General features: G+C 47.2%; 1 protein-coding gene across 1 annotated transcript; it reads right to left on the bottom strand.

Moving 5' to 3' along the window:
* Window positions 1-48,078: 48,078 nt before the first annotated feature.
* Window positions 48,079-48,435, bottom strand: LOC138359555 (uncharacterized). The gene has a single exon (XM_069318900.1). The coding sequence runs from the start codon at window positions 48,433-48,435 to the stop codon at window positions 48,079-48,081; it is 357 nt and encodes a 118-aa protein (XP_069175001.1).
* Between the last annotated feature and the right edge of the window lie 23,654 nt (window positions 48,436-72,089).

The raw sequence follows: 72,089 nt of genomic DNA, 5'->3' as shown, positions 1-72,089 counted from the left end.
TTTCGCTACTTTCGCTACTTTTTAGCCCAAAATTTCGCTACTTTTGCTACTTTTTAGCCCAAAATTTCGCTACTTTCGTTACTTTTCAGCCCAAATTTTTGCTACTTTTTCGCTACTTTTTAGCCCAAAATTTCGCTACTTTCGCTACTTTTTAGCACAAAATTTCGCTACTTTTTCGCTACATTTTATCCCAAAATTTCGCTACTTTCGCTACTTTTTCGCCCAAAATTTCGCTACTTTCGCTACTTTTTTCGCTACTTTCGCTACTTTTTAGCCCAAAATTTCGCTACTTTCGCTACTTTTAAGCCCAAAATTTCGCTACTTTCGCTACTTTTTCGCTAGTTTATAGCCCAAAATTTTGCTACTTTCGCTACTACTTTCGCTACTTTTTAGCCCAAAATTTCGCTACTTTCGCTACTTTTTCGCTTCTTTTTTCGCTACTTTCGCTAATTTTTATCTTAAAATTTCGCTACTTTTTAGCCCAAAATTTCGCTAATTTCGCTACTTTTTAGCCCAAAATTTCGCTACTTTTGCTACTTTTTTCGCTACTTTTTAGCCCAAAATTTCGCTACTTTTTAGCCGAAAATTTCGCTACTTTCGCAACTTTTTAGCCCAAAATTTCGCTACTTTTTAGCCTAAAATTTCGCTACTTTTTTCGCTGCTTTCGCTACTTTTTACCCCAAAATTTCGCTACTTTTTCGCTACTTTTTTCTTCAAAATTTCGCTACTTTTTTCGCTACTTTCGCTACTTTTTAGCCCAAAATTTCGCTACTTTTTCGCTACTTTCACTACTTTTTTCGCTACTTTCGCTACTTTTTAGCCCAAAATTTCGCTACTTTTTTCGCTACTTTCGCTACTTTTTAGCCCAAAATTTCGCTACTTTTGCTACTTTTTAGCCCAAAATTTCGCTACTTTCGCTACTTTTCAGCCCAAATTTTCGCTACTTTCGCTACTTTTTCGCTACTTTTTAGCCCAAAATTCCGTTACTTTCGCTACTTTTTAGCCCAAAATTTCGCTACTTTTGCTACTTTTCAGCCCAAAATTTCGCTACTTTCGCTACTTTTTTCGCTACTTTTTAGGCCAAAATTTCGCTACTTTCACTACTTACTACGGCGAAAATCGCGCGGTATTTGGCCGCTAGCGGCGAAAATCGCGCGATTTTTGCCCGCCAACTGCGAAAATCGCACGGTTTTTGGCCGGTAGTGGCGAAAATCGTCGATTTTTGGCCGCTAGCGGCAAAAATAGCCCGATTTTTGGCCGCTAGCGGCGAAAATCGCGCAATTTTTGGCCGGTAGCGGCGAAAATCGCGCGATTTTGGCCGGTAGCGGCGAAAATTCCTCAATTATGGCCTGTAGCGGCGAAATTCGCACGATTTTTGGCCGCTAGCAGCGAAATTCGCACGATTTTTGGCCGCTAGCGGCAAAAATAGTCCGATTTTTGGCCGCTAGCGGCGAAAATCGCGCGATTTTTGCACGCCAGCTGCGAAAATCGCACGGTGTTTGGCCGGTAGCGGCGAAAATCGCGCGATTTTGGACGCTAGCGGCCAAAAATAGGGCTATTTTTCCCGCTAGCGGCGAAAATTGAGCAGTTTTTGGCCGGTAGCGGCGAAATTCGCACGATTTTTGGCCGCTAGCGGCGAAATTCGCACGATTTTTGGCCGCTAGTGGCCAAAATCGCCGAATTTTTGGCCGCTAGCGGCAAATATAGCCCGATTTTTGGCCGCTAGCGGCGAAAATTGTGCGGTTTTTGGTCGGTAGCGGCGAAAATCGCGCGATTTTTGGCAGATAGCGGCGAAAATGGCGCGATTTTGGCCGGTAGCGGCGAAATTCGCACGATTTTTGGCCGCTAGGGGCGAAAATCGTCGATTTTTGGCCGATAGCGGCAAAAATAGCCCGATTTTTGGCCGCGAGCGGCGAAAATTGCGCGGTTTTTGGCGGCTAGCGGCGAAAATCGCGCGGTTTTTGGCCGCTAGCGGCGAAAATCGCGCGATTTTTGCCCGCTAGGTGCGAAAATCGCACGGTTTTTGGCCGGTAGCGGCGAAAATCGTGCGATTTTTGCTCGCCAGCTGCGAAAATCGCATTGTTTTTGGCCGCTAGCGGCGAAAATCGCGCGGTTTTCGGCCGCTAGCGGCGAAATTCGCACGATTTTTGCCCACCAGCTGCGAAAATCGCACGGTTTTTGGCCGGTAGTGGCGAAAATCGCGCGATTTTGGCCGGTAGCGGCGAAATTCGCACGATTTTTGGCCGCTAGCGGTGAAATTCGGACGATTTTTAGCCGCTAGCAGCGAAATTCGCACGATTTTTGGCCGCTAGGGGTGAAAATCGTCGATTTTTGGCCGCTAGCGGCAAAAATAGCCCGATTTTTGGACGCTAGCGGCGAAAATCGCGCAATTATTGGCCGGTAGCGGCGAAAATCGCGCAATTTTGGCCGGTAGCGGCGAAATTCGCACGATTTTTGGCCGCTAGCGGCGAAATTCGCACGACTTTTGGCCGCTAGCAGCGAAATTCGCACGATTTTTGGCCGCTAGCGGCAAAAATACCCCGATTTTTAGCCGCTAGCGGCGAAAATTGCGCGGTTTTTGGCCGCTAGCGGCGAAAATCGCGCGGTTTTTGGCCGCTAGCGGCTTAAATCGCGCGATTTTTGCCTGCCAGCTGCGAAAATCGCACGGTTTTTGGCCGGTAGCGGCGAAAATCGTGCGATTTTTGCTCGCCAGCTGCGAAAATCACATTGTTTTTGGCCGCTAGCGGCGAAAATCGCGCGGTTTTCGGCCGCTAGCGGCGAAATTCGCACGATTTTTGCCCACCAGCTGCGAAAATCGCATGGTTTTTGGCCGGTAGCGGCGAAAATCGCGCGATTTTGGCCGGTAGCGGCGAAATTCGCACGATTTTTGGCCCCTAGCGGCGAAATTCGCACGATTTTTAGCCGCTAGCAGCGAAATTCGCACGATTTTTGGCCGCTAGGGGTGAAAATCGTCGATTTTTGGCCGCTAGCTGCAAAAATAGCCCGATTTTTGGCCGCTAGCGGCGAAAATCGCGCAATTTTTGGCCGGTAGCGGCGAAATTCGCACGATTTTTGGCCGCTAGCGGCGAAATTCGCACGATTTTTGGCCGCTAGCGGCGAAAATCGCCGAATTTTTGGCCGCTAGCGGCAAAAATCGCGCGGTTTTAGGCCGCTAGCGGTGAAATTTGCACGATTTTTGCCCACCAGCTGCGAAAATCACATGGTTTTTGGCCGGTAGCGGCGAAAATCGCGCGATTTTGGCCGGTAGCGGCGAAATTCGCACGATTTTTGGCCGCTAGCGGCGAAATTCGCACGATTTTTAGCCGCTAGCAGCGAAATTCGCACGATTTTTGGCCGCTAGGGGTGAAAATCGTCGATTTTTGGCCGCTAGCGGCAAAAATAGCCCGATTTTTGGCCGCTAGCGGCGAAAATCGCGCAATTTTTGGCCGGTAGCGGCGAAAATCGCGCAATTTTGGCCGGTAGCGGCGAAAATCGCGCGATTTTGGCCGGTAGCGGCGAAAATCGCGATATTTTGGCCGGTAGCGGCGAAATTCGCACGATTTTTGGCCGCTACCGGCGAAATTCGCACGATTTTTGGCCGCTAGCGGCGAAATTCGCACGATTTTTGGCCGCTAGCGGCAAAAATAGCCCGATTTTTGGCCGCTAGCGGCGAAAATTGCGCGGTTTTTGGCAGGTAGCGGCGAAAATCGCGCGATTTTTGGCAGGTAGCGGCGAAAATGGCGCGATTTTGGCCGGTAGCGGCGAAATTCGCACGATTTTTGGCCGCTAGGGGCGAAAATCGTCGATTTTTGGCCGCTAGCGGCGAAAATAGCCCGATTTTTGGCCGCTAGCGGCGAAAATCGCGCGGTTTTCGGCCGCTAGCGGCGAAATTCGCACGATTTTTGCCCACCAGCTGCGAGAATCGCACGGTTTTTGGCCGGTAGCGGCGAAAATCGCGCGATTTTGGCCGGTAGCGGCGAAATTCGCACGATTTTTGGCCGCTAGCGGCGAAATTCGCACGATTTTTAGCCGCTAGCAGCGAAATTCGCACGATTTTTGGCCGCTAGCGGCGAAAATCGCGCGGTTTTTGGCCGGTAACGGCGAAAATCGCGCTATTTTTGTCCGCCAGCTGCAAAAATCGCATAGTTTCTGGCCGCTAGCGGCGAAAATCGCGCGATTTTTGGACGCTAGCGGCGAAATTCGCACGATTTTTGGCCGCTAGCGGCGAAAATCGGTCGATTTTTGGCAGGTAGCGGCGAAATTCACACGATTTTTGCCCGCCAGCTGCAAAAATTGCATGGTTTCTGGCCGCTAGCGGCGAAAATCGCGCGATTTTTGGCCGCTAGCGGCGAAATTCGCACGATTTTTGGCAGGTAGCGGCGAAATTCACACGATTTTTGCCCGCCAGCTGCAAAAATCGCATGGTTTCTAGCCGCTAGCGTCGAAAATAGCGCGGTTTTTGGCCGTTAGCGGGAAAAATCGCCCGATTTTTGGTCGCTAGCGGCGAAAATCGCACGGTTTTTGGCCGCTAGCGGCGAAAATCGCGCTTTTTTTGGCCGCCAGCTGCGAAAATCGCATGGTTTTAGGCCGCTAGCGGCGAAAATCGCGCGGTTTTTGGCCGGTAACGGCGAAAATCGCGCGGTTTTTGGCCGGTAACGGCGAAAATCGCGCTATTTTTGCCCGCCAGCTGCAAAAATCGCATAGTTTCTGGCCGCTAGCGGCGAAATTCGCACGATTTTTGGCCGCTAGCGGCGAAAATCGGTCGATTTTTGGCAGGTAGCGGCGAAATTCGCACGATTTTTGCCCGCCAGCTGCAAAAATTGCATGGTTTCTGGCCGCTAGTGGCGAAAATCGCGCGATTTTTGGCCGGTAGCAGCGAAAATCGCGATTTTTGCCCGCCAGCTGCGAAAATCGCGCGGTTTTTGGTCGCTAGCGGCGAAAATCGCGCTATTTTTGCCCGCCAGCTGCAAAAATCGCATAGTTTCTGGCCGCTAGTGGCGAAAATCGCGCGATTTTTGGCCGGTAGCGGCGAAATTCGCACGTTTTTTCGCCGCTAGCGGCGAAATTTGCACGATTTTTGGCCGCTAGCGGCTTAAATCGCGCGATTTTTGCCCGCCAGCTGTGAAAATCGCACGGTTTTTGGCCGCTAGCGGCGAAAATCATGCGGTTTTTCGACGGTAGCAGCGAAAATCGCGATTTTTGCCCGCCAGCTTCGAAAATCGCGCGTTTTTTGGCCGGTAACGGCGAAAATCGCGCTATTTTTGCCCGCCAGCTGCAAAAATCGCATAGTTTCTGGCCGCTACCGGCGAAAATCGCGCGATTTTTGGCCGCTAGCTGCGAAATTCGCACGATTTTTGGCCGCTAACGGCGAAAATCGGTCGATTTTTGGCAGGTAGCGGCGAAATTCGCACGATTTTTGCCCGCCAGCTGCAAAAATTGCATGGTTTCTGGCCGCTAGTGGCGAAAATCGCGCGATTTTTGGCAGGCAGCGGCGAAATTCGCGCGATTTTTGCCCTTCAGCTGCAAAAATCGCATGGTTTCTGGTCGCTAGCGTCGAAAATAGCGCGGTTTTCGGCCGTAAGCGGCAAAAATCGCCCGAATTTTGGCCGCTAGCGGCGAAAATCGCACGGTTTTTGGCCGCTAGCGGCGAAAATCGCACGGTTTTTGGCCGCTAGCGGCGAAAATCGCACCGTTTTTGGCCGCTAGCGGCGAAAATCGCATCGTTTTTGGCCGCTAGCGGCGAAAATCGCACCGTTTTTGGCCGCTAGCGGCGAAAATCGCACCGTTTTTGGCCGCTAGCGGCGAAAATCGCGCTATTTTTGGCCGGTAGCGGCGAAAATCACGATTTTTGCCCGCCAGCTGCGAAAATCGCATGGTTTTTGGCCGGTAGCGGCGAAAATCGCGCTATTTTTGCCCGCCAGCTGCAAAAATCGCATAGTTTCTGGCCGCTAGCGGCGAAAATCGCGCGATTTTTGGCCGCTAGCGCAGAAATTCGCACGATTTTTCGCCGCTAGCGGTGAAATTTGAACGATTTTTGGCCGCTAGCGGCTTAAATCGCTCGATTTTTGCCCGCCAGCTGTGAAAATCGCACGGTTTTTGGCCGCTAGCGGCGAAAATCACGCGGTTTTTGGCCGGTAGCGGCGAAAATCACGCGATTCTTGCCCGCCAGCTGCGAAAATCGCATGGTTTCTGGCCGCTAGCGTCGAAAATAGCGCGGTTTTTGGCCGTTAGCGGCAAAAATTGCCCGATTTTTGGTCGCTAGCGGCGAAAATCGGACGGTGCTTGGCCGCTAGCGGCGAAAATCGCTCTATTTTTGGCCGGTACCGGCGAAAATCGCGATTTTTGCTCGCCAGCTGCGACAATCGCATGGTTTTTCGCCGCTAGCGGCGAAAATCGCGCGATTTTTGGCCGCTAGCGGCGAAATTCGCACGGTTTTTCGGTGCTAGCGGCGAAAATCGCCCCATTTTTGGCCGCTAGCGGCGAAAATAGCCCCTTTTTTGGCTGCTAGCGGCGAAAATCGGTCGATTTTTGGCAGGTAGCGGCGAAATTCGCACTTTTTTTGCCCGCCAGCTGCAAAAATCGCATGGTTTCTGGCCGCTAGCGTCAAAAATAGCGCGGTTTTCGGCCGTTAGCGGCAAATATCGCACGATTTTTGGCCGCTAGCGGCGAAAATCGGTCGATTTTTGGCAGGTAGCGGCGAAATTCGCACGATTTTTGCCCGCCAGCTGCAAAAATCGCATAGTTTCTGGCCGCTAGCGGCGAAAATCGCGCGATTTTTGGCAGGTAGCGGCAAAATTCGCACGATTTTTGCCCGCCAGCTGCAAAAATTGCATGGTTTCTGGCCGCTAGTGGTGAAAATCGCGCGATTTTTGGCCGGTAGCAGCAAAAATCGCGATTTTTGCCCGCCAGCTGCGAAAATCGCGCGGTTTTTGGCCGCTAGCGGCGAAAATCGCGCTATTTTTGCCCGCCAGCTGCAAAAATCGCATAGTTTCTGGCCGCGAGCGGCAAAAATCGCGCGATTTTTGGCCGCTAGCGGCGAAATTTGCACGATTTTTGGCCGCTAGCGGCGAAAATCATGCGGTTTTTGGACGGTAGCAGCGAAAATCGCGATTTTTGCCCGCCAGCTGCGAAAATCGCATGGTTTCTGGCCGCTAGCGTCGAAAATAGCGCGGTTTTTGGCCGTTAGCGGCAAAAATTGCCCGATTTTTGGTCGCAAGCGGCGAAAATCGCATAGTTTCTGGCCGCTAGCGGCGAAAATCGCGCGATTTTTGGCCGCTAGCGCCGAAATTCGCACGATTTTTCGCCGCTAGCGGCGAAATTTGAACGATTTTTGGCCGCTAGCGGCTTAAATCGCGCGATTTTTGCCCGCCAGCTGTGAAAATCGCACGGTTTTTGGCCGCTAGCGGCGAAAATCACGCGGTTTTTGGCCGGTAGCGGCGAAAATCACGCGATTCTTGCCCGCCAGCTGCGAAAATCGCATGGTTTCTGGCCGCTAGCGTCGAAAATAGCGCGGTTTTTGGCCGTTAGCGGCAAAAATTGCCCGATTTTTGGTCGCAAGCGGCGAAAATCGGACGGTGTTTGGCCGCTAGCGGCGAAAATCGCGCTATTTTTGGCCGGTAACGGCGAAAATCGCGATTTTTGCCCGCCAGCTACGACAATCGCATGATTTTTCGCTGCTAGCGTCGAAAATCGCCCCATTTTTGGCCGCTAGCGGCGAAAATAGCCCCTTTTTTGGCCGCTAGCGGCGAAAATCGGTTGATTTTTGGCAGGTAGCGGCGAAATTCGCACTTTTTTTGCCCGCCAGCTGCAAAAATCGCATGGTTTCTGGCCGCTAGCGTCGAAAATAGCGCGGTTTTCGGCCGTTAGCGGCAAATATCGCACGATTTTTGGCCGCTAGGGGCGAAAATCGCGCTAATTTTGGCCCAAACCCCCCTGCAGTTTTCAAAATGTCTGAAATGTCGGAAATTTGACTCCTGAGCGTGATTTTTTATCCGAATTCTGACTCTCTGCACCTATTGTCAGTTTCAAATTACGACTTTTTATACCGAAAATATGCCAATTACTGAAAACGGCGATGGGTCATATTTTGCCCAAACCCCCCTGCAGTTTTCAAAATGTCTGAAATGTCGGAAATTTGACTCCTGAGAGTGATTTTTGAGCCGAATTCTGACTCTCTGCATCTATTTTCAGTTTCAAATTACGACGTTTCATACCGAAAATATGCCAATTACTGAAAACGGCGATGGGTCACATTTTGCCCAAACCCCCCTGCAGTTTTTAAAATGTCTGAAATGTCGGAAATTTGACTCCTGAGCGTGATTTTTGAGCCGAATTCTGACTCTCTGCACCTATTTTCAGTTTCAAATTACGTCGTTTCATACCGAAAATATGCCAATTACTGTAAACGGCGATGGGTCATATTTTACCCAAACCCCCCTGCAGTTTTCAAAATGTCTGAAATGTCGAAAATTTGACTTCTGAGCGTGACTTTTGAGCCGAATTCTGACTCTCTGCACCTATTTTCAGTTTCAAATTACGACTTTTTATACCGAAAATATGCCAATTACTGAAAACGGCGATGGGTCATATTTTGCCCAAACCCCCCTGCAGTTTTCAAAATGTCTGAAATGTCGGAAATTTGACTCCTGAGCGTGATTTTTGAGCCGAATTCTGACTCTCTGCACCTATTTTCAGTTTCAAATTACGACTTTTTATACCGAAAATATGCCAATTACTGAAAACGGCGATGGGTCATATTTTGCCCAAACCCCCCTGCAGTTTTTAAAATGTCTGAAATGTCGGAAATTTGACTCCTGAGCATGATTTTTGAGCCGAATTCTGAATCTCTGCACCTATTTTCAGTTTCAAATTACGACGTTTCATACCGAAAATATGTCATTTACTGTAAACGGCGATGGGTCATATTTTGCCCAAACCCCCCTGCAGTTTTCAAAATGTCTGAAATGTCGGAAATTTGACTCCTGAGCGTGATTTTTTATCCGAATTCTGATTCTGCACATATTTTCAGTTTCAAATTACGACTTTTTAAACCGAAAATATGCCAATTACTGAAAACGGCGATGGGTCATATTTTGCCCAAACCCCCCTGTAGTTTTCAAAATGTCTGAAATGTCGGAAATTTGACTCCTGAGCGTGATTTTTGTGCCGAATTCTGACTCTCTGCACCTATTTTCAGTTTCAAATTACGACGTTTCATACCGAAAATATGCCAATTACTGAAAACGGCGATGGGTCATATTTTGCCCAAACCCCCCTGCAATTTTCAAAATGTCTGAAATGTCGGAAATTTGACTCCTGAGCGTGATTTTTGAGCCGAATTCTGACTCTGCACCTATTTTCAGTTTCAAATTACGACTTTTTATACCGAAAATATGCCAATTACTGTAAACGGCGATGGGTCATATTTTGCCCAAACCCCCCTGCAGTTTTTAAAATGTCTGAAATGTCGGAAATTTGACTCCTGAGCATGATTTTTGAGCCGAATTCTGAATCTCTGCACCTATTTTCAGTTTCAAATTACGACGTTTCATACCGAAAATATGTCATTTACTGTAAACGGCGATGGGTCATATTTTGCCCAAACCCCCCTGCAGTTTTCAAAATGTCTGAAATGTCGGAAATTTGACTCCTGAGCTTGGTTTTTATCCGAATTCTGATTCTGCACATATTTTCAGTTTCAAATTACGACTTTTTATACCGAAAATATGCCAATTACTGAAAACGGCGATGGGTCATATTTTGCCCAAACCCCCCTGTAGTTTTCAAAATGTCTGAAATGTCGGAAATTTGACCCCTGAGCGTGATTTTTGAGCCGAATTCTGACTCTCTGCACCTATTTTCAGTTTCAAATTACGACGTTTCATACCGAAAATATGCCAATTACTGTAAACGGCGATGGGTCATATTTTGCCCAAACCCCCCTGCAGTTTTCAAAATGTCTGAAATTTCGGAAATTTGACTCCTGAGCGTGATTTTTGAGCCGAATTCTGACTCTCTGCACCTATTTTCAGTTTCAAATTACGACGTTTCATACCGAAAATATGCAAATTACTGTAAACGGCGATGGGTCATATTTTGCCCAAACCCCCCTGCAGTTTTCAAAATGTCTGAAACGTCGGAAATTTGACTCCTGAGCGTGATTTTTTATTCAAATTCTGACTCTCTGCACCTATTTTCAGTTTCAAATTACGACGTTTCATACCGAAAATATGCCAATTACTGAAAACGGCGATGGGTCATATTTTGCCCAAACCCTCCTGCAGTTTTCAAAATGTCTGAAATGTCGGAAATTTGACTCCTGAGCGTGATTTTTCATTCAAATTCTGACTCTCTGCACCTATTTTCAGTTTCAAATTACGACGTTTCATACCGAAAATATGTCATTTACTGTAAACGGCGATGGGTCATATTTTGCCCAAACCCCCCTGCAGTTTTCAAAATGTCTGAAATGTCGGAAATTTGACTCCTGAGCGTGATTTTTGAGCCGAATTCTGATTCTGCACATATTTTCAGTTTCAAATTACGATTTTTATACCGAAAATATGCCAATTACTGAAAACGGCGATGGGTCATATTTTGCCCAAACCCCCCTGTAGTTTTCAAAATGTCTGAAATGTCGGAAATTTGACTCCTGAGCGTGATTTTTGAGCCGAATTCTGACTCTCTGCACCTATTTTCAGTTTCAAATTACGACGTTTCATACCGAAAATATGCCAATTACTGAAAACAGCGATGGGTTATTAATGTAGCGAAAGTAGCCCAATTTGGGGCTACAAAGTAGCGAAAGTAGCCCAAAATTGGGCTACAATGTAGCGAAAGTAGCCTAAAATTGGGCTACAAAGTAGCGAAAGTAGCCCAGTTTTGGGCTAGAAAGTAGCCCAATTTTAGGCTACAAAGTAGCGAAAGTAGCCCAAAATTGGGCTACAAAGTAGCGAAAGTAGCCCAAAATTGGGCTACAAAGTAGTGAAAGTAGCCCAATTTTGGGCTACAAAGTAACGAAAGTAGCCCAATTTTGGGCTACAAAGTAGCGAAAGTAGCCCAATTTTGGGCTACTTTCTAGCCCGACTTTCTATTTTTTACTTGCTAGCGGCGAAAATCGTCCGATTTTTGGTAGCTAGCCGCGAAAATCACGCGGTTTTTTGCCGCTAGCGGCGAAAATCGCGCGATTTTTGGCCGGTAGCGGCGAAAATCGCCCGATTTTTGCCAGCCAGCGGCGAAATTCACTCGATTTTTACCGCTACCGGCGAAAATGGAGCGATTTTTGGCCGGTAGCGGCGAAAATCACACGGTTTTTGGCAGCTAGCCAACGATTAAATAACCGCGCGATTTTCCCTGCTACCCGCCAAAAACCGCGCGATTTTCGCCGGTAGCGGCCAAAAACCGTGCTATTTTCGCAGCTAGCGGCCAAAAATCGCGCGATTTTCGCCTCTAGCGGGCAAAAATCGGGCGATTTTCGCCGGTAGCGAGCAATAATCGGGCGAATTTCGCCGCTAGCGGCCATAAATCGTGCGAATTTCGCCGATAGCGGCCAAAAATCGTGGGAATTTTGCCGCTAACTGCAAAAAATTGGGGGATTTTCGCAGGTAGCGGCCAAAAATTGCGCGATTTTCGCCGCTACCGTCCAAAAATCGTGCGATTTTCGCCACTACCGAGGCAAAAATCTGGCAAAAACCTGATTTTTGGCCGCTAGCGGCGAAAATCGCACGGTTTTTGGCCTCTAGCAGCGAAAATCGCCCAATTTTTGCCCGCTACTTGCGAAAATCGCGCGATTTTAGGCCGCTAGCGGCGATAATCGCACGGTTTTTGGCCGCTAGCAGCGAAAATCGCACGGTTTTTGGCCGCTAGCGGCAAAAATCGACCGACTTTCGCCGCTAGCGGCCAAAATAAGGGGCTATTTTTGCCGCTAGCGGCCAAAAATCGGGCGATTTTCGCCGCTAGCGGCCAAAAATCGTGCGATTTTCGCTGCTAGAGGCCAAAAACCGTGCGATTTTGGCCGCTAGCGGCCAAAAATCAGGCCCTCCAGCGGCGAAATTCGCTCGATTTTTGCCCACTACCGGCGAAAATCGCGCGATTTTTGCTGCTAGCGGCCAAAAACCGCGCGATTTTCGCCGCTAGCGGCCAATAATCGCGCGATTTTTGACATCCAGCAGCGAAATTCGCCCGATTTTTGCCCGCTACTGGCGAAAATCGCGCGATTATTGGCCACTAGCGGCGAGAATCGCATGGTTTTTCGCCGCTAGTGGCAAAAACCGCGCGATTTTCGCTGCTAGCGGCCAAAAACCGCGCGATTTTCGCCGCAAGCGGCCAAAAATCTGGCGATTTTTGCTGCTAGCGGTAAAAATTCGCCCGAATTTTTGCCCTCCAGCGGCAAAATTCGCCCGATTTTTTCCCTCCGGTGGCGAAATTCACCCGATTTTTGCCCGCTACCGGCGAAAATCGCTTGATTTTTGGCTCCTAGCGGCGAAAATCGCACGGTTTTTGGCCGCTAGCAGCGAAAATCGCGCGATTTTCGCCGCTAGCGGCCAAAAACCGTGCGATTTTCGCTGATTGCGGCCAAAAACCGTGCGATTTTCGAAAATCGCGCGATTTTCGCCGGTAGCGGGCAAAATTCGCGTGATTTTCGCCGCTAGCGAGAAAAATTCGCGTGATTTTCGCCGCTAGCGGCCAAAAATCGGCCGATTTTCGCCGCTAGCGCCCAAAATTTGGCGAATTTTGTCCCCTAACGGCAAAATTCGCCCGATTTTTGGCCGCTAGCGGCGAAAATCGCCCGATTTTTGGACGCTAGCGGCGAAAATCGCGCAATTTTTGGCCGATAGCGGCGAAAATCGCGCATTTTTTGGCCTTTACCTGCGAAAATCGCGCGATTTTTGTTCGCCGCTAGCGGCCAAAAATCTGGCGATTTTTGCTGCTAGCGGGAAAAATCGCCCGATTTTTGCCCTCCAGCGGCAAAATTCGCCCGATTTTTGCCCTCCAGCGGCGAAATTCACCCGATTTTTGCCCGCTAGCGGCGAAAATCGCACAGTTTTTGGCCGCTAGCAGCAAAAATCGCGCGGTTTTTGGCCGTTAGCGGCAAAAACCGAGTGATTTTCGCCGCTAGCGTACAAAATTCGGGCGATTTTCGCCGCTACCGGCCAAAAACCGTGCGATTTTCGCAGCTGGCTGGCAAAAATCGCGCGATTTTCGCTGCTAGCGGCCAAAAACCGCGCGATTTTCGCAGGTAAAGGCCAAAAATTGCGCGATTTTCGCCGCTAGCGGCCAAAAATCGTGCGAATTTCGCCGCTAGCGGCCAAAAACCGCGCGATTTTCGCTGCTAGAGGCCAAAAACCGTGCGATTTTCGCCGCTAGCGGCCAAAAGTCGCGCGATTTTCGCCGCTAGCGGTCAAAAACCGCGCGATTTTCGCCGCTAGCGGCCAAAAATCATGCCCTCCAGCGGCGAAATTCGCTCGATTTTTGCCCACTACCGGCGAAATTCGCGCGATTTTTGCTGTTAGCGGCCAAAAACCGCGCGATTTTCGCTGCTACCGGCCAATAATCGCGCGATTTTCGCCGGTAGCGGCGAAAATCGGCCGATTTTTGACATCCAGCGGCGAAATTCGCCCGATTTTTGCCCGCTACCGGCGAAAATCACGCGATTATTGGCCGCTACCGGCGAAAATCGCACGGTTTTTGGCTGCTAGCAGCTTAAATCGCACGGTTTTTGGCCGCTAGCGGCGAGAATCGTGCGGTTTTTGGCCGCTAGCGGCGAAAATCGTGCGGTTTTTGGCCGCTAGCGGCGAAAACCGCGCGATTTTCGCCGCTAGCGGCCAAAAATCTGGCGATATGATATAATATATATATATATATATATATATATATATATAATATATATATATATATATAATATATATATATTATATAATATATTATATTATATTATATTATATAATATAATATATATATATATTATATAATATATATATATTATATAATATATATATATTATATAATATATATATATATTATATAATATATATATTATATAATATATGTATATTATATAATATATATATTATATAATATATATATTATATAATATATATATTATATAATATATATATTATATATTATATAATATATTATATAATTATATATATATATATATATATATATATATATATATATATATATATATATATATATATATATATATATATATATATATATATATATATGCAAAATGTGACCCACCGCCGCTTTCAGTAATTGGCATATTTTTGGTATAAAAAGTCGGAATTTCAAACTGCGAATAGGTGAAGAGAGCCAGAATTTGGGTCCAAAATATGGCTCTGGTATTGAATTTGAGATGTTTGGGAAATTTTGAAAACTGCAGGGGGGTTTGGGCAAAATGTGACCCACCGCTGCTTTCAGTAATTGGCATATTTTTGGTATAAAAAGTCGGAATTTCAAACTGCGAATAGGTGCAGAGAGTCAGAATTTAGGTCCAAAATATGACCCAGGTATCGAATTTGGGATGTTTGGGATATTTTGAAAACTGCAGGGAGGTTTGGACAGAATGTGACCCACCGCCGCTTTCAGTAATTGGCAGATTTTTTGTATAAAAAGTCGGAATTTCAAACTGCGAATAGGTGCAGAGAGCCAGAATTTAGGTCCAAAATATGACCCAGGTATCGAATTTTGGATGTTTGGGATATTTTGAAAACTGCAGGGGGGTTTGGGCAAAATGTGACTCACCGCCGCTTTCAGTAATTTGCATATTTTTGGTATAAAAAGTCGGAATTTCAAACTGCGAATAAGTGCAGAGAGCCAGAATTTGGGTCCAAAATATGGCTTTGGTATTGAATTTGATTTGTTTGGGAAATTTTGAAAACTGGGCAAAATGTGATCCACAGCTGCTTTCAGTAATTGGCATATTTTTGGTATAAAAAGTCGGAATTTAAAACTGCGAATAGGTGCAGAGAGCCAGAATTTGGGTCCAAAATAGGGGTCTGGTATTGAATTTGGGATGTTTGGGATATTTTGAAAACTGCAGGGGGGTTTGGGATGTTTTGAAAACTGCAGGGGGGTTTGGGCAAAATGTGGCCCACCGCCGCTTTCAGTAATTGGCAGATTTTTGGTATAAAAAGTAGGAATTTCAAACTGCGAATAGGTGCAGAGAGCCAGAATCTGGGTCCAAAATAGGGGTCTGGTATTGAATTTGGGATGTTTGGGATATTTTGAAAACTGCAGGGGGGTTTGGGATGTTTTGAAAACTGCAGGGGGGTTTGGGCAAAATGTGACCCACCGCCGCTTTCAGTAATTGGCAGATTTTTGGTATAAAATGTCGGAATTTCAAACTGCGAATAGGTGCAGAGAGCCAGAATTTAGGTCCAAAATATGGCTCTGGTATCGAATTTGGGATGTTTGGGTTATTTTGAAAACTGCAGGGGGGTTTGGGCAAAATGTGACCCACCGCCGCTTTCAGTAATTGGCATATTTTTGGTATAAAAAGTCGGAATTTCAAACTGCGAATAGGTGCAGAGAGCCAGAATTTAGGTCCAAAATATGGCTCAGGTATCGAATTTGGGATGTTTGGGTTATTTTGAAAACTGCAGGGGGGTTTGGGCAAAATGTGACCCACCGCCGCTTTCAGTAATTGGCATATTTTTGGTATAAAAAGTCGGAATTTCAAACTGCGAATAGGTGCAGAGAGCCAGAATTTGGGTCCAAAATATGGCTCAGGTATAGAATTTGGGATGTTTAGGATGTTTGGGATATTTTGAAAACTGCAGGGGGGTTTGGCCAAAATGTGACCCACCGCCGCTTTCAGTAATTGGCATATTTTTGGTATAAAAAGTCGGAATTTCAAACTGCAAATAGGTGCAGAGAGCCAGAATTTGGGTCCAAAATATGGCTCACGTATCGAATTTGGGATGTTTGGGATATTTTGAAAACTGCAGGGGGGGTTTGGGCAAAATGTGACCCGCCGCCGCTTTCAGTAATTGGCACATTTTTGGTATAAAACGTCGGAATTTCAAACTGCGAATAGGTGCAGAGAGCCAGAATTTAGGTCGAAAATATGGCCTAGGTATCGAATTTGGGATGTTTGGGATATTTAAAAAACTGCAGGGGGGTTTGGGCAAAATGTGACCCACCGCCGCTTTCAGTAATTGGCATATTTTTGGTATAAAAAGTCGGAATTTCAAACTGCAAATAGGTGCAGAGAGCCAGAATTTTGATCCAAAATATGGCCCAGGTATCGAATTTGGGATGTTTGAGATATTTTGAAAACTGCAGGGGGGTTTGGGCAAAATGTGACCCACCGCCGCTTTCAGTAATTGGCATATTTTTGGTATAAAAAGTCGGAATTTCAAACTGCGAATAGGTGAAGAGAGCCAGAATTTGGGTCCAAAATATGGCTCTGGTATTGAATTTTAGATGTTTGGGAAATTTTGAAAACTGCAGGGGGGTTTGGGCAAAATGTGACCCACCGCTGCTTTCAGTAATTGGCATATTTTTGGTATAAAAAGTCGGAATTTCAAACTGCGAATAGGTGCAGAGAGCCAGAATTTGGGTCCAAAATAGGGCTCTGGTATTGAATTTGGGATGTTTGGGATATTTTGAAAACTGCAGGGGGGTTTGGGATGTTTTGAAAACTGCAGGGGGGTTTGGGCAAAAGGTGACCCACCGCTGCTTTCAGTAATTGGCATATTTTTTGTATAAAAAGTCGGAATTTCAAACTGCGAATAGGTGCAGAGAGCCAGAATTTGGGTCCAAAATAGGGCTCTGGTATTGAATTTGGGATGTTTGGGATATTTTGAAAACGGCAGGGGGGTTTGGGATGTTTTGAAAACTGCAGGGGGGTTTGGGCAAAATGTGACCCACCGCCGCTTTCAGTAATTGGCAGATTTTTGGTATAAAAAGTAGGAATTTCAAACTGCGAATAGGTGCAGAGAGCCAGAATTTAGGTCCAAAATATGGCTCTGGTATCGAATTTGGGATGTTTGGGATATTTTGAAAACTGCAGGGGGGTTTGGGCAAAATGTGACCCACCGCCGCTTTCAGTAACTAGCATATTTTTGGTATAAAAAGTAGGAAATTCAAACAGCGAATAGGTGCAGAGAGCCAGAATTTGGGTCCAAAATATGGCTGTGGTATCGAATTTGGGATGTTTGGGATATTTTGAAAACTGCAGGGGGTGGTTTGGGCAAAATGTGACCCACCGCCGCTTTCAGTAATTGGCATATTTTTGGTATAAAATGTCGGAATTTCAAACTGCGAATAGGTGCAGAGAGCCAGAATTTAGGTCCGAAATATGGCTCAGGTATCGAATCTGGGATGTTTGGGATATTTAAAAAACTTCCAGGGGGTTTGGGCAAAATGTGACCCACCGCTGCTTTCAGTAATTGGCATATTTTTGGTATAAAAAGTCGGAATTTCAAACTGCGAATAGGTGCAGAGAGCCAGAATTTGGGTCCAAAATATGGCTCTGGTATCGAATTATGATGTTTGGGATATTTTGAAAACTGCAGGGGGGGTTTGGGCAAAATGTGACCCACCGCCGCTTTCAGTAATTGGCAGATTTTTGGTATAAAAAGTCGGAATTTCAAACTGCGAATAGGTGCAGAGAGCCAGAATTTAGGTCCGAAATATGGCTCAGGTATCGAATTTGGGATGTTTGGGTTATTTTGAAAACTGCAGGGGGGTTTGGGCAAAATGTGACCCACCGCCGCTTTCAGTAATTGGCATATTTTTGGTATAAAAAGTCGGAATTTCAAACTGCGAATAGGTGCAGAGAGCCAGAATTTGGGTCCAAAATATTTCTTTTGTAGTTTCAAACTTTTGTTAAATGGACAGCTGGAAAGAACAGTTATCTTTCTCACTAGAAATGTAATTTAAAAAGGCAAATATGAAATATAGAGCATTCCCACCACCACCAGCCTTATACCTCCTTGTAACATAACCTCCACAAACATTACCAATTCTACCACCTATACCAGAACCACTGATAACTACTGCAACCACCCCCACCACCAGCCACCCCCACCACCAACCACCCCCACCACCAGCCACCCCCACCATCAACCACCCCCACCACCAGCCACCCCCACCACCAGCCACCCCCACCATCGACCAACCAGCCCCACCACCAGCCACCCCCATCACCAGCCACCCCCACCACCAGCCACCCCCACCATCGACCAACCAGCCCCACCACCAGCCACCCCCACCACCAGCCACCCCCACCACCAACCAACCTGCCCCAACACCACCAGCCAGCCCCACCACCAACCAACCAGCCCCACCACCACCAGCCAGCCCCACCACCACCAGCCAGCCCCACCACCAACCAACCAGCCCCACCACCAACCAACCAGCCCCACCACCACCAACCAGCCCCACCACCACCAGCCACCCCCACCACCAGCCAGCCCCACCACCAACCAACCAGCCCCACCACCACCAACCAGCCCCACCACCACCAGCCACCCCCACCACCAGCCACCCCCACCACCAGCCAGCCCCACCACCAACCAACCAGCCCCACCACCACCAACCAACCAGCCCCACCACCACCACCAACCAACCAACCAGCCCCACCACCACCACCAACCAACCAACCAGCCCCACCACCACCACCAACCAACCAACCAGCCCCACCACCACCACCAACCAACCAACCAGCCCCACCACCACCACCAACCAACCAACCAGCCCCACCACCACCACCAACCAACCAACCAGCCCCACCACCACCACCAACCAACCAACCAGCCCCACCACCACCACCAACCAACCAACCAGCCCCACCACCACCACCAACCAACCAACCAGCCCCACCACCACCACCACCAACCAACCAGCCCCACCACCACTAACCAACCAGCCCCACCACCACCAACCAACCACCCCCACCACCACCAACCAACCAGCCCCACCACTACCAACCAACCACTCCCACCACCACCACCAACCAGCCCCACCACCACCAACCAGCCCCACCACCACCAACCAGCCCCACCACCAACCACCACCACCACCAACCACCACCACCAACCACCACCACCACCAACTAGCCCCACCACCAACCACCACCACCAACCACCACCCACCACCACCACCAACCAGCCCCACAACCAACCACCACCACCACCACCAACCACCACCACCACCAACCAGCCCCACCACCAACCAGCCCTACCACCAACCAGCCCCACCACTGTCGTCACCACCCACCATCATCACCACCACCACCACCACCACCATTACTACCACCATCGTCATAACTCAGTTTGCCTGTTTGCTCTGAACATTGATTTCTTCTGATGTGTGATACGTGGTTGAGCGCCAGTTGGCCCGGGATGGTCTTAAAGCGGCACCACCAGTGCCACGGCCCCCTCCACTCTGGCACTCTGGGGGAGACCTAGCACGCGCACACGCACGCACGCACGCGCACACACACAAACAAACACACACACACACACACACACACACACACACACACACACACACACAGTTGAGAGGCGGGACCAAAGAGCCAAAGCTCAACCCCCGCAAGCACAAATAGGTGAGTACACACACACACACACACACGCGCACACACGCGCGCGCACACACACACACACACACACACACACACACACACACACACACACACACACACACACACACACACACAGTTGAGAGGCGGGACCAAAGAGCCAAAGCTCAACCCCCGCAAGCACAAATTGGTGAGTACAAATAGGCGAGTACACACACACACACACACACACACACGCGCACACACACACACACACACACACACGCGCACACACACACACACACACACACACACACACACACGGGGGGGGGACGGATAACTGAGTGGACAGCGCTCTGGACTCTTAATCCTAGGGTCCAGGTTCGTTCTCCGATGATGGTTGAAACAAAATGGGCAAAGTTTCTTTCACCCTGATGCTCCCGTTACCTAACAATATATAGGTACCTGGGAGTTAGACAGCTGCTACGGGCTGCTGCTTTCTTTCTTTTTGTGTATGTGTGTACTCACCTAGTTGTGCTTGTGGGGGTTGACTGCCGTCAACCGCCTCTCCCGCCTGTCAATCAACAGGTGTACAGGTTCCTGAGCCTACTGGGCTCTATCATATCTACATTTGAAACTGTGTATGGAGTCAGCCTCCACCACATCACTGCCTAAAGCATTCCATTTACTAACTACTCTGACAATGAAAAAGTTCTTTCTAATGTCTCTGTGGCTCGTTTGGGTACTCAGCTTCCACCTGTGTCCCCTTGTTCGTGTACCACCCTTGTTGAGTACAACTAGGTGAGTACACACACTAGGTTGGCCAACATAAGAACTGCCTTCAGAAACTTGTGTAAGGAATCGTTCAGAACCCTGTATACCACTTATGTCAGACCAATCCTGGAGTATGCAACTCCAGCCTGGAGTCCATACCTTGTTAAACACAAGACAAAGTTAGAGAAGATTCAGCGGTATGCCACCAGACTCGTTCTGGAACTGAGTGGTATGAGCTACGAGGAAAGGCTAAAGGAACTGAACCTCACATCCCTGGAAAACAGAAGAGTAAGGGGAGACATGATAACCACCTACAAAATTCTCAGGGGAATTGACAGGGTGGACAATGACAAACTCTTCAGCACGGGTGGGACACGAACAAGGGGACACAGGTGGAAACTGAGTACCCAGATGAGCCACTGAGACGTTAGAAAGAATTTTTTCAGTGTCAGAGTAGTTAATAAATGGAATGCACTAGGAAGTGATGTGGTGGAGGCTGACTCCATACACAGTTTCAAATGTAGATATGACAGAGCCCAGTGGGATCAGGAACCTGTACACCAGTTGATTGACGGTTAAGAGGCGGGACCTAAGAGACACAGCTCAACCCCCGCAAGCGCAACTAGGTGAGTATACTCTCACACAGTGTAAATGTGGAACAGAAAAGCATTGCTAAAGAGAAATTGAATGCATATGTTTACCACATTCTGGCCACCACACAAGCGACAGACAACGTGAAGTAATTAAACTGAACGGCAGGTACGCAGACCTACTGCACAATTGTCTCCCAATGTTCTCTGGAAAATATGTCACAGTCATCCCTAGCGCAAGGCAGGTCACTGACCTGGGTGGGAGGCGATTTGATTTTATTCCGGGATGCAGGGACTGTTTTCAGGGCGAATTTGGCTCTATATTTGGCTTGTATAAAGCTCAGGTGCCAGGGGTAAGTAAGGAAGCCGCCACGCCAGACCTGATCAACCCGTCACCAGTGACTGTTGTCGGTCTAAATGGAATGAAATATGAACCTAATATATTTAGGTGCTATGTTAACCTTTCACTTCCTAATTTCTATTGATGTGAAGTGAATGTATTACTTATAAACGTCTTTATTAACAAAATTTATATACACTTTAACCTAAATAATTTAATTGATAGGTCTTTGTACGTTATGGATATTGCTAATCATATTGCGTTAAATACTAGAAGCTACTGCAGATTGTCGAGCACTTTTAGTGTTGATTGAAAGGTAATGGAGAACGTTTACAGCAACTGTCGCTTTATTCAAGAAGCTGACTGGACTCTAGTGATCATAGAAGGTACACACTGACTATTGAACTTGTGTTCATAGACCCTTAAACATTTGATTTGCAGTGAAAAGATTAAAATCAATAAAATTCTAAATATTCGTTCTCCACTCCCAGAATTTCTACTTAAAGAGATTGTAATCAGCTGACCCCCGCAGGCTCGCTGCTTTTTCTTTCTTTCACAGACATGGCAATACATTTATAATGTTAACCAGCATATATGAATGTTTTTCTATCCTCCAGGGGGCTGGGTTAGAGATCTGTTTTCCTATATATAGTGTAGCGAGTCATTGAGGACTCAACCAAAGGTGATTGTAGTGATTTTTACGATATTAACCAGAATATATACACTACATACATTTATGTCTGCCCTGCACAATCCGCGTTCGAGACATGTTATCATTTGATATGGTTATTGAGTATGTGTAAATGTGTAAGCTAGTTAGAGTTGAATTTCACCTCACTGTACTTGATATATCCATTATCAGCATCTAAACTCCTCGGTGAATGATACCTTTGACGTCGCTCGTCGTGTGTATTCCAGCTCACATACTGACCTCCCGAATGACAGCTATAAATGTTGTAAAGTTCTGTGACACAGACGGTGTTAGGAAGTCTTCCAGGCTTGGAGAATTCTTTAGATGACTGATCATACATCACAGGTAGTCAACGAATACCCCACGCCTCTCTGACCTTCCTGGAGACACGCGCTTCTATGATCTACCTGCAGATACCCGTTTCTCAAGGTCTCTCTGACCTTCCTGGAGACACGCGCTTCTATGATCTACCTGCAGATACCCGTTTCGCAAGGTCTCTCTGACCTTCCTGGAGACACGCGCTTCTATGATCTACCTGCAGATACCCGTTTCGCAAGGTCTCTCTGACCTTCCTGGAGACACGCGCTTCTATGCAGATACCCGTTTCGCAAGGTCTCTCTGACCTTGAGACACGGCAACATCAGCCTTCCAGTAAACACTCGTCGCGTCCTTGTCCATTCAGACCTCTGCTACCAAGGCCTCTCAAACGCTGCTCCACTCAGTCCCTCCAGCATTCGACCCATGAGATTGATAGATATCATGAGCTGTGAGCCTCAGCCTCTTGGAACCATACGAATGGATCTTCCGGCTTCACTGAGAACTGTTCAGATACTATCCGTCCTGGAGTGGAGCCATTCACTCCCCTCCCTGCCCTTACCACCAATAACGCGCGCTTCCCCCTCCAGGGGTGAATCTGCTGTACGATAAAGCCACAGATAAATGGATAGTGTTACGTAGATTGATAGTGTGAGGGGGGGTGGAAACCCAAATTAAAATGAAATAGTGTTTTCCGAAGTGGTGCTGGGGCTACGAGAGCTGTGGTAGCACCACGAGCTGTGTTGGTGTCATGGGAAATGATCACATCATGTGTGTTGGTACCATGGAATGTTGCTGATGGTACGAGAGACGAGTGAGTGTGAGTGTGAGTGTGTGTGTGTGAGTGTGTGTGTGTGTGTACTCACCTAGTTGTGTCTGCAGGATCGAGCATTGTGTGTGTGTGTGTGTGTGTGTGTGTGTGTGTGTGTGTGTGTGTGTGTGTGTGTGTGTGTGTGTGTGTGTGTGTGTGTGTGTGTGTGTGTGTGTGCCGCTCAATCGACCAATCTAGGAAATGAAGCAGTTGTGTTTACACCAGTAAATGGAGACGTGACAAACACAGTGGAGAAAGGAGACAAAGGAATACTGGTGAAGAGCCTAGGAAAAGAGGAGGGGTGATGTAGAGGTAATAAACACCTAATGAGACAGGTGGAGGAGACGCTGATGGAGTGACATTAGCTGGATGGAAGAACGTAAGGGGAGAAGTACATACGAAAACAGATAAAATATCGCCAGCCTGCCACAGTAGGCCCGTGCCCGCCTATACCTTCCTCTCACGGATACGAACTCTGTTTATCAATAGTGGGAAGAAGAACGGCTTTAAAGTACTCTACATAGAGAATGGCAAGAACAGAGGAGAGAGGGGGGAAGCCATAGCGACACTGAAAGTTTGAGTGAAGTGTTTTCCATTGAGAGAGAAGGAGTCAACACAGTCTGATGAGTTTGAGGAAAACGGCAGTAGGAAGCGGGAGATGAAGAAGGCCTTTAATCGCCTTCTGGCTAAGGAAAGAGAGAACATCATCAACATGGTGGTGGTGTTGGTGGTCATGGTGGTGGTGGTGGTGGTGGTCATGGTGGTGGTGGTGGTGGTGGTCATGGTGGTGGTGGTCATGGTGGTGGTGGTGGTGGTCATGGTGGTGTTGATGGTGGTAGTGGTGGTGTTGATGGTAGTGTTGATGGTGGTGGTGTTGATGGTGTTGGCTGGGCGGGACGCAACTTGCACTTTCTCATACTATAATTAACTTAAGATATTTTCGTTAGCAAAATAATGCACTACAATACATTACAATAAAAAATGATTGTTTACAATCCAGTGTCATCCGAGCGCGTCTCGCTGTTGACTTCAGGAGTGAAAGAGGACGCAGGTTCTGCCTACGTAGGATATTCCTTGTTGACGTCACGGCCAAACTATTCATAACCCATTATGAAGCCTGGACTCATTTACAATCACAGCGCCTCGCTGATCACAATATCGCTCATTACTTCGAATTTGACGCAACTGAGCCTCCCTTGTTTGTTATGCTTGAGCCGATTATCAGGACGGTCGAAAATGTTGTATTTTTTGAGTCCGTATTCCCTCGATAATGTCTTCTGCCCACATGATTGATATCACCCGTCTTTGTGTTCTCTTAGTGATGCCATGAAGAGTATCTAGGGACTGGATTTAATCTTCTGCATCATAGTGATATATAACCTTCCTGGCTAGGCACTTTCTCTTGAGATATACCATACTAGGAGGCGAGCGGCAGCAGAGTAGCATATCCGGCCGCCCCCACCATGCTGGCATGGCAGTTCTTGCTACTAGTCAGCAAGCTAATTGACTAGCGTGTGAGGCTATACTTATATTTGTATATATTATGTTCAGGCGCACAAATTTTTTTTTTTTATATAATGAAAGTAACGTTTCCAGGAAGTGGCTTAGTGGAAGTGACCATTCATGTTATGAAAAGATGACACAAACTGTCGTAAAACTCTTAATTATATTGTGAAGCAATATTGTCGTCGTCCAGTCCAGGGGCCAGATTCACGAAAGCACTTACGCAAACACTTACGAATGTGTACATCTCTCCTCAATCTTTGACGGCTTTGGTTACATTTATTAAACAGTTTACAAGCATGAAAACCTCCCAATCAACTGTTGTTATTGTTATAAACAGCCTCCTGGTGCTTCGGAGCTCATTAACTGTTTAATAATTGGAAACAAAACCGCCAAAGATTGAGAAAAGATGTACAGGTTCGTAAGAGCTTGCGTAAGTGCTTTCGTGAATCTGGCCCCATGTTGATGTTTGGAGACAAACATTTTTAAATGTGTTCAACGTATCTCTTTTAAATCAGTCTCCCTAATAACTTGAAGAATTTGCTTGTCTGGTCTGTAGTTCACTCTTTCCCCTTGTACAGACGTTTTCTAAGAGACTGTAAGTGCTCTTTTTCTCGGTGATAAATTGAATAATACAGAACTTAAACAATTTGCACTTTTCTCACCTATCAGTTACCCTGAGAATTTTGTACATGGTCACCGCTCTAACGTTTCTGTCTTCAAGTGACAGAGTTTAATTGTTTAGGTTAATTTAAAGTTAATTAAAGTTTAATTTAGGCCACGGGCAGTCCCCATGGCGCAGTGGTAAGACTTGCCTGGCGCTTTGGTTTGGGTTCGTATCCTGGCCGGAAAGGATGGCCAGGGGCCAGATTCACGAAGCAGTTACGCAAGTACTTACGAACGTTTACATCTTTCCCCAATCTTTGACGGCGTTGTTTACATTTAGTAAACAGTTTACAAGCGTGAAAACTTCCCAATCAACTGTTGTTATTGTTATAAACAGCCTCCTGGTGCTTCGGAGCTTATTAACTGTTTAATAATTGTAAACAAAGCCGTCACAATTGAGAAAAGATGTACAGTATCGTAACGGTTTTGTCAATCTGGCCCCTGGTTGTCAATCCTTAATTAACTAGACCCTCCGTTCACCCAACAGTAAAATGGGTACCTGGTTGTTAAACGATTAGGAGGGTCGTATTCCGGGGAAAATTAGGATTAAAGACTTGCCAGAAACGTCGTGCGTGCTAGTGGCTGTACAAGAATGTAAGAACTCTTGTATATGTAAATAAAATACAAAAAATCCTTTAACCATTCCTGTAATATTGCACCAGATTGGTAGCGAAAATACAAACGTTGAGATTTCAAAATGGCTCGGTGTATAATAGTTATATAGTGTACGTAGTTGTATAAGAGCTGTATGACAGTCACAGTAATACAGAAGAGGAGTGTGAATGATGAGTGAAGAATTAAGAAAAGCGTGATGCTATCTGGAGACTGTGTAATGAACTATTGTTCATTAGTTCATTTGGGCACTCAGTTTCCACCTGTGTCCCCTAGTGCGTGTGCCCCTTGTGTTAAATAGCCTGCCTTTATCAACCCTGTCGATTCCCTTGAGAATCTTGAATGTGGTGATCATGTCCCCCCTAACTCTTCTGTCTTCCAACGAAGTGAGGTTTAATTCCCGTAGTCTCTCCTCGTAGCTCATACCTCTCAGCTCGGGTACTAGTCTGGTGGCAAACCTTTGAACATTTTCCAGTTAAGTCTTATGCTTGACTAGATATGGACTCCATGTTGGTGCCGCATACTCCAGGATTGGTCTGACATATGTGGTATATCATGTTCTGAAAGATTCCTTACACAAGTTTCTAAAGGCCGTTCTTATGTTAGCCAACCTGGCATATGCTGCTGATGTTATCCTCTTGATATGAGCTTCAGGGGACAGGTCTGGCGTGATATCAACCCCCAGGTCTTTCTCTCTCTCAGACTCTTGAAGTATTTCGTCTCCCAAATGATACCTTGTATCTGGCCTCCTGCTTCCTGTGTGTGTGTGTGTGTGTGTGTGTGTGTGTGTGTGTGTGTGTGTGTGTGTGTGTGTGTGTGTGTGTGTGTATGTGTGTGTGTACATGTGCGTGTGTGTGTGTATGTGTGTGTGTACATGTGTGTATGTGTGTGTGTGTGTGTCATGGGAGGTAAACTACATATATTGTGAAGACAATACCTTTCTAGCCGGAGGTTAAGGGAATATTCCCTAAAAGCTTTCCTACAGTAAAGGAACTGTTATTTTTTTTTTGTAGCTTGCCCCCCCCCCCCACCCACCGGCTACGCCCCCCCCCCCACCTCCCACCTACACTTCCACCCATCTTTCCCTTCCCTAACATCATTATGAGGAAGTTTGGGGCATGGGTATATTATGAGGTAGCTACAAGGGTATATTATGAGGTAGCTACAAGGGTATGTTATGAGGTAGCTACAAGGGTATATTATGAGGTAGCTACAAGGGTATATTATGAGGTAGCTACATGGATATGTTATGAGGTAGCTACATGGGGTGTAATATGAGGTAGCTACATGGGGTGTAATATGAGGCAGCAGCATGGGTGTAATATGAGGCAGCAGCATGGGGGTGTAATATGAGGCAGCAGCATGGGGTGTAATATGAGGCACCAGCATGGGGGTGTAATATGAGGCACCAGCATGGGTGTAATATGAGGCACCAGCATGGGGGTGTAATATGAAGCACCAGCAAGGGTGTAATATGAGGCAGCAGCATGGGGTGTAATATGAGGCAGCAGCATGGGGTTGTAATATGAGGCACCAGCATGGGGGTGTAATATGAGGCACCAGCATGGGGGTGTAATATGAGGCACCAGCATGGGGGGTGTAATATGAGGCAGCAGCATGGGGTGTAATATGTGGCAGCAGCATGGGGTGTAATATGAGGCAGCAGCATGGGTGTAATATGAGGCAGCAGCATGGGGTGTAATATGAGGCAGCAGCATGGGGTGTAATATGAGGCAGCAGCATGGGTGTAATATGAGGCAGCAGCATGGGGTGTAATATGAGGCAGCAGCATGGGGTGTAATATGAGGCAGCAGCATGGGGGTGTAATATGAGGCACCAGCATGGGGGTGTAATATGAGGCACCAGCATGGGGTGTAACATGAGGCAGCAGCATGGGGTGTAATATGAGGCAGCAGCATGGGGTGTAATATGAGGCAGCAGCATGGGTGTAATATGAGGCAGCAGCATGGGGTGTAACATGAGGCAGCAGCATGGGGTGTAATATGAGGCAGCAGCATGGGGTGTAACATGAGGCAGCAGCATGGGGTGTAATATGAGGCAGCAGCATGGGGTGTATGCTATTGATGTACACAGAATGCTTCACCAGGTGGCGTGTGTTGACTTGTATGACACAAGGACCAATAACAGGTGTGTGAGGTGTATACTGGTGTGTAGAGGAGGAGTGTTGCGGGTGTTGCGCCAGACAACACCCGCCCGGGCCCCTGCTACACCACGCAGTTCTTGAGGTTATCTTGAGATGATTTCGGGGCTGTAGTGTCCCCGCGGCCCGGTCCTCGACCAGGCCTCCACCCCCAGGAAGCATCCCGTGACAGCTGACTAACACCCAGGTACCTATTTTACTGCTAGGTAACAGGGGCATAGGGTGAAACCTATGAGGTACATAGGTTTAGGTACATAGGGTGAAAGAAACTTTGCCCATTGTTTCTCGCCGGCGCCTGGGATCGAGCCCAGGACCACAGGATCACAAGTCCAGTGTGCTGTCCGCTCGGCCGACCGGTAGTTCTACAGTGTATTCCCATCTTGCAACGCTCCCCCTTATAACATGTTACTATGTATATATAAGACAGTCATTACCAAAGAACTGGTATACATTTGTATACATGCGGATATTGTGAATGCCTGTGTGTGTATACACTGCGTCAGTGTATGATGGAAACAGTCTGCCACTTGGGATGGACGCTAGAGCTGCATGACGCGGGTAGAGCATCATGCAGGTCGGCGTTCAATCCCCGACCGTCCAAGTGGTTGGGCACCATTCCTTGCCCCAGTCCCACCCCAAATCCTTATCCTGACCCGTTCCTAGTGCTATGTAGTCGGCATGGCTTGGCGCTTTCTAATGATGTGAGAAAGTGTCCTCTGATGTGTTCCCTTCTCCCCCCCCCCCTCTTCTCCATCCGTGTAGGATGGTGCCTTGGACCTCGCCTTCTAATAGAGACTTTGCCTCTATTATGATAAACAATAGAGGGACTAGAGGTGGGGTGAACTCTATTATGAAGTCAATAGAGATCATTTAGTTTGGTGATCCTGTAGTTGTACTTGACTCTACACTCAGACATTGGTGTGAGAGTGTCGCCACTACACCTGTGTGCCAGTGGCCACGGTGTAGGGGGAACGCCTACACCGTGGGGGTGTAGGATCATCAGGGCAAATGAGGGTGGGACCATCGCCGGCTTCCTGTCTTCGTCGAGGCAACTAGTGTTAGTGGCTCTCAGGTAAACTCAGGTAAACTCATGCTGTGGTTGGATAGGCATGATCACCCACTCCCCCCCTCTCCCCCACTCCGCCCTCCCACCATTAACAACACATTCATGTTCCTTCACAGTTCTCTTCCTAACAGTTCTCTTCTCTTTTGTGCCTTTCGCTTCTCTTCTCACTTATATTTTCTAGTCTCTCTCTCTCTCTCTCTCTCTCTCTCTCTCTCTCTCTCTCTCTCTCTCTCTCTCTCTCTCTCTCTCTCTCTCTCAGCCACTAAATTACGTCCCCTTGTTATGTGAAGAAGCGACACTAACTCAACTTATCATTAAACAACCCTCTTAGATAAGCAGCATTGAGGTTAGTATTGTGTTGCTGGTGTTACGGCGAGTGTTACGGGGGTTCCGTGGCTGACTCTTGGGTTACGTTACACGTGTGGAGCTCCAGTAACACCGTATACTGTGGTTGGTCACCGTCAACACCGTGTTACGGTAACACACCTCATCACAACACCTAGAGGCAGTACACCTCCTACACCCTACTCGCATCACTCACTAAAAAGTCGTCATACATCACCTCAGAGAGCGCATTAATCTGTTCCGAGGACACAGCGAGCGCCATCACGTCCCTTCCCTTCCAGATGAGTAGTGGTGCAGATGTGAGCAGGGGGGGGGGGGGTCTGGGGGGGAGGATATCATCAACCTCTGATCCCTGGATCTACAAGAACGCTCTGGCTTGATCCTTGACGTCACCGCTAGCAGGAGATCCATAAGAACGCTCTCTGGATTCATCCATGACGTCCCCACTGGCCGCGGATCCATAAGAACGCTCTCTGGATTCATCCATGACGTCCCCACTGGCCGCGGATCCATAAGAACGCTCTCTGGATTCATCCATGACGTCCCCACTGGCCGCGGATCCATAAGAACGCTCTCTGGATTCATCCATGACGTCCTCACTGGCCGCGGATCCATAAGAACGCTCTCTGACTTGATCCTTGACGTCACCGCAGGCCAGTCTGTGCGCTGTGACGTCAGTACCTGCAAAGCTCCATTGTCAATACTAAATTGTGAGTTCATGTACATCCTGATATTTGTAGTGTGTATGAGCGCATGATTTTTCCTTCATGAGGCAGCCATGAGGATGATCAATGATCTTTATTTTCTAGATCGGCCAATCACTTTCCGGTTCCACACGAGAGAGAGAGAGAGAGAGAGAGAGAGAGAGAGAGAGAGAGAGAGAGAGAGTTTCCGCCTACACTAAGAGCAGATGTAGAGTATTTTTAACATACAAGGTGACAAAGAGAGTAGTGTTGGCTGTTGGATTAAGGAACAGTTGACTAATGTGTTGAGGAGGGCGGCCTCCTGCCAGGTAAACAGTTGATGAAAGACACTTCATAACTCATAACTAATGACGTTCCAACTTTCCTCGACATGTCTTCATAAACAAAGGTCATGTGGTCGTTAAATCCAGCCGCTAAACCTCCGTTTAAAAATGAACAATATTTTACCCACGATTCACACTTGATGACGTTCGAACATTTCTGGAACAGTGCTTCGCTCACGTCTTTCGTTCGACTCGCATCTCTGTAAATGCTTCACCCTCGTACAGCGACTGAACATGTTTGCCAACAGACTCAAAACCTCTCTCCTTACATATCCTAAGCCTAACTGTACCAAAATATATATAATAATATTAATATGTATATAATATAATATTGTTTATAACACAGTTGGGAAAATTTACAGGAGCTCCTGGGAATATGAGTGACACATTTAGAATAACTCAAAAAACTCCTAACTCACTTACTTCTCTTAAAGCCTATAAACACAATACATCTATATTAATAAAAATGTAAATGTTCCTTTGTACAAAATCGCTAGTCTCCGAAAGTTCTTCACCGATTGCCTTGAAATTTTCACACAACGTTCCATTCGCATCCGAGCGGGTTTTTATATACCTACTATATAGATGTCATGTCTGTGGCGGGGAAAAAAATATGCTTAAAAAAAAAAAACTGTGTTTTTCACGTGTTTTTCATTTGAGGGAAATCTTCGAAACCTCTTTACCGATTGCTTTGAAATTTTGACACAACGTTGCATTCGAATAGGCGCATATTTTTAAATATCTAGTATATACATGCTTCATCTGTAACAGGTTATCTTGAGGTTATCTTGAGATGATTTCGGGGCTTTTTAGTGTCCCCGCGGCCCGGTCCTCGACCAGGCCTCCACCCCCAGGAAGCAGCCTGTGACAGCTGACTAACACCCAGGTACCTATTTTACTGCTAGGTAACAGGGGCATAGGGTGAAAGAAACTCTGCCCATTGTTTCTCGCCGGCGCCTGGGATCGAACCCAGGACCACAGGATCACAAGTCCAGCGTGCTGTCCGCTCGGCCGACCGGCTCCCGACCGGCAGGTAAAAACAGTTTTTTTTTTTTTAAACAGCGCCATCTGTTGGGCGTAAGAGCAACACACACACAGTAATCTCCGAAAGTTCTTCACCGATTGCTTTGTATATTGGGTATATTACCCGGGCGCCCGGGATCGAACCCGGGACCACAGGATCACAACTCCAGTGTGCTGTCCGCTCGGCCCACACAATAACCTTCGCCAGCAGTTCAAGCCACAATATCCAGTGAAGAACCCAGCCAAACCATCCACATTTCTACGGATGACGAACCCACCAACCCTACTGAAGAACCCGGACCTTCCCCCCCCCCCCCAAGAGACTACACTCCACTTAACTAAACCAAAGAAAAGGAATCGACTGAACTCGAAAATGTAGCCACAGTCATCTGAAAATTCTCTCGAAAATTATACAAATGAAGAATTCCTGCTTAAGGATTTTCACCAGACTGTAACTCACGCTCCTGCAATGAAATACTGTTCTTCGATGAACAAAGCAACTCTATCGTAAGCAAAACTTTGTTTCTATAAAACTTATCATTCAACTCAGCAACATGCCAGCTGAGTACCGCGAGCACTTACAAATGTACCAACCAATAACTATGGACGTTACAACCCAACGCTCAGAGTTATGATGCTATAACTTCTACAACGGAGCAGCAAGAATATACAGACAAGGCCTCTGGCAACGTTCAGCCACAACCGAACGACAACCACAACCGAACGTTCAACCACAACCGTAATTACCAGAAGTAAAACCATGAAGAAGAAGCAGCAGCAAAGGAAATGTATTGTTCGACAAGCTTAAAACCTCAAACAATGAAGAACTCAAGAATGAAGAAAGTGATTTCATGAAAACAATGCCCCCTGGACTGTTGATCAGCCAAACAGCCGGGCCAAATCCCGCCACTTTTTCTCCTTCTACAGCGACTCTTCTCTCAATCTATTCTCCTACACCCACTTCACACCTCACCCAGTTGTGACTCTTCGCCTCATGTAAGTCGAGCCAAGCTGAAGTAATACTGTAGCTTCGTGCCTTCAGGGTTAAGAGCACCAATACGGAATAAAATAGTGAGCACGTCATGAATTAATGGGAGACTATTAACTGAACCACACAGAAAGTTTGTGTTGAACTATGGCAAACTTTCTCAACACCTTCATCAAAATTCATGATGTAAACTTCAAGCTTGACTCCTCTGTCACAATGAACATTTTTCATCATCTTCAGCTTTGATTTATCATGCATTTTAAGATAAGTTTTAAGCGCTGACCTTCAATCTGGTGCGGAAATTTAGGGACAAGAGCTCGAGTAGTGTCAGCTAGAGAACCCAGACGTTCACTTCCAGGACTACCACCACAACTGCCACCATACAGCCCGTCCTCCCACCACAACTACCACCACAACTACCACCATAACTACCACCACAACTACCACCACAACTACCACCATAACTGCCACCATAACTGCCACCATAACTACCACCACAACTGCCACCATAACTACCACCATAACCTGTAGATCAATATATGACTCACACTACAATAGCCTGATGCCAAGAACTCCAATCTGATGTAGGCGCCTGTACTTAAATAGATTCGAACTTGCGTCTATGGATGCCCCAGTTCGAATCCCTCTGGTGTGGTTTAAACGTCAACCAACCCACGAGCACTGGAGGGAGGAAATTATCATGAGAAAGCGCCAAGCCATTACGACTATATAGCAATTAGAAGGGGTCAGGATAAGGCTTAGGGATGGGACGGGGGTAAGGAAAGGAGCCTAACCAATTGGATGGTCGGGGATTGAACGCAGACCTGCACTGGAGTCATCAAACCGGGAAACCTATATCTTGGTATATTCATCAATTAGTTTTCGACATAATTATTACATATTTTTCGATGTGTATCTCATTTCCTTAGATACATTTAAGAGGCACCTTACCTTGCCATGATTTCGGGGCTCAACGTCCCCGGGGCCCGGTCCCCGACCAGGCCTCATTAAGAATATAAGAAACAAGGAGCAAAATATAAGAACTATAAGGCTATAAGAAACAAAATAAGAGAAGGGTGAGGGGAGTTCCCCTCTTACTTTATTAGGTAATGGAGAAGATAATCTGTCTGTCCCCTTGTAAGTCCTCCAGGATTATTGACCAGAGGGGCCACTAGTCTCCTGGGAGGGGTCAGCCCAGGGGGGGCGGGGGGAGCCTGCTATATAGACGGATTCCTCCAATTCCTAACACGGGAGACATCTCCCGTCACGCAGGGTGCAGTCGCACCTCCACAGATCTCCAGTATCATCTATTGATACTGGAAATGGCTCAAAAGGGCCACCACTTATGGGCTATTCGTGCCCAAGCCACCTTTTGGGTGGCTTAATCTTCTCTCTCTCTCTCTCAATTCCTAACTAATTAGATTTCCCCGATATATAACAAGCTCATCCATTAATTTCCTCATTACCAAGATACTTATCACTCCGCTGGTGATGTAAACCATGGCGTCGACTCCCCCATAGCTGCTAACCATCTGAAGAAGAATTCAACAAATCCTTGTGCGCCTCAGGAGAGATAAGATCACCCTCCCTCAACCTGTTGTACCTTTTCTTCAGCACGAGGAGAAGGGTCCGGGTTGTACATCTTGCTGGGTGAAGGTGATGTCGCACTCCTCCTTAACTACTTGCTTTGTCTTCGTTCTCTCTCTCTTTCTCTCTCTTGTTTCTCCGCTCTTCTGGTATATGTTCACTACTATATTTATAAACTACACATATTTACATCACCTGTTAAGTGTTCATCGGTTGTGTTTACAGCTTTGTTTATCGATGTGTTGGTTAGAGATCAATAATTGTGTGAATACTGTAGCTGGTGGGTGTGTGTGTGTGTGTGTGTGTGTGGAGCCAACACACATACACACACACACACACACATATTACCACCACCATAACCCCGCAACACCTGCGTCACCAACACCTCACACACACCAGGTGTGGGCAAACAGCCGGATGTTAAATATTCACTAAACACCTACAGCACCTGTGATGGGGGGGGGCGTCCACTTTAACAAGGAGAACAAAAACAGGTGAACTTTAATCACGAAGGAGAGTCCTGTCTTGTTTAATACAGCTTCCTGAAGCTTTTCTCTGGCGTCACAGACCTCATCCCCAGCTTCACAGTGTGTGTGTGTGTCACACACACACACACACACACACACACACACACAGGTCACTGGAAACAGGAGACTTACCAGAAAGTTAGAAGACAGCTAACGTAGTCCCAATATACAAGAAGGGTGACAGGCCAGAGGCATTGAACTACAGGCTAGTTTCCCTAACTTGTATACCATGCAAGGTGATGGAGAAGATCGTGAGGAAAAGGCTCGTAGAGCATCTGGAGGGAAATAACTTTGTAACGCACCACCAACATGGGTTCAGGGATGGTAAATCGTGCCTCACAGGTTTAATAGAATTCTATGACCAGGCAACAAAAATTAGGCAGCAAAGAGAAGGGTGGGCCGACTGCATTTTCCTGGACTGCCAAAAAGCCTTTGACACAGTACCCCATAAAAGGCTGTTACAAAAGTTGGAGCAGCAGGCAGGAGTAAAAGGTAAGGTGCTCCAGTGGATAAGGGAGTACTTAAGTAACAGGAAACAGCGAGTAACGGTGAGGGGGGGGGGAAACATCAGAGCGGCGAGATGTCTCCAGAGGAGTCCCACAGGGCTCAGTACTTGGACCCATCCTGTTTCTAATATATGTAAACGATTTTCCGGAGGGTATAGACTCGTTCCTCTCAATGTTTGCTGATGATGCAAAAATTATGAGAAGAATCAAGACGGATGAAGATAGACAGAGATTACAGGATGACCTGGACAAACTGGAGGAATGGTCTAGAAAATGGCTGCTAAACTTTAACTCAGGAAAGTGTAAGGTAATGAAATTAGGCGAAGGGAGCAGGAGGCTGAACACAAGGTACCACCTGGGAGGTGAAATTCTGCAAGAGTCAAATAGAGAGAAAGATCTGGGGGTTGATATCACACCGAACCTGTCCCCAGAGGCCCACATCAAAAGGATATCATCAGCGGCATATGCTAGACTGGCCAACATAAGAACTGCCTTTAGAAACTTGTGTAAGGAATAGTTCAGGACCCTGTATACCACTTATGTAAGACCAATCCTGGAGTATGCAGCTCCAGCCTGGAGTCCATACCTAGTTAAACACAAGACAAAGTTAGAGAAGATCCAGCGGTATGCCACCAGGCTCGTCCCGGAACTGAAAGGAATGAGCTACGAGGAAAGGCTAAAGGAGCTGAACCACACATCCCTGGAGAACAGAAGAGTAAGGGGAGACATGATAACCACCGACAAAATTCTCAGGGGAAATTGACAGGGTGGACAAAGACAAACTCTTCAGCACGGGTGGGACACGAACAAGGGGACACAGGTGGAAACTTAGTACCCAGATGAGCCACAGAGACGTTAGAAAGAAATGTTTCAGTGTCAGAGTAGTTAATAAATGGAATGCATTAGGCAGTGATGTGGTGGAGGCTGACTCCATACACAGTTCCAAATGTAGATATGACAGAGCCCAATAGGCTAAGGAATCTGTACACCAGTTGAGTGACAGTTGAGAGGCGGGACCAAAGAGCCAAAGCTTAAACCCCCGCAAGCACAATTAGGTGAGTACACACTCGCGTCACAACTATATGGGTGTCGACCGTCACACACACACACACACACACACACACACACACACACACACGCACACACACACACACACACACACACACACACACACACACACACACACACACACACACACACACACGCACACACACACACACACCTCAATCTCATGTAGAAAAAGCCTAAGCTACTCTATCCTTTTCAGAAGTATTTCACTGCCGCAATAAACCTCCATGAACTTGACCTATAAACAAATACAAGAACTATCGCTGGACCAGCAGTCGAAGCAATAAACAAAGAACTTGTCAATGTTCCGTTGATGTTACCGGATCCCCCCGGCTATGACGGCTGACACCCCGCACAAAGCAGGCAATCACCATGGAGAAAGCTAGGCAGAGGGAGGATAACAACTCTCGAAATCGTCAACAGGTAAGCACCGGCATCACCGCTATCAAAGCTTAATCCCCTGTCTCCGCTATCAGAAATCTTCTCAAAGAAACTCACACGATTTCCGAGAGATCATATCGGTGCGTGTCCGTCTGGGCTCCAAGGGCAGCCGTGTCCAACACCTTCCTGTAAACCGCTCTGTAAACCTCAATGTAAACCTGCAGGATATCGCCGTGGTTTACAGGAAGGCCATGTTGCCCTGGTGTGCCGCTCTTCACTACCACAACACCACTTGTTGACACACTCCAAGTTTCTGTCAACGCTTTTATTAGGTCTGCGAGTTCCTTGTCCACCGACACCAGGCGTCGCTTAATGTTCACACTATAATCTCAGGCGAACCGTAAGGTCAGCAGCCATGGGTGTGACGTGTCCCAGGCGGCGTCTAGGCTACAGGCGGCGTCCAGGCTACAGGCGGCGTCGAGGCTACAGGCGGCGTCGAGGCTACAAGCGGCGTCGAGGCTACAGGCGGCGTCGAGGCTACAGGCGGCGTCGAGGCTACAGGCGGCGTCGAGGCTACAGGCGGCGTCGAGCAATCCTTCACGTGAGGGGGAGGGCGTGCTCGGGGCGGTCATTCACGTGGGAGGACGTGCTGGGACCGGTCCTTCACGTGGGAGGACGTGCTGGGACCGGTCCTTCACGTGGGAGGACGTGCTGGGACCGATCCTTCACGTGGGAGGACGTGCTGGGACCGGTCCTTCACATACAGTCGACTAAGCTCTCTTATGACCAAGAAACTACCTGTCCAACACCTAACTCCATGTTATCGCCAAACTTAACCCCCCCCCCCTTATCTTCATCAGAATCATGATCTACATTTTATATTTTCCAAATTCCTGTCTTCCCTAATTATCCTGTCTCCCCTTATCCAGGTGTTGCTGCCTCTTCTCCTCCTCCTGTTCTCTCTCCTTCAGAAAATTTTTCACTCGAGTGTTTTCTTAACTTGTGATTGATGTTGAAGACTTGTGAGAAGTGAAGAGACTGAACAGGTTCTGGCCAGAGGGGCTCGTGTTAGGTTTGTATATGTACGAAGATGTTATCAACGTCTTTGATGCTAAGATGATCAAATGATTCCTTCACATGGAAGGAAGCAACAAAATCCCTGTAATAATTTTGTTGATCACCATCACCCAAACATCCTTGTTAGAATAATGGTTCAAGCAGAGCAGGACAACTGATAAGTTTGTTTAGACGATAAAAAAATCCTATTAACTATTATCTAACCAAAGCCATTACAACTGTATCTTCGTCATCGTAAGTACAGTGTACAGTTAATCATGTATAAACAATCATTGACTGAAGCAGAGTGTACGGGTGGAGCCGAGAGACACCAGTCCACCCCGGTATCACCCCCGGGACCACCATACACGTCTCGTACACGTCTCGTACACGTCTCGTACACGTCTCATACACGTGTTTAACCCAGTACTGCCACATACTGAGCATGACAGTACCACATAGTGTTTAACCCAGTACTGCCACATACTGAGCATGACAGTACCACATAGTGTTTAACCCAGTACTGCCACATACTGAGCATGACAGTACCACATAGTACAAAATATAAACAAAGCATTATATTACAAGAGATTAAAGTACAGTGCCACAAGTCTATATAAATAAAAATGTAAATGTTCGTTTGTTCAAAATAGCTAATCTCCGAAAGTTCTTCACCGATTGTTTTGAAATTTTCACACAACGTTCCATTCGCCTCCGAGCGGGTTTTTATATACCTACTATATACATGCCTCACCTGTGACAGGAAAAAACATGTTTTTTTTTTTAAACAGCGCCATCTGTTGGACGTAAGAGCAACACACATTGTAATCAAAAGTTCTTCACCGATTGTTTTGAAATTTTCACACAACGTTCCATTCGCCTCCGAGCGGGTTTTTATATACCTACTATATAAATGTCACGTCTGTGACGGGGAAAAACATGCTTTTTTGAGACACTGTGTTTTTCATGTAAGGGAAAGCTTCGAAATCTCTTTACCGATAGCTTTGAAATTTTGACACAATGTTGGATTCGAATAGGCGCGTGTTTTTATATACCTTCTATATACATGCCTCACCTGTGACAGGAAAAAACATTCTTTTTTTGAAAAACAGCGCCATCTGTTGGGCGTAAGAGCAACACATTCTGTAATCTCCGAAAGTTCTTCACCGATTGCTATGAAATTTTGACACAATGTTCAATTTAAATATGCGCGTGTTTTTATATACCTACAATAAAAATGCCACACGTGTGATGGGTAAAAACATGTTTTTTGAAAACAGCGCCATCTGTTGCACGTAATAGCAACATAGTAACTATGTTAGGAATCCTTTCCAATGTTTCCAATTGTATTGATAAATAGAATTTTCATAGATTTCGACTTATTTTCATTTTGATTTAATTATTTTGTGTGACATTGCGTTGGAATTGAGCTGTGTTCCTTACTATATCGTTCATTTCGTGGATATAAGAATAGATGCCACACCTGTGACAGGTAAAAACATGCTATAAAAAAAAAAACAGCGGAATCTGTTGCACGTAAGAACAACACACGCTATACTAAATATGTTATGATTCCATTTCAATGTTTCCGATTTAACTGATAAATGGGATTTTCATAGATTTCGATCCATTTTCATTTTGATTTAATTATTTTGTGTGATATTGCCTTGGAATTGAGCTGTGTTGTTTACCATACCGTTCATTTTGTGAGTATAGTTTATTTTATAATTTTTTCATTTAGCTTAGTTTTTTAATATTTTTACTTATATTTCAGTGATGGAAACATCAGATCATTTGATGTTCCCAATTTTCTGATGGGAACATCAGATCATTTGGGAATGCATTGGACAAGGGAGTGGGGAATGGTGGGGAGGACGAGGGGACAGGGGAAGGGGTAATGGTGGGGATGACAAGGGGACAGGGGAAGGGGTAATGGTGGGGAGGACGAGGGGACAGGGGAAGGGGTAATGGTGGGGAGGACAAGGGGACAGGGGAGGGGGTAATGGTGGGGAGGACAAGGGGACAGGGGAAGGGGTAATGGTGGGGAGGACAAGGGGACAGAAGAGGGGGTAATGGTGGGGAGGACAAGGGGACAGGGGAGGGGGTAATGGTGGAGAGGACGAGGGGACGGGGGAAGGGGTAATGGTGGGGAGGACAAGGGGACAGGGGAGGGGGTAATGGTGGGGAGGACGAGGGGACGGGGAAATTGGGGACGAGGGGACGGGAAAGGAGAATGGTGGGGAGGATGAGGGGACAGTTGAGTGGGGAATGGTTAGGATGACGAGGGGGATGCTGGAGTGGGGGATGGTGGGAGGACTGGGAGACAAGGGAAGGTTGCTGTGACTCAGCAACGCACACACGTTGCTGAGCCACAGCAACGTGTGGCAGGGTACAGCAACGTGTGACAGGGTACAGCAACGTGTGGCAGGGTACAGCAACGTGTGGCAGGGTACAGCAACGTGTGACAGGGTACAGCAACGTGTGGCAGGGTACAGCAACGTGTGGCAGGGTACAGCAACGTGTGGCAGGGTACAGCAACGTGTGGCAGGGTACAGCAACGTGTGGCAGGGTACAGCAACGTGTGGCAGGGTACAGCAACGTGTGGCAGGGTACAGCAACGTGTGGCAGGGTACAGCAACGTGTGGCAGGGTACAGCAACGTGTGGCAGGGTACAGCAACGTGTGGCAGGGTACAGCAACGTGTGGCAGGGTACAGCAACGTGTGGCAGGGTACAGCAACGTGTGGCAGGGTACAGCAACGCGTGGCAGGGTACAGCTGGTATAATAATACAACAGAGTACAGCACAGTGCCTGCAACAGCTTTAGATTTCATATTTGTACAATACAGTGCATCACAATTTCAGAATTCAGGAGAGTACAATTTTGTACAGAACACATAACGTAAGAACACAGTGTAGAACACTAGTGTAACACACAACACTGTATTCCAGACGGTTACAGCACCAGCTTCTACTTGCACGCCAGGAAAGTGAGCAACACACTAGGGGAGGGGGGGAGGGGGGGGGGGAGGGGGGGAGGGGGGGGGGAGGGGGGGGAGTGGAGGGAAACAAAGAGTAAAACTTCACTCTCTAGTATTCACTGCCAGGTAGGCCCACTAAGGTAGACACACTGTCAAGTAGGTAAGCAGGTGGAGGCGGGGGAAAGCGGTCTCTGCCTGCTGGCACTGCTGGTTAGCCTCACCATTAGCGATAATTGGAGTGATCACCCCTCCTCACCCCCTCACCCCTCCTCACCCCATGGCCGCCTCGCTCCGGCTAATGCCACCACAATACCCAGTGATCAAGCTCTCAAATAAGCAGGAGCCTGCAACCTCAGCTGTCCAACCTCGTCCTCAGCTCTGTGTATCCCTGTGCTGCCGAGACGCCAACTTACACACTCAGCCCTCACCTCCCGCGCCACCTCCTGCACCACAAGACATTAAGGAAGTAGTTGAAAGCTAATCTAGGAGAATATGACAGAGGCAAGGTAACGCAAGGTAACTAGGAGGTAACGCAAGGTAACTAGGAGGTAACGCAAGGCCTGTGTGACCACTAGCCTGAATAGACTGTGCAGGAGAACGCCTATTCAGGGCTCCGTGGTTGTGCTGGAGCCGAGTATGAGGAGCTGGGGCCCGACCCGATGACGTAGACACGACAATATTGTTGAGGACAGAGGCGGGAAGTCCTCGTGCGTAGACCTGTCTTATTACTTTACTGTCTTATGTAATACATTACCTTATTACATGTAATGTAATACATTACATTACCGAGACCTGTCATTATTACTGACAGTCATGGCAGGGGCCTACGATAGACAGGCTGGAGTAGACAGGAGAAGCTCTATCATGTGCTCTAGACGGGATGATACTCTATCATGTGCTCTAGACGGGATGATACTCTATCATGTGCTCTAGACGGGATGATACTCTATCATGTGCTCTAGACGGGATGATACTCTATCATGTGCTCTAGACAGGATGATACTCTATCATGTGCTCTAGACAGTATCATACTCTATCATGTGCTCTAGACAGGATGATACTCTATCATGTGCTCTAGACAGTATCATACTCTATCATGTGCTCTAGACGGGATGATACTATCATGTTCTATTAGAAACAACAGCACAAATATTAATGTATAACTCTCCTAATGAACTGCAAAATCGATGGAAAAAAATTGCAAGATTAAGTTCAAAGGTAATGATCGCGTCGACCAGCAATTGAGATGTAACGATGCAGCTCTTAACAGGGCAGTCACCTGTATGTATGTACTCACCTAATTGTGCTTGCGGGGGTTGAGCTCTGACTCTTTGGTCCCGCCTCTCAACCGTCAATCAACAGGTGTACAGATTCCTGAGCCTACTGGGCTCTATCATATCTACACTTGAAACTGTGTATGGAGTCAGCCTCCACCACATTACTTCCTAGTGCATTCCATTTGTCAACCACTCTGACACTAAAAAAGTTCTTTCTAATATCTCTGTGGCTCATTTGGGCACTCAGTTTCCATCTGTGTCCCCTTGTGCGTGTGTGTGTGTGTGTGTGTATGTGTGTATGTATGTATGTATGTGTGTATGTGTGTGTGTGTGTGTTTGTGTATGTGTGTATACAGGATGTGTGGAAGCTGGTCAGAATTGCATTTCATCTTGTAAACGCACACTAATGACACTGTAAAAATACATATCGAACACTGTTTATGTAGGACAGAAAAAAATGCATATATGCTGGTTAGCATTGTAAATGTCAAGCCACGTCTGCGGTAGAAAAAAATTAAAAAAAAAATGACAAGTTCTTCCTATTTACATTACGTTGAAAACAACTATTCCTCAACAAAAAGGCGCGAGATAGGGCCCAAGAGCTGAAGCCTGACCCTACGATCAGTGATGCTTAGCTGGATAGATGGTGGGAGGACTGGTAGCCCAGCCTTACAGCTTCCAGTTAAGGGAGCTAAGAGGATAGATCACATGGAGAGGCGCGAACACGGTCAACACTACTGAAGGGATAGAGAGGCAACAGGTGTTGGGGAAGGGGGGAGGGGGAGGGAGCAGTGATGGCTGAGGGGGGAGGGAGCAGTGATGGCTGAAGGAATGTAGGTAATTCGAGCCACTGCACGCGGCCTGTAACACAACCACCGAATTTTTCTTTCGATTTGAATTTGAAAATCAATGTTGTGAACCGTCGACCTCCCCCCCCCCGTAGCACAGCGGTGGGAATAACAACATCTCCCCACCACCAACAATACATCGCATTTTGACGTCAAAATCCCCAACGGACATATTATGATCTACAAAACAAAGCGGCTCACGAACATTCAGGGATGGCTTAGTACACCATTTCTCGCCCGTTGTGCCAACTGGAGAGGACAGGCTGCGGAGCCCGTGTACGAGAGAGAGGAACACTGTTATCCGGAGTAGGTTCCTGGCAGCCGTAGGGTCAAGGCTCAGGCAGGAATTTCCCCCGAGAGAAAAAAGTCAACCCACCACCTTCCTCTGGATTTCATATTCGGCTTAATAGCCGGGGAAGGGAGGGGGGAGGCGGGTGTATAAATGGTGTAGGTTTATAAATTACCTACGGCCAAAAATTGATGTGCTAAACATCACAGCGGCTCGCAAAAGCGGACGTGACATACCGTTTTCTCTTGGTGGGTACTTGGGTTAGGTTACGTCAGTCACGGGAGGTGGTGAACCAACCCGTCCTCTAATATATTACGTCGCTTTTCGCTCGTATGCGCAAGCCTAAGGCACTACGGGCTCACCATAGCCTGTGCTACTTGGAACTTTGTTCCAGGTAGCAAATCTTTAACAACATCGTATGCGCACTCAGGCTAAAAAAAAGGACGTAATTTAAAATTAAATCAGCTAGCGAAAGTGACCTACTGCCCCGTTTTCTGTTTTGGGTCCTATCTGGCTTAGGCTGTTAGGTTAGGAGAGGAAACTTTCAATTTACGGTTTTCATGGCGTTTTGAGAACCTTAGGAGACCATCCTGTCCTCCTAACCTGCCACCCGACCCTTAACTTGCTGTTTCGGAAAAAAATCAAATCCAAAATTTATTTTCAATTATTTTTTTCAAATTACAGCATTTTTTGGCCGTAGCAGGTGGACGGGTTGTGGACGGGCTGGTGGACGGGCTGGTGGACGGGCTGGTGGACGGTCGGGAGGACGGGCTGGTGGACGGGCTGGAGGACGGGCTGGAGGACGGGCTGGTGGACGGGCTGGTGGACGGGCTGGGTCTTCAACAACCACCACTCTATCTTACGACCCCAAACAGCTAATTATCCTAATTTTTGTACGTAATTAAAAGGTAATTACGTACCTACGAGCAGTACAGGATGATGGATAACCCTGTATTCACCCAGTTGTTCACTCACCACACAAGTGTACACAACATTGGCTCACAGTGATCCAGTGTCACTCAACTCATACAAGCCATCACTGCGGCGCGCTAATGGATGAGGCGATTGGATGAGACGATTGGATGAGGCGCTAATGGATGAGGAACTACCTGAGTAGTTCCCTCACATGGTAATAAATGTCTTATTCATTAATAATACTTGATACAACATCATGAGAACTTAAACAATTGCACAAAGTTACAGCCCGTAAGTTTGTCTTACGGGCTGTAAGACAACTGTCTTCCCTGACAGTTATTCGGGTCTTCATTCTGTAATCAGAAAAAAAGTGGTTTTATTTTTTTACCGTGTTCAAAATAAATTAAATATTTTTTTTTAACTTTTTAGTGTAAGTTGATCAAGCGGAATAAAAACAGGATATTTGTCAAGAACGCAACAAAGTTCATGTCACGAGGCATTTTAAAAGGTATCTCCTTTCTCTATCACGACTCACCAGATGAGATGTGATTTTCGTGAGAAATGTGCCCGCGCCTACCTCTTCCTTTGTTCCAGAGAAACATGAAAAAAAAATTGGTAGAGAAGAGCGAAAGAATTAGTTTTTGTTTTGCGTGAATGTGTGTGTGGAAATTCTAGTCAATTTTATCTCTGGCAGTGAAGTTAAATTCACAGTCAAAGGTCAAAGGGTTATACAATCTACGATCAAAGGTTATGAGTTTACTGTCAAAGGTCTATACAGTGTTCTTGTCAAGAACATCAAACAAGTGCAATGACATGTCTATAACTTTTTTGCGTTATGAAAATCTCAGATTCACATTTAATACTTAAAAAAACTAATTTTTGTCAGGAATGTCTATAATTCAAACCTATAATTCACGAATTTAATAACATCCAAAAACACACTTTAAACACTTGTATAATGTTCTTAAGAATAGCATTAGGTTATCTTGAGGTTATCTTGAGATGATTTCGGGGCTTTTAGTGTCCCCGCGGCCCGGTCCTCGACCAGGCCTCCACCCCAGGAAGCAGCCCGTGACAGTTGACTAACACCCAGGTACCTATTTTACTGCTAGGTAACAGGGGCATAGGGTGAAAGAAACTCTGCCCATTGTTTCTCGCCGGCGTCTGGGATCGAACCCAGGACCACAGGATCACAAGTCCAGTGTGCTGTCCGCTCGGCCGACCGGCTCCGGTTAGCAACAAATGTAAAATCTAAAATAACTTTAAATACATACAATAAAAAATACATTTTAAAATAATGCCGTCATTAAAAAATTAATAACTTTTCAGATAAATACTAGTCAATGGTCCATATATTACAACACTTTAAAGATGGGAAAAGTATTTCACAGACATTCCCATGTACTTAAGTCGAACAAATTCTTCTTAAACGTCAAATAAAAATGTTTACTTGTATACGAAGCAAAAGATCATGGGCGTCCTTTCATCACATCAAGTTTTGAAATCCAAAAGCTATTAAATGATACAAAAAGGAGACAATATTTTTTAAAAGTCGGTTATTTCGTAACCCAAGATCCTGGTCGCATATGAGTGATTCATTGCTCACTTGTCTCCAGAACTCGGCTGTTGATTTCAGCATCTATTTCTTCCCTCCATTATCAACCACACTGTTGGTGATGGCAGCAGGCAGTACGGAGAGTGCCCAGGAGGCCGGGGGCCTGCCACACCTGCCCCTGGACAGGTGTGGTGGTCATTATCAGTGCCACACCACACAAGGATGATCCATGTGACCATGAGTGTAATGTTATAATTAGCTCATCAAGACTGTCCCTTGCTTAGCTAAATGAACTATGAGGTTCAGTCCCTGAGCCCATTATGTGCCTCTGTAACCCTTTCCGCCGCCACCGCCGCCCACACCAAGGGTATGGGGTGCATAATAAATGAACTAAGCTAAACAAGGTACAACTTGGCCGTTCCCACCAGTAACAAGGGCACTAAACTACCAACTGACTCATTTACAGTAATCGTGTTTCCCAGTATGTCCTCAGTATGACTTGTGTTTAGTGTCATGTCCTCAGTATGACTTGTGTTTAGTGTCATGTCATCAGTATGACTCGTGTTTAGTGTCATGTCATCAGTATGACACGTGTTTAGTGTCATGTCATCAGTATGACACGTGTTTAGTGTCATGTCATCAGTATGACTCGTGTGTAGTGTCATGTCATCAGTATGACTCGTGTTTAGTGTCACGTTATCTTAACGGTACGTGTGTACCGTGGCCGTTATCTTGACGGTACGTGTGTACCGTGACCGTCATCTTGACGGTACGTGTGTACCATCAACATACATCACGGCTCTAAGTCTCATTATTATTTCCTGACCACACTAGAATAGAAAACGAGGAGCGGAAGCATATATAAACACTAACAAGAACGCAAACAACAACAAGGATTAATATTCCGTTGTGTAATCCACTCAAGTTAAAAAAAAATAAAAGAGGATAAAACTAATAGACAAACGCGCTCTACAGGGCCTGACGGCTGAGCGGACAGCGCGTCGGATTCGTAGTCCTGGGGTTCTGGGTTCGATCCGCGGTGGAGGCGGAAACAAATGGGCAGAGTTTCTTTCACCCTGATGCCCCCTGTTCTCCCTAGCAGTAAACAGGTACCTGGGAGTTAGAGAGCTGCTACGGGCTGCTTCTTGGGGATGTGTAACAAAAAAGGAGGCCTGGTCGAAAACCGGGCCGCGAGGACGCTAAGCCCCGAAATCATCCCTTCCAAACTTGACGAAGAAAGAGACCAGGTGAAAGAAAATAGGACAAATGTAAGTGAAGAAAGCTAAGGATATATTAGACACAATTAGATATATTAATTAATAATAATATATAATGACATAATATATTAGATATATTATGGCACAGACGGAGCAAGATTATGAAGGGATAGGAGGATGACTGGGTGATGAAAGGTGGGGGGGGGGAGGATAGGAGGGGATGGGGAAGGATGGGAGGGGGAGGCGGGATAGGAGGATGACTGGGTGATGAAAGGTGGGGGGAGGATAGGAGGGGATGGGGAAGGATGGGAGGGTAGGCGTGGGTCGGTCACGTATCCGCCAAGGATATGGGAAACACCTTCATCCTACATTTATTGGCTTCTCCATCTTGGCCCCACCCCATCCCAGCCTCGTCCCTTCTTAACTCCCATCCCCCATCCCAACCATCCCAGGCCTTGACCCCGGCCCCTCCCACTCATTCCACTCAAGAATATGTAATTATTAAGTGTGCTTGAGAGGGTAACCACCTCACCGCTCTTCCTACCTGCAGGACATACATATTCCTGCCTCTCATATTTTAATAATTACAAGTATTGTATTCTCCGCGTTCTGACGGGGACAATATTATACATACATACATTATATATATATATATATATATATATATATATATATATATATATATATATATATATATATATATATATTTACAGTTGTCTTACAAGCCGAATTTTCGTGAAATATTGAATTAAATTTCTTTTAACGGAGTAGAGGGAAGGAGGGACAAAGTGGGAGGGGAGGAAAGAGGGGGAGGGAGGGAGGGAGGGAGGGAGGGAGGAGGAGGGAGGAGGGGGAGAGAGAGAGAGAGAGAGAGAGAGAGAGAGAGAGAGAGAGAGAGAGAGAGAGAGAGAGAGAGAGAGAGAGAGAGAGAGAGAGAGAGAGAAGGAGGGAGGGAGGACGGAGGAGGAGTAGAAGAGGGAAGGACCAGAGTGCAAGGGATTTTGATGGGGAGAGGGAAAAAGGGAGAAGAAAGACAGATGGAGGAGAAAGGGGAAGAGGAGAGGAGCGGGGAAGAAGTTGTGTAGGTAAAGTGTGGCGGGAAATAAGAGACGAAGAAGAGGAGAGGAGGAAGCAACGGACGACAAGGAAGAGTGAATACCTTATTATTCACCTCACTCCTCTCGACTCTTAAGAGCCCGGGGTCTTCCCTCATGCTCTCACTGGTCACTCCTCGGGTCGTACTGGGGTCCTCCTCGAGTCGTCCTCGGGCCTTCCTTATGTTATCCTCAGGCCCTCCTTGGTGTCTCTCATGTTAACAGTATATCAAACTCGTACTGAATTTAATCATTCGTTTTGTCAAGGGACAGGAAGATCGTGAATATTTACCTGAAATTACCTGTTGACCAGCACGTCTCTAGTGGCCTGGACGAGGATAGTAAACCTAGTCAATGGTCCCGCTCATTGTTTCTGATGATTTTATCCAGCTGGATTTTGAACTGCAGTAATGTCTTGGCAGCGAGAGCTTCGGCGGGTAGGCGGTTCCATGGGTTTATAACCCTGTGGGTGAAAAAGCATCTCCAGTTTTTTGTCTTGCATTGTGGCTTGTTGAGCTTGAACCCGTTGTTCCTTCCATCTGTTATATTTGACATTTTAGAGAAGTCGTCTGCATCAACATCCTCCAAGCTGCTCAGTGTTTTAAACGTTTCGATGAGATCCGCCCTGTCATGCCCGGCTCGCTGTGTTGTTATTCCCGCGGCCCTCAACCGTTGCTGGTCGACGTAGTTGTGGGATAATTTGGTCATCCGGTGTTGAACTTCCTCCAAAGCAGATATATGTAAATATCTTTCTGGGGAAGGAAAGGGGAATTATGAGATGAGAAGTTTCCTAAGGGAAATACCTTGGGACACAGACCTCAGAGCTAAGTCTGTACAAGATATGATGGACTATGTCACCCAAAAGTGCCAGGAGGCAGTAAACAGGTTCATCCCTGCCCAAAGGGGAAAATCCGAGAAACAAAAGAAGAATCCATGGTATAATAGGGAATGTATGGAAGCAAAGGAACTGAACAAAAGGGCGTGGAGGAACTTCCGGAATAACAGAACACCAGAAAGCAGAGAGAGATACCAGAGAACCAGGAATGAGTATGTTAGGTCTCCGTGTTGGGATACATTAGTCCAGATGGAGGCGCACCACAGATTTGCTCAATTAAATAACTACCTTCTATTCCTCAAAATCAAAGTTTCGTTTGATTATTCCTAGAGTTTAGTTAGTTTTGTACTTCGGGTTTCACTTGTTGCCCAACTTTCATTGATTGATGGAGTCTGATTCCATGGTCCCTTTCTTCATTAATCTGATGCAAGGTAATGTTGTTAATTTGGTAGCTGTGATGTGCATTATTATGCTCCCACATGCAAGGTGATGCATTTTTCGATATTAAAAAGCATTTGCCATTCTTCTGACCATTTGTGGAGTTCATGTAAGCCTTTGTAAGGCCTCTGCGTCTTAGTTATCGCTTCCAACTTTACCATAAATGTTAGTGGCTTCAGTTACTTTGATGATGTGGTATATAATATTCTTATCTGTCATTGATGTATATGACAAAGATGGTTGGCCCCAAGATGGAACCTTGCGGTACCCCACTCACCCACTTTAGGTATCCAGGTCACCCAGGGTCGAACTACTGACCCTCCCCAGGATACAACCCCACAACCAGTTGCCCAATATTTTGATATTGCTAATAGGGAAGTGATTCTGTATGAATTAGCAAGAATGGATATAGTATACAATTATTACAATGGATACGGGGCTATCTTACCAACAGGAAATTCTCTGTACTGTTCCAAGGCTTCAAGAGTGCAACTAAATTAATGCAACTAGGCACCCCACAAGGATGAGAACCAACTCCTACCTTGTTTAATATTCTAATTAATGCCTTACTACAATTATTTAGTTCGGCAAACATCACGATCAGCTATGCAGATGACATCCTTGTACATACTAAAACCCACCGCGAAATGCAAACAATCTTAAATTGTATACATACAGCTTGTGAGAGCCTTGGTCTTGAAATCAACGCTGCTAAAACTAAGATGTTTTAACAGACAAATTGGTAAACACAAAAGTGGACCACAGAAACTTAAGATAGATAAGGTACCAATTGACTGTCTCTTCTTTCAAATACCTTGGTGTCTCTGTCCCTTGTACCTTAACTGCAGTCAAAAAGTTGCATCAACAAAGTAGAGACAGACGTAATACAACCCAGACATAATTGCACTCACAGAAACAAAGCTAACGAAAACCATAACAAATGCAGTGTTCCCACAGGACTATTATGTTAGGAGGAAAGAGAGAGAAGGAAGAGGTGGAGGTGGTGTAGCTCTGCTGGTAAGAAAAGGCTGGGATTTTGAAGAGATGGTTATTCAGTATGGCTGTGAAGGTTTCAGTGACTACATAACAGGTACCATAACAACTGGAGGGCAAAAAATTAGTCGTAGTCCCAATCCACCACCAAATGACAGAAGACCCAGGCAGGAATATGATAGAAACAACATGGCCACCATTAACATAATAGAGAGAGCAGCTTCTGTTGCTAGCAGGAATGGATCTGGACTACTAATCATGGGAGACTTCAACCACGGAAAGATAGATTGGGAGAACAGAGACCCGCAGGTGGTGATCCAGCTGTTGATGGTGATCCAGTGGTTGATGGTGATCCAGTGGTTGATGGTGACCCAGTAGTTGGTGGTGACCCAGTGGTTGGTGGTGACCCAGTGGTTGGTGGTGATCCAGCGGCTGGAGGTAGTTACGGTATCGACACCATCGCGTGGGGTGGCGATTTCTGCACCATGTACGAGTTTGCACTCCAACTCCCCGGTATCGGGCACAACGCAGACAACACCAACTGTTGGTGGTGGCGTGGCGTTGGTGAAAGGCTCCAGTTTCCTGCCTCAGTCAGAATGTGAGGTCGATGATGATGACCTCTGGTGGTGGCGTAACAATATCAACGCCATCTAGGTTGTTGCTACAATTTACAATTTCAATTTCCCTGTGGAAGGGTGTTATCTTAAGAGCACCCAAGGTGCTACCCGTCTAGTTAATGACGTTTTATGTTCACAAAGGTGATGTAAACAGGCGATTACGTCGAAGAGGGCAGTTCACCTCGGGCAGTCCTGAACTCTTGACTTGGTCCTGTGAGAGGACAAAGTGGCCGCCGTCGGTTGTAGCATTGTGTGTTAGCTGCTGGTTTATAAAGTGTTGGATGGGCCGACATACCCGGGATTGGCCAGGAAGAATTATGCGACGACAGTCGTGCGTCTGTTGAGAAGTGCTCCTAGCAAACTGCTAGACTTCTGTCAGGGTGCTAGCTACCCCTGTATGTGATTGTTTGAGACCCCTCACCTAGTACTCACCTAGTTGTGTTTGCGGGGGTTCAGCTCTGGCTCTTTGGGCCCGCCTCTCAACTCTCAATCAACTGGTGTACAGATTCCGGAGCCTACTGGGCTCTATCATATCTACCTTTGAAACTGTGTATGGAGTCAGCCTCCACCACAACACTACTTAATGCATTCCATTTATTAACTACTCTGACACTGAAAAAATTCTTTCTAACGTCTCTGTGGCTCATCTGGGTACTATGTTTCCATCTGTGTCCCCTTGTTCGTGTTCCACCCGTGCTGAAGAGTTTGTCTTTGTTCACCCTGTCAATTCCCCTGAGAATTTTGTAGGCGGTTATCATGTCTCCCCTTACTCTTCTGTTTTCCAGGGTTGTGAGGTTCAGCTCCCTTAGCCTTTCCTCGTAACTCATTCCTCTCAGTTCCGGGACCAATCTGGTGGCATACCTCTGAATCTTCTCTAACTTCGTCTTGTGTTTAACTAGGTATGAACTCCAGGCTGGAGCTGCATACTCCAGGATGCCTGACCCCTGTCAACGTGTTGCTGAAACCCTCCGCCAGCGTGTATCTGGAGAGTGGAGGTGGGGTATTGACACATCGTGAAGATACGGTGTGTGTGGATGGCCCATGTTGAAGGTGAGCTCGCTGGTGTTTGTCATTAGGTGTGGACGATGTGTACCTGGAAAGTGGATTCACCAGGATTTGATGAACACTGCTGATGTATTGTGTCCTGAGTGAAAGAGACACTTTGTAAATATGTGGAGTAATACTTTAATGTAATATATATAGTAGTGAAGATGTTAAGACATTGGTGAGGGTGTAATAGTGTAGTGTTTATCCCCCCCTTTATTCATTGCACTACTGCTACTACTTGCCACAGCCAGTTTCTTGAAAACTTACCACCGACTTGGGGTTGGATGTAGAAGAGGTTATAACAGCAAGAACCCGGTTACTGCCCCAAGGTGGCCGTAACATTGGTGATCCAGCGGCTGGTGGTGAACCAGCGGCTGGTGGTGATCCAGCTGGTGGTGGTGATCGAGCTGCTGGTGGTGATCCAGCGGCTGGTGGTGATCCAGCGGCTGGTGGTGAACCAGCGGCTGGTGGTGATCCAGCGGCTGGTGGTGATCCAGCTGGTGGTGGTGATCCAGCGGCTGGTGGTGAACCAGCGGCTGGTGGTGATCCAGCTGGTGGTGGTGATCCAGCTGGTGGTGGTGATCCAGCTGCTGGTGGTGATCCAGCGGCTGGTGGTGATCCAGCGGCTGGTGGTGATCCAGCTGGTGGTGGTGATCCAGCGGCTGGTGGTGAACCAGCGGCTGGTGGTGATCCAGCTGGTGGTGGTGATCCAGCGGCTGGTGGTGAACCAGCGGCTGGTGGTGATCCAGCTGGTGGTGGTGATCGAGCTGCTGGTGGTGATCCAGCGGCTGGTGGTGATCCAGCGGCTGGTGGTGAACCAGCGGCTGGTGGTGATCCAGCGGCTGGTGGTGATCCAGCTGGTGGTGGTGATCCAGCGGCTGGTGGTGAACCAGCGGCTGGTGGTGATCCAGCTGGTGGTGGTGATCCAGCTGGTGGTGGTGATCCAGCTGCTGGTGGTGATCCAGCGGCTGGTGGTGATCCAGCGGCTGGTGGTGATCCAGCGGCTGGTGGTGATCCAGCGGCTGGTGGTGATCCAGCGGCTGGTGGTGATCCAGCGGCTGGTGGTGCCAATGTTTGTGATACAACTGTCGGCGCTGCTTTTGGAGGTGCTTGTGATTCATCTGCTGCTGCTGCTGCTCTTGGTGCTAGAGGCTCTACCTCTCGTGCTACCCCAGCGTAATAACCAAGCCCCAGACCCCTCCCTACAGTGTACTCTCAGGCCCTTCCCCCCCACCAAACACTCGTGAAACCCCCCAATCTGAATCCTTGGGGGAGGGGGGCGGCGGGCGGCGGGAATGGCCAAGTGTCTCCCTAAGTTATAGTCAGCTGCCCCTAACTTGAAAACTTGGCGGCGCTGCGTGCCTATTACCCCCACCAGCGACCGCCTTAATAGGGAGACTTTGTATGCATCACCACCCAACATACAGAATTGATCACGTAATAGAAGCAATGATTAAAGTGATTATTATTAGATAATGAAATATTAAATATTAATCATAATACAATGAACATCATGGCAATAGCAGTACAGAAAACGCTGTAATTGTCAAGTCTGGTAATAACCAACAGGGGTACCACTTCCACTTTCTTGTGGTGGAAGACTGATTGATCATTATAGCATCTGTCATTCTACTAACGAGGTCATTCTTGCGCTTCACATATTGGGAGACACTGACTGTAGCTTCTTACATGTTCCTCCGAGTCTTACGACGAACAAATCCACAAGGGCCGTGACGAGGATTCGAACCTGCGTCCAAGAGCATCCTAAATGCTGCCTTAATCGAGTGAGATACGGCATGGTTAAAAGAGTTGAAACCGAAGTTCTACTGAACTTACTGTTCAGTAGAACTAGAAAAGTAGAAAGTTCTACTTTCATCTCTTTTGACCAAGTCATAGCTCAGTCGATTAAGGCAGCGTCTGGGATGCTCTCGGACGCAGGTTCGAATCCTCGTCGCGGCCCTTGTGGATTTGTTCATTTGATGCATCACGCTATTGTGATTTCTGAGTGTAATGAGTCTTACGACGTTCCAGGAACATTTCCTGTCCGGCAGCTACTCTGGAAATTGACGTTTCGCTGTATTCAGTGGACGTAACCCTTGAGTCTTGATATTACTGGTGATTCCAGTGTTTGGGTCCACGTCGACTGGCCTGTGTCTAAGTGGTGACCTTGTTCAGTGAGGTGTAGCGGAGCATCCCGTCCTCTGGCGGCCTCGTTTAATGAGGCCAGAACTGACCTCGTATTGCGCCGTGTTATTTATAGATCAATACAGACGAGGTCAACAGGACCTCGCTCTGCTAATAAGGTTTGTTTATTTTGCTCCCATACTAACAGACCTTGTTAGCTTGATGGCGGCTGGGGGAGTGTTACGTGTGTGTGCTCACTACGTTGTGCTTGTGGGGGTTGAGCTCTGGCTCTCTGGTCCCGCCTCTCAATTGTCAACCAACTGGTGTACAGATTCCAGAGCCTGCTGGGCTCTATCATATCTATATTTGAAACTGTTTCAAATGTAAATTTGATTTACACACTCACACTCTGGGGGACCAACCGCTGATCCCTCAGAGTGTGTATGGAGTCAGCCTCCACCACATCACTTCCTAATGCAATTCATTTGTTAACTACTCTGACAATTAACAAAATATTCTAATGTCTCTGTGGCTCATTTGGGTACTTAGTTTCCACTTGTGTCCCCTTGTTCGTGTTCCACCCATGCCAAATAGTTTGTCTTTGTCCACCTTTTCAATTCCCTGAGAATTTTGTGTGTGTGGTAATCATGTCTCCTCAAGCTCTCCTGTCTTCCAGCGACGTGAGGTACATTTCACGCAGCCTTTCCTTGTAACTCATGCCTCTTAGTTCTGGGACTAGCCTAGTGGCATACCTCTGAACTTTTTCAAGCTTCGCCTTGTGCTTGACAAGGTACGGGCTCCATGCTGGGGCCGCATACTCCAGGATTGGTCTTACATATGTGGTATACAAGGTTCTGAAGGATTTCTTACACAGGTTCCTGAACGCTGTTCTGACGGTAGCCAGCTTTGCATACGCCGCAGATGTTATTTTGATGTGGGCTTTAGGAGACAGGTTTGGTGTGATATCAACTCCTAGATCTTTCTCTCTGTCCGTTTCATGAAAGACTTCATCTCCCATTCGGTATCCTGTGTCTGGCCTCCTGTTTCCACTGCCTAGTTTCATTACCTTACATTTACTTGGGGGTGAACTTTAGTAGCCATTTGTTGGACCATTCCTACAGTTTGTCTACGTCATCTTGTAGCCTCATACTATTTTCCTCTGTCTTAATCCTCCTCATAATTTTTGCATCATCGGCAAACAATGAGAGGAACGATTCTATACCCTCTGGGAGATCATTTACATATATCAGAAACAGTATAGGTCCAAGGACTGACCCCAGACACCATTGATGTTAATACGTGTGTGTGTGTGCCCTCCACTGTTGGTGTTATCTTCACTTGTAGACACTTTGTTCTTGTTCGACTGTGCCTCGTCTTCATTATATTACATTTACCGGAGATGAAGTCTTGTAGACACCTAACAGACCACTTGAGCAGTTTAGTCAGACCCGCCAGCAGGATCCTGCATCCCTAATCCTTTTCGTTAACATTTGCATCATCGGCGAACTTGGACAGGAAGAAGTCTTATACTTGCTGGGGAAGATCGCTGTCACGTAGACACGGGCTCATATTGTCATGCTGTGCTCTCTGTTGACCTCCTTCACCTTGTACCTGCCGGAGTTTCCTCTTCACCGCCAGAATTTCAACAGCTTTCTCAAACAGGATTTGCGTTTGTTGCGTACTATTGTTATTTACTACATGTGTTCCGTCAGCCTCTTGTTATTCTCCTGAGCTCTTAACAGTGTATGTCATCCCCGAGTTCACGTCTGTTTACTCACCTAGTTGTGCTTGTAGGGTTGTGCATCTGCTCTTAAGCCCCGCCTCAACCCGGGTCAATGCACTGACTTTTTCACTTTTTTTTCTTATTATATTTACATTGAAAGCTGTGCATCGATTTGGCTTCGACAAGTTACTCATCTAGTGTGTGTGTGTGTGTGTGTGTGTGTGTGTGTGTGTGTGTGTGTGTGTGTGTGTGTGTGTGTGTGTGTGCGCGTGAGCGTGCGTGCGTGCGTGTGTGTGTTCTCAACTGTTAGTTCCCGTTGGATCGAGCTTTAGCTCTTGGACTTCACCTTTCTATCCACCAGTTGTCCTATGAAATGCCATTAATAACAAATTCTATCATCTCCATGATTTATATGTTCCTCAGGCCTCCATCAACACACTCTTGTCGCCCTGGGAGTCAATGTAAACATTTCCTCTTCTTCCACTATATCAATCCCCCCCCCCTTAAATATTTGATACGTCTCTATCATGTCTCCTTATTTTTTAGCACCGTTAGATTCAGCTTTCCGCATGTCTTCATGCATCATTTTTCACAGTTTTGGGACGAGCTACCTTCCAAATCTCTGTACCTGTTGTTGTTGTTGTTTAAGATTCAGCAACTGGGAACCAAAAGTTACAAGTAGCACGGGCTATGGCGAGCCCGTAGTGGACTTACCCGGCACAGGAGCGGGGCTGTAACTGAGCCTCTGTGCCTTTTCACGTTTCCTGATATGCTTTTTGAAGTGAGGGCTCCACGCTGGGGCGGAACACCCTGTGATTGGTCTCAAGTATAGACGTGAACAGAGACCTGAATGCTGCCGTCTTTGGGGCTCCTGAATGTTATAATTTTGGCTGTGTAGAGTATGCTGCTGAAGTCATCATAATCACATACGCTTCCGGAGAAAGACTTGGTCACATATCCACTCTCAAGCCTTTTTTATATGCACTTGCTGGTGTTAAAATCTAGTAGCCATTTCTTGGATAAATTTTGCTAATTGTTATTGTCTTCTCTCAAGTGTTTAACAATCCACATCTGTCTTAACGCTTAACATTAATTTTGTATCGTCTGAAAACATCGACATACAGGACTCAACTCCCGCAATTAGGACAATAATATAACTGAGAAATAGTATGTCTCTCAGCACACTTTGGAACCCATGTGTCTCTCAGCACACTTTGGAACCCATGTGTCTCTCAGCACACTTTGGAACCCATGTGTCTCTCAGCACACTTTGGAACCCATGTGTCTCTCAGCACACTTTGGAACCCATGTGTGTCTCAGCACACTTTGGAACCCATGTGTCTCTCAGCACACTTTGGAACCCATGTGTCTCTCAGCACACTTTGGAACCCATGTGTGTCTCTCAGCACACTTTGGAACCCATGTGTCTCTCAGCACACTTTGGAACCCATGTGTCTCTCAGCACACTTTGGAACCCATGTGTCTCAGCACACTTTGGAACCCATGTGTCTCTCAGCACACTTTGGAACCCATGTGTGTCTCTCAGCACACTTTGGAACCCATGTGTCTCAGCACACTTTGGAACCCATGTGTGTCTCTCAGCACACTTTGGAACCCATGTGTCTCAGCACACTTTGGAACCCATGTGTCTCAGCACACTTTGGAACCCATGTGTCTCAGCACACTTTGGAACCCATGTGTCTCAGCACACTTTGGAACCCATGTGTGTCTCTCAGCACACTTTGGAACCCATGTGTCTCAGCACACTTTGGAACCCATGTGTCTCAGCACACTTTGGAACCCATGTGTCTCAGCACACTTTGGAACCCATGTGTCTCAGCACACTTTGGAACCCATGTGTCTCAGCACACTTTGGAACCCATGTGTCTCAGCACACTTTGGAACCCATGTGTCTCAGCACACTTTGGAACCCATGTGTGTCTCTCAGCACACTTTGGAACCCATGTGTGTCTCTCAGCACACTTTGGAACCCATGTGTCTCTCAGCACACTTTGGAACCCATGTGTCTCTCAGCACACTTTGGAACCCATGTGTCTCTCAGCACACTTTGGAACCCATGTGTCTCTCAGCACACTTTGGAACCCATATGTGTCTCAGCACACTTTGGAACCCATATGTGTCTCTCAGCACACTTTGGAACCCATGTGTCTCTCAGCACACTTTGGAACCCATGTGTCTCTCAGCACACTTTGGAACCCATGTGTCTCAGCACACTTTGGAACACACATCCTCTCATAAACAGATCTGTCTCCCAAGGTTTCTCTCTCCTACAGAAGAGCCAGGATTTGGGGGGGGGGGACGTGGTTGGGTGAGGTCCCACACCACATCCTAAAGCCCAATAGGCTCAGGAACCTGTACATCAGTTGATTGACGGTTGAGAGGCGGGACCAAAGAGCCAGAGCTCAACTCCCGCAAGCATAATTGAGTACATACTTTGGAACTCATATTTTGGAACATTTAGGAACACACATACTTTGGAACACATTTTTTGGAACACATTTTTAGGAACACACACACTTTGGAAGTACATCAAAATATTTTTGGCAGTTCAGAAGACCACAGTCTACCTATCCTCCTGGGTCTCGTCTTATTTCAGTTATTTTATCACATAACTAACTCCAGTAGGCTCATTCAGTATGACTTCTCTACTAAAGCCAAGGTTACGTTTGATAGCATACTTAAACATTCCTAAATGCTTAACTAATCTTATCATTATTCTTCCACGTAATCTGCAATAGATGCATATCAGTGATGCTGGTCTGTAGTTGAGTTCCTCCTCCTTATCTCTGTGTGTCGGTGCTACATACGACATCTTCCAGCTGTTGGGCAACTCTCCAAGTGAGTATACTTGGAAGAGTTGAGGGTGAATCTTGGGCCATTCTCAAGACAATCGACTTGAGAATGGTCCAGGCCGGACCGAAACGTCGTCGTCGTCCCTTCACATTCTAGTGTGTGGTCTGGTCATCAGTTGAGGGTGAATTACACTTGGCGAAGTTGATAGCAGGACGAGAAGGAGAACAAGTGTTGAATGACCTTTAATTCGCCGTAATATATATCAAACAGAGCCCGGGCATTTTCTTTGTTATCGCGTTCAGTAACTCAGCTGTTGGGCGATCGTGATAAGAAATGTAAAATATGGAAGAGGCCGTGGGAGTGTGCCGAGCCTGGTCGGGGCTACAGGTGGTAACACAGGTGGCAGTGTTACTGAGGATAGTACCCCCCCCCCCAGAGTCTCTGGGACCCCCACACCCGCCACACTACTCCCTCCACATCCTTACAACTATCCAATTCCTGTCTTAGGGCCAACTATACTCACTCTACACACGATGCCACCTACAACAGTTGCCTAGGCCATCCTCCAGAGTGGTAGGGCACCGCTCCCACCCCCTGGAGGTATGTCCAACACCTGCAGATGTGTCCAACAACGTCAGGACAAGTCCAGCGCCGCCGCCACAAGTCCAGCGCCGCCGCCACAAGTCCAGCGTCGCCGCCACAAGTCCAGCGTCGCCGCCACAGGTCCAGCGTCGAACCAGAAGTGCAGGAAATGGCAGACACAAACACTGCCGATGCAGTAATCCAGCACTAGCGGGTGCGGACTGAGATATGACTGGCCCCCCTAGTCAACTTGTATATTCCTCTCTCTCTCTCTCTCTCTCCCTCTATTTATTTATATTATATATATATATATATATATATATATATATATATATATATATATATATATATATATATATATATATATATATATACACACACACACACTAGCTGTACCCGACCACGCATTGTTGTTGACTAGGACCTGCCTTACCCTACAGAGTTTTTCATCGACTTGCTTCCATCCTGAGCTGTGGCTGAGAGCTCGGTCGACGTAAGCGTTGACAACACTCCTCTTGTACCTGTCTAGGCAGTCACTATTGGCATTGAGGCACATTCCTATGTTTGTTTCCTTAGTGTAGACTGCAGTGTGGAAGCCTCCGTTCCTTTCTGTGACTGTTACATCTAGAAAAGGTACCTTCCCATCATTCTCCATCTCGTAAGTGAAACGCAACACAGAATTCTGCTTGAATGCCTCCTTCAGCTGCTGCAGATGTCTGACATCAGGTACCTGCATTAAAATGTCGTCAACATACCTGCAGTATATGGCCGGTTTCAAGTCCATGTCAACTAAGACCTTCTGTTCGATGGTACCCATGTAGAAGTTCGCAAACAGGACACCTAGGGGAGAACCCATGGCGACCCCATCTACTTGCTTATACATGTGCCCATCCGAGCTCAGGAAGGGTGCCTCTTTAGTGCAGGCTTGGACCAGCTTCCTCAGTGGATGGTCTTAAACAAAGCCTTACAAACATGGTCTTACTCTTAAACAAAAAGTATAAGTATGAATGTATTTTGTGTGTAAATTAAGTCTTTGAAAATGTAATAAGGAACTACGAAACACGTTTAGGCGTCAGACTAGGAATAAAAAGAATGAATTTTGGAGTTACTTTATCAATTACCCTCGACAGTGAAGAAATACGTAACCCTTTTTGGTTATATCTTACCCTTTTGGTCATATTCAACAACATTATATATATATATATATATATATATATATATATATATATATATATATATATATATATATATATATATATATATATATATATTCACTTTCATGAAGTAACCTGTTGTAATTTATTGTAACCTGTAAGCAATTTGTACCTGTTGCAGTTTGAATTGTTGTATGGGACAGGCTCCAGCCCCTGGCACCCGGCACAACTCTCAGCATTTATTTCAGTTCAGTTATTGTCAGTCTTATCCCATTACATTATTATTGTATTAGTATTATTACTTGTATTATTATTTTTATGAATATTGATCTGAAAATATTTGTATTATAAACGCCTCGTCGGAAGACGAATTACAAATCGTATGAAAGTAAGGTAAAAGGTACGAGCGTATTTGATGGTAAATCTAAATCCGTTTCTAATAAGCGTTTTCTGAGGTTTCGGTCGCCCAAGAAGCTTTTTGCGAAGGTTTCTTGATTATCTTGAGATTATCTTGAGATGATTTCGGGGCTTTAGTGTCCCCGCGGCCCGGTCTTCGACCAGGCCTCCACCCCCAGGAAGCAGCCCGTGACAGCTGACTAACACCCAGGTACCTATTTACTGCTAGGTAACAGGGGCATAGGGTGAAAGAAACTCTGCCCAATGTTTCTCGCCGGCGCCTGGGATCGAACCCAGGACCACAGGATCACAAGTCCCGCGTGCTGTCCGCTCGGCCGACCGGCTCCGTCGGTTGCTGATGAGATCTGCATCAGTGACCTCGATTCCAAGATATTTATAAGACTCGCACGTCTCCACGGACACTCTTGATAATATTTCAGTTATCAGGGAGAAGATAACGGGGGAACAGAACCCTTGTTTTATCAATAGTCTCCGTGGTGTAGTGGTAAGACACTCGCCTGGCGTTCCGCGAGCGCTATGTCATGGGTTCGTATCCTGGCCGGGGAGGATTTACTGGGCGCAATTCCTTAACTGTAGCCTCTGTTTAACGCAACAGTAAAATGTGTACTTGGATGAAAAAACGATTCTTCGCGGCGGGGATCGTATTCCAGGGACCTGCCCGAAACGCTACGCGTACTAGTGGCTGTACAAGAATGTAACAACTCTTGTATATATCTCAAACACAGATAATGAATCTGCATTTTGCTATTTTCTTGAAAAATGTATTAAGTAATGCGTGTAGTGTAGATCAAAGGTGCGCCATAAGACTTAAATATCATCAGCATAACACGTCTCAGTTATCAGAGCTTGTACAGGTTATCTTCTTGAGGTTATCTTGAGATGATTTCGGGGGCTTAGCGTCCCTGCGGCCCGGGTTACCTCGGGTGTGAGCCGAGGACGACGACCACTGAACTATACAGCCCCCATACATAAAGAATATATGCAGAACACGTTCAATGACCTTGTACGACAGTTCCGAGGCAGAGCCCCGCGCCAAACAAGCCAACAACAAGGTCACACGGCTGCCAGAACATGACCCGGAAGTTAAAGTGTCTCCAGTTAAAGTAATACTCATTATTTTTTCCTCGAACCACAACCAGTTTCCTGAAAATCTTCCTTCCATTTATTCCCAGGACGGAGGAAAGTGCGCCTTATGCGCCCCCGAGTCAAGGCGGTTAGTGGCGTTCATCCTGGAAGTTTTACAGCTCTGCCTCTGTGGCCGCGCCAGAGGTTGGTCAATCTTGCAACATACATCATTAATTTGTCTCGCTTTCTTGTTGATGAATGATGTGAGGGGTGAGGGTGCGGCCCGCCTCACCACCCCTGGTGCAGGCACCCCTGGTGCAGGCACCCCTGGTGCAGGCACCCCTGGTGCAGGCACCCCTGGTGCAGGCACCCCTGGTGCAGGCACCCCTGGTGCAGGCACCCCTGGTGCAGGCACCCCTGGTGCAGGCACCCCTGGTGCAGGCAGCGCACCAACAAGAGCGGGCGCCAGCACCCTCTAAGTCACCAGGAGAGAGCTGTGGCACCGGAGCCACTATACACACAGCGTACTCTACAAGTTACAACCTGACAGTAACACCTGCGGTAGAGTATTAAAGAAACGGATATAAACAAGTTTACATTCCACAACGCTGTACCAAAGAGCCCGGGTGCTCCCGTTTCACAGGGGGGAGGGGGGAGGGGTCAGGAAGAGAGTGTCGGGGTCAGGGGGAGAGTGTCAGGGGGAGAGTGTCAGGGGGAGAGTGTCAGGGGAGAGTGTCAGGGGGAGAGTGTCAGGGGGAGAGTGTCAGGGGGAGAGTGTCAGGGGGGAGAGTGTCAGGGGGAGAGTGTCAGGGGGGAGAGTGTCAGGGGGGAGAGTGTCAGGGGGAGAGTGTCAGGGCCAGGGGAGAGAGTCAGGGGGAAGAGTGTCAGGGGAAGAGTGTCAGGGGGTAGAGTGTCAGGGGAGAGTGTCAGGGGGAGAGTGTCAGGGGGAGAGTGTCAGGGGGAGAGTGTCAGGGGGAGAGTGTCAGGGGGGAGAGTGTCAGGGGGGAGAGTGTCAGGGGGAGAGTGTCAGGGGGAGAGTGTCAGGGGGAGAGTGTCAGGGGAGAGTGTCAGGGGGGAGAGTGTCAGGGGGAGAGTGTCAGGGGGAGAGTGTCAGGGCCAGGGGAGAGAGTCAGGGGGAAGAGTGTCAGGGGAAGAGTGTCAGGGGGTAGAGTGTCAGGGGGAGAGTGTCAGGGGGAGAGTGTCAGGGGGCGCCAGAGGGCCAACAGGACCCCAGGCACGGCGACGCCTCGCCACAATCAATCAGCTCCGAGGCGACAACGCTCCGACCGGACGTCGCCAAAACTTTTTTTCAGTCAAAAAAATTTATATAATTACTGTGTGAAAAAATTCGGGAACAACGACACGTTATCAAGAACGTCAGTCAACTCCGTCACCGAAACCGCTCTTATCGCCGCGTAATATATCTCCAGGAAGCGATAACGCTTATCACTAGAAATGAAGCATTTAATAACGACATTACCCACCTTAGTGGAAACACGGCACGGGGTCGAGGCTCGGAGGGTCACTAGTTGATCTACGCTACTGTAACTTGGTCACTAACTCAAGAGGGCTTGGTGAGCCTATCGTGGGGCTCTGTAACTCATGAGGGCTTGGTGAGCCCATCGTGGGGCTCTGTAACTCATGAGGGCTTGGTGAGCCCATTGTGGGGGCTCTGTAACTCATGAGGGCTTGGTGAGCCCATCGTGGGGCTCTGTAACTCATGAGGGCTTGGTGAGCCCATCGTGGGGGGCTCTGTAACTCATGAGGGCTTGGTGAGCCCATCGTGGGGGGCTCTGTAGCTCATGAGGGCTTGGTGAGCCCATCGTGGGGGGCTCTGTAACTCATGAGGGCTTGGTGAGCCCATCGTGGGGGGCTCTGTAACTCATGAGGGCTTGGTGAGCCCATCGTGGGGGGCTCTGTAACTCATGAGGGCTTGGTGAGCCCATCGTGGGGGGCTCTGTAACTCATGAGGGCTTGGTGAGCCCATCGTGGGGGGCTCTGTAACTCATGAGGGCTTGGTGAGCCCATCGTGGGGGGCTCTGTAGCTCATGAGGGCTTGGTGTACCCATCGTGGGGGGCTCTGTAACTCATGAGGGCTTGGTGAGCCCATCGTGGGGGGCTCTGTAACTCATGAGGGCTTGGTGAGCCCATCGTGGGGGGCTCTGTAACTCATGAGGGCTTGGTGAGCCCATCGTGGGGCTCTGCAACTCAAGGGGGCTTGGTGTACCCATCGTGGGGGGCTCTGTAACTCATGAGGGCTTGGTGAGCCCATCGTGGGGCTCTGTAACTCATGAGGGCTTGGTGAGCCCATCGTGGGGCTCTGTAACTCATGAGGGCTTGGTGTACCCATCGTGGGGGGCTCTGTAACTCATGAGGGCTTGGTGAGCCCATCGTGGGGGGCTCTGTAACTCATGAGGGCTTGGTGAGCCCATCGTGGGGGGCTCTGTAACTCATGAGGGCTTGGTGAGCCCATCGTGGGGGGCTCTGTAGCTCATGAGGGCTTGGTGAGCCCATCGTGGGGCTCTGTAACTCATGAGGGCTTGGTGAGCCCATCGTGGGGGCCACGTAACAGTTACTCCTGGAGGACTGTGTAAGGACTTAACAACCGTCGTCATTAACACTTAGGGCGTGTCGTATGAAACATTTACGTGCAATTTGCATACAATGTACACAAGGCAAACAAATGATATTCCACAAGTGAGACGCGCTTAGTCAGTGTAGATGGTTCTATTGTTATCCTCCGCCAGTGTTTCGCTCGTAGTCTCGTGTGTGTGTGTGTGTGTGTGTGTGTGTGTGTGTGTGTGTGTGTGTGTGTGTGTGTGTGTGTGTGTGTGTGTGTGTGTGTGTGTGTGTGTGTGTGTGTTTACTAGTTGTGTTTTTACGGGGGTTGAGCTTTGCTCTTTCGGCCCGCCTCTCAACTGTCAATCAACTGTTTACTAACTACTTTTTTTTTTTTTTTTTTTTTTTCTCTTTTTTTTTTACCACACCACACACACACACACCCCAGGAAGCAGCCCGTGACAGCTGACTAACTCCCAGGTACCTATTTACTGCTAGGTAACAGGGGCATTCAGGGTGAAAGAAACTTTGCCCATTTGTTTCTGCCTCGTGCGGGAATCGAACCCGCGCCACAGAATTACGAATCCTGCGCGCTATCCACCAGGCTACGAGGTGTGTGTGTGTGTGTGTGTGCGCATACAGCCTCCACGGCGAGGGGGACACTCCCCCCACCTTGTTTGCATACAACATCCGCCATACATCTGCAGCCATCATACAGGAACCATCCTTCAAGGGGGGACACTTTCCCTTACAATATCTTCTAAGTGGATGGCTCCAGAGGATAATTTCCATCTACCCTGAGCTCCACAAGGCTCTATATCTCCCTCCCACCAGTCTCCTGGACCCATACACTCCTCCACTCACCAGTTCCTTCTTTATGCCTCCACTCACCTGTTCCTCCTATATACGTCCACTCACCTGTTCCTCCTATATGCCTCCACTCACCTGTTCCTCCTATATACGTCCACTCACCTGTTCCTCCTATATACGTCCACTCAGCAGTTCCTCCTATATACGTCCACTCAGCAGTTCCTCCTATATACGTCCACTCAGCAGTTCCTCCTATATACCTCCACTCAGCAGTTCCTCCTATATACCTCCACTCACCAGTTCCTCCTATATACCTCCACTCACCAGTTCCTCCTATATACCTCCACTCACCAGTTCCTCCTATATACCTCCACTCACCAGTTCCTCCTATTTACCTCCACTCACCAGTTCCTCCTATATACCTCCACTCACCAGTTCCTCCTATATACCTCCACTCACCAGTTCCTCCTATATACCTCCACTCACCAGTTCCTCCTATATACCTCCACTCACCAGTTCCTCCTATATACCTCCACTCACCAGTTCCTCCTATATACCTCCACTCACCAGTTCCTCCTATATACCTCCACTCACCAGTTCCTCCTATATACCTCCACTCACCAGTTCCTCCTATATACCTCCACTCACCAGTTCCTCCTATATACCTCCACTCACCAGTTCCTCCTATATACCTCCACTCACCAGTTCCTCCTATATACCTCCACTCACCAGTTCCTCCTATATACCTCCACTCACCAGTTCCTCCTATATACCTCCACTCACCAGTTCCTCCTATATACCTCCACTCACCAGTTCCTCCTATATACCTCCACTCACCAGTTCCTCCTATATACCTCCACTCACCAGTTCCTCCTATATACCTCCACTCACCAGTTCCTCCTATATACCTCCACTCACCAGTTCCTCCTATATACCTCCACTCACCAGTTCCTCCTATATACCTCCACTCACCAGTTCCTCCTATATACCTCCACTCACCAGTTCCTCCTATATACCTCCACTCACCAGTTCCTCCTATATACCTCCACTCACCAGTTCCTCCTATATACCTCCACTCACCAGTTCCTCCTATATACCTCCACTCACCAGTTCCTCCTATATACCTCCACTCACCTGTTCCTCCTATATACCTCCACTGAGCAGTCCCTCCTATATACCATCATAAAAAAAACTTCTACTAAGAACCCAAACCCCTTTCACAGCCTACCTTATAGGCTTGTATCCCACTGTCTTGTTTACCCTGGGCTTGACCTTTGACCTGACGTTTGCTTGGTCTGTCACTAGACGTTCCTCCCACTCTGAGCGACGTCAGACGTTGTGGTGACGTCTCAACTTCAAGTAAGTGGCATTATGCAGGTTATTTACCGGGTTTCTTAGGGTTGCATAGAATTTCTTTTGCTCTTGCCCAGAACTTACTCAACTTCCTGTCTGGCTCGACCATTAAGTAATCCATTCCCGCTGATGGTTCAATCAGCTGTAACCTCCTTTTGAAGATGTATTAATATACGAAAGTACTTAAGGAAAATTCCTGTTTCAATTTTCCTCCCTATATGACAGTGGTCTGACACTGTCATATATATATATATATATATATTACACACACAGAACAACACGCCGACCTTCACCTGGGTGTTCCCTAAGCACCGAGGACTGAGAGCGATGCTTGCGACCTGTGAGAGGTTACTATGACAACCCTCACCTTGGCAACACGCCCCTGTTTATCTTGCATTCCCTGAGTGACCTGGCATCCCCCCCCCCCTTGAGCCACTCCCGTTACTCATCTTTTATTCCCTAAGTGGTCTCACCGCGCGCACACACGCACGCACGTGCATGTACACACTACTATACAAAATGTTGAAGTCTGAAGTCAGTCTGAAGTCAGTCTGAAGTCCGACCTCACTGTTCCTGTCAGTTCCTGTCCTGTTCCTGTCAAGTATAACTACACTGCTGACGGCAACTTTAAAAGAATGACTCTGAATAACAGAATTAATCTATAAATGAACTGAAAAATCCATTCTTTACCCCAAAAATAACTGATTAACGTCTTTGTTGTTTAATTTTTTCTCGTTTTCACTATCTGACGTCTTGCAACTCATAACCTTGCATTTGTCAGGGTTAAGTCTAGTAGCCATTTCCTCGGACCTTCTCTGGAGGTTGTCTAGGTCATCGTGTAATGTACACGATGTATTCTCCCTACTTCTGATTCATCTCAATAGCTTAACATCAGCAGCAAACATGGATAAGAATGTGTGTGTGTGTGTGTGTGTGTGTGTGTGTGTGTGTGTGTGTGTGTGTGTGTGTCAAACACATCTACACACACACACACACACACACACACACACACACACACACACACACACACACACACACACACTTAAGACGTCACCAGTCTCTCAATGGCCCTCAATCATGTACTTCTCAGTGACGAGACTTAACCCTCACCTCTCTTGTTGTTGTTTAAGACACAGCTACTGGGAACCAAAAGCTGCAAGTAGCACGGGCTATGGTGATCCCGTAGTGGACTTACCCGGCACCGGAGTGGTGCTGTAGCTGCCCCCGCCCCCACTCCTCCTGTATCCCCCCTACTCAGTTCACCTATTTCCCCCCACCCCTGCCCTACTCCGCCTTTATGAACCTCCTCTCCTTTCCCCACCTGCCCTCGTGTCCTCGGACCGGGGACTCATCTTGCGTCACGGCAGGAAATATCGCTTTACTAAACAAGTTTCATTTCCAGGTTCCTCTTTCTCTGGTTGCATCAAATACGTCACTGTTGCCCCACACACCCGTGCTCTGTGTACTCACCTAATTGTACTCCCCTAGTTGTGCTTACGGGGGTTGAGCTCTGGCTCTTTGGTCCCGCCTGTCAACTGTCAATCAACTGGTGTACAGATTCCTGAGCCTACTGGGCTCTATCATATCTACATTTAAAACTGTGTATGGAGTCAGCCTCCACCACATCACTTCCTAGTGCATTCCATTTACTAACTACTCTGACACTGAAAAAGTTCTTTCTAATTTCTCTGTGGCTCATCTGGGTACTCAGCTTCCACCTGTGTTCCCTTGTGCATGTGCCACCCGTGTTAAATAATCCATCCTTGTCCACCCTGTCAATTCCCCTGAGAATTTTGTATGTGGTGATCATGTCTCCCCCTAGCTCTTCTGTCTTCCAGCGACGTGAGGTGCAGTTCACGTAGTCTGTCCTCCTAACTCATGCCTCTTAGTTCTGGGACTAGCCTAGTGGCATACCTCTGAACTTTTTCCAGCTTCGTCTTGTGCTTGACTAGATACGGGCTCCATGCTGGAGGTACATACTCCAGGATTGGCCTTACATATGTGGTATACAAGGTTCTGAAGGATTCCTTACACAGGTTTCTGAAAGCAGTTCTGATGTTAGCCAGCCTCGCATAGGCCGCTGATGTTATTCTTTTGATGTGGGCTTCGGGAGACAGGTTTGGCGTGATATCAACTCCCAGATCTTTCTCTCTGTCCGTTTCGTGAAGGACTTCATCTCCCATTCGGTCTCCAGTGTCTGGCCTCCTAGTTTCATTACCGTACATTTACTTGGGTTGAACTTTAGTAGCCATTTGTCGGACCATTCCTTCAGTTTGTCTAGGTCATCTTGTAGCCTTACACTATCCTCCTCTGTCGTGATCCTCCTCATAATTTTTGCATCATCAGCAAACATCGATCGGAACGAGTCAATTCCTTCTGGGAGATCATTTACATATATCTGAAACAGTATAAGTCCAAGGACTGATCCCTGTGGGACTCCACTGGTGACTCCCCGCCACTCCGAGACGTCACCCCTCACGGTGACTCGCTGTGTCCTGTTGCTTAGGTACTCTCTTATCCAGTGGAGTACCTTCCCTTTCACTCCTGCCTGCATCTCCAGTTTGTGCACTAGTCTCTTATGTGGCACTGTGTCAAAAGCTTTCTAGCAGTCCAGAAATATGCAGTCTGCCCAGCCCTCTCTCTTGCCTGATTTTTGTTGCCTGGTCATAGAACTCAAATTGTTACAAAGTTCTTTTGCTCCAGATGTTCCACTAGCTTTTTTCGCACAATCTTTTCCATCATCTTGCATGGAATGCAAGTTAGGGACACTGGCCTATAGTTCAGTGCCTCCTGCCTATCACCCTTCTTGTATATTGGGACTACATTGGCCGTCTCCCAAATTTTTGGCAGTTCACCTGTTACCAGTGACTTGTTGTACACCATGGAGAGTGGTAGGCACAGAGCTTCTGCTCCTTCCTTTAGAATCCATGGTGAGATTCCACCTGGGCCTATAGCCTTTGTCACATCCAAATCTAGCAGATGCTTCCTCACCTCCCCACTGGTAATCACAAACTCCTCTAGTGGTGTCTGGGTTGATGTTCCCACTCTTATCTCTGGGACTTCTTCTTGCTCTCAGGTGAAGACTTCCTGGAATTTCTTATTGAGTTCCTCGCACACTTCCTTGTCGTTTGTAGTGAATCTTTCTAATCCTATCCTCAGTTTCATTACCTGTTCCTTCAATGTTGTTTTCCTCCTGATGTGGCTATGCAGCAGTTTGGGTTGAGTCTTTGCCTTGCTCGCTATGTCATTTTCATATTGCCTCTCTACCTCTCTTCTCACCCTGACGTATTCATTCCTGGCGCTCTGGTATCTTTCTCTGCTCTCTAGTGTTCTGTTGTTCCTATAGTTTCTCCACGCTCTTTTACTTAGCTACTTTCCTGTGTGTGTGTGCGTGTACTTACCTAATTGCCTAATTGTACTTACCTAATTGTGCTTGCGGGGGTTGAGCTCTGGCTCTTTGGTCCCGCCTCTCAACCGTCAATCAACTGGTGTACAGATTCCTGAGCCTATTGGGCTCTATCATATCTACATTTGAAACTGTGAATGGAGTCAGCCTCCACCACATCACTTCCTAATGCATTCCATTTGCTAACTACTCTGACACTGAAAAAGTTCTTTCTAACGTCTCTGTGGCTCATTTGGGTACTCAGCTTCCACCTGTGTCCCCTTGTTCGCGTCCCACCAGTGTTGAAAAGTTCGTCCTTGTTTACCCGGTCGATACCCCTGAGGATTTTGTAGGTTGTGATCATGTCCCCCCTTACTCTTCTGTCTTCCAGTGTCGTGAGGTGCATTTCCCGCAGCCTTTCCTCATAACTCATGCCTCTTAGTTCTGGGACTAGTCTAGTAGCATACCTTTGGACTTTTTCCAGCTTCGTCTTGTGCTTGACAAGGTACGGGCTCCATGCTGGGGCCGCATACTCCAGGATTGGTCTTACATATGTGGTGTACAAGATTCTGAATGATTCCTTACACAGGTTCCTGAACGCCGTTCTGATGTTAGCCAGCCTCGCATATGCCGCAGACGTTATTCTCTTTATGTGGGCTTCAGGAGACAGGTTTGGTGTGATATCAACTCCTAGATCTTTCTCTCTGTCTGTTTCATTAAGTACTTCATCTCCTATTCTGTATCCTGTGCCTGGCCTCCTGTTTCCACTGCCTAGTTTCATTACTTTGCATTTACTCGGGTTGAACTTCAACAGCCATTTGTTGGACCATTCACTCAGTCTATCCAGGTCATCTTGTAGCCTCCTACTATCATCCTCTGTTTCAATCCTCCTCATAATTTTTGCATCGTCGGCAAACATTGAGAGGAACGAATCTATACCCTCTGGGAGATCATTTACATATACCAGAAACAGTATAGGTCCAAGGACTGACCCCTGCGGGACTCCACTTGTGACGTCTCGCCAATCTGAGACCTCACCCCTCACACAGACTCGTTGTCTCCTGTTGCTTAGGTATTCCTCTATCCACCGGAGTACCTTCCCTCTCACTCCAGCCTGCATCTCCAACTTTCGCACTAGCCTCTTGTGGGGCACTGTATCAAAGGCTTTCTGACAATCCAAAAATATGCAGTCTGCCCACCCTTCTCTTTCTTGCCTTATTTTTGTTGCCTGGTCGTAGAATTCAAGTAACCCTGTGAGGCAGGACCTGCCATCCCTGAACCCATGTTGATGCTGTGTTACAAAGTTCCTTCGCTCCAGATGCTCCACTAGTTTTTTTCGCACAATCTTCTCCATCAGCTTGCATGGTATGCAGGTTAGGGACACTGGCCTGTAGTTCAGTGCCTCCTGTCTATCCCCTTTCTTGTATATCGGGACTACGTTAGCTGCTTTCCAAGTATCTGGCAGTTCCCCTGTTGCCAGTGATTTGTTATACACTATGGAGAGTGGTAGGCTCAGTTCTCTTGCTCCTTCCTTTAGAACCCAAGGGGAGATTCCATCTGGGCCTATAGCCTTCGTCACGTCCAACTCTAGTAAACACTTCCTTACTTCCCCACTGGTAATCTCAAACTCTTCCAGTGGTTCCTGGTTAGCTATTCCCTCACTTACCTCTGGAATTTCTCCTTGTTCTAAGGTGAAGACCTCCTGGAATTTCTTATTCAATTCCTCACACACTTCCTTGTCATTTGTAGTGAATCCTTCCGCCCCTATCCTTAATCTCATAACCTGTTCCTTTACTGTTGTTTTTCTCCTAATGTGGCTATGCAACAATTTAGGCTGAGTCTTTGCCTTGCTTGCGATGTCATTTTCGTATTGTCTTTCTGCCTCTCTTCTCATCCTGACATATTCATTCCTGGCATTCTGGTATCTTTCTCTGCTCTCCAGTGTCCTGTTATTCCTATAGTTTCTCCATGCCCTTTTACTTTGCTGCTTAGCTAGCCTACATCTTTGATTAAACCATGGGTTTCTCATCTTCATTTCTCCGTTTTCCTTTTGGACTGGGACAAACTTGTTTGCTGCGTCCTTGCACTTCTGCGTGATGTAATCCATCATATCTTGGGCCGTCTTTCCCCTGAGCTCTGTTTCCCATGCTATATCTGTTAGGAATTTTCTTATCCCCTCATAGTTTCCCTTTCGGTATGCTAACCTTTTGGTTTCGGTATCCCTCCTCGAGTTCAATAACCCTTCTTCAATCAAGTACTCAAACACCAGCACACTGTGGTCGCTCATTCCTACTGGGTCCTCAAAACCGATTTCTCTTATGTCGGAGTCGTTCAGAGTGAAGACTAGGTCGAGTCTCGCTGGTTCGTCATTGCCTCTCATCCTTGTGGGTTCTCCGACATGCTGCGTTAAAAAGTTGCTTGTCACCACCTCCAATAGTTTGGCTCT

This window comes from Procambarus clarkii, chromosome 91, assembly GCF_040958095.1.
Source record: "Procambarus clarkii isolate CNS0578487 chromosome 91, FALCON_Pclarkii_2.0, whole genome shotgun sequence".
Taxonomy (NCBI): Eukaryota; Metazoa; Arthropoda; class Malacostraca; order Decapoda; family Cambaridae; genus Procambarus; species Procambarus clarkii.
The sequence above is the reverse complement of the archived record's forward strand: the minus strand, read 5'-3'. Positions and strand labels throughout refer to the sequence as shown.

What these genes read in the sequence shown, in the direction of transcription:
- LOC138359555 (XM_069318900.1), bottom strand. Translation starts at nt 48,435, where the DNA reads ATGACCAAATTATCCCACAACTACGTCGACCAGCAACGGTTGAGGGCC.